This window comes from Cavia porcellus, unplaced genomic scaffold, assembly GCF_034190915.1.
Source record: "Cavia porcellus strain 051 isolate PalLab524CR breed Dunkin Hartley unplaced genomic scaffold, mCavPor4.1 scaffold_7, whole genome shotgun sequence".
NCBI lineage: Eukaryota > Metazoa > Chordata > Mammalia > Rodentia > Caviidae > Cavia > Cavia porcellus.
Window position 1 is genome coordinate 72,553,766 of NW_026947490.1, and position 71,109 is coordinate 72,624,874.

General features: G+C 46.2%; 1 protein-coding gene across 2 annotated transcripts; it reads left to right on the top strand.

Moving 5' to 3' along the window:
- Nucleotides 1–4,542: 4,542 nt before the first annotated feature.
- Nucleotides 4,543–49,256, top strand: Gclc (glutamate-cysteine ligase catalytic subunit). 2 transcript variants are annotated; one of them, XM_063253829.1, is made up of 17 exons: nt 4,846–4,982; nt 6,280–6,400; nt 26,822–26,934; nt 27,572–27,754; nt 29,093–29,206; nt 30,212–30,270; nt 30,349–30,482; nt 39,810–39,884; nt 40,482–40,598; nt 41,654–41,792; nt 42,193–42,305; nt 42,711–42,803; nt 43,029–43,133; nt 46,668–46,749; nt 46,826–46,941; nt 47,028–47,148; nt 48,142–49,256. In XM_063253829.1, the coding sequence occupies exons 3-17, from the start codon at nt 26,831–26,833 to the stop codon at nt 48,357–48,359; spliced, it is 1,773 nt and encodes a 590-aa protein (XP_063109899.1). In that variant the 5' UTR covers nt 4,846–4,982; nt 6,280–6,400; nt 26,822–26,830; the 3' UTR covers nt 48,360–49,256. The 2 variants fall into 2 exon arrangements, with proteins under 2 accessions (XP_023419404.2, XP_063109899.1); XM_023563636.2 differs by lacking the exon at nt 6,280–6,400 and having other exon boundaries at nt 4,543–4,982.
- The last annotated feature ends 21,853 nt before the right edge of the window (nt 49,257–71,109 follow it).

Sequence of the window (71,109 nt, forward strand, 5' to 3'; positions counted from 1 at the left end):
TCTCTACACCTCTCTTCTTCTCCACCTATTTATCCTGGCAACCCTCCTCAGGTGGAGCATCTTCTCTCAATACATGCTGATGTAATCCAGCTGGCGTTAAGTTGACCACTAGTTATCGAACCATAACACCTTTCTACAGTAATGGGATTATGATTAATACTGTTTTCCATCTCAGCATCCCTACACCATAGACTACTGTGTGCCAAAATTCAGTTATTCTTATCTAATCTAGAACGAAGTTTACATTCATTGTAATGAGTGAAATGGGAGGAAGTGGATGGACACGAAGATTAGGAATCCTTTAAAGGGCAAAAACATGCCTTTTGAGTTCACTCACCTTTCACCACTCAGCCTAGTTTAACAATATAATTGTGTATGGCAGCCATGTGAAAGTTTATATGACATGTGACAAGCATTGTTTAATTTTATTTTCAAATACAAAGTCCCATAGCAATCTGGAATTAAAAACAACTCAATAAGGAGTACATGCAGTTTTCCCATTTTCAAAATGAAAGTGATTTGTTAACAGATAAAGCTGAGGCTCACTCCTTTCCATCTTCCTGTCCACATATCTTTTGCTGAAAGCATCTTTAAATTCCTTTTTTCGAACCCTCAGATTCTACTTCAGTGAGATTTGGTTTAATGTCTGGAGGAAGTAACTGAAACAAAACTGGCCACGTAGTGCCACTAAAGGCAAGCTAAAGAATTATTCCAGTAGTGTGATTTGTGACATTATTGCAAATGTCCATGACGAACAGTTCTGTGTTCTTTAACCACCCGCAGGGAGCAGAGTAAGCCTGCCGCACTCAGTCCTTGCCCTTCCTGTCCAGTCAGATCATGTGGCACAAACGGGAGGCGTGACTGGCACATACTACGAACATCTGCATCAAAAGATGTGTCACAATTAAGAGACACAGAGCCACAATCTGCCCTCAAAGCACTTCCCCTCGCTACCAACTCACCCATCCGGTCGTTCTTGCCACTTTCTGAAGCAGTTCTGTAAGCTGTGATTTGTCTTTGAGAGATGTGATTAAGAACCCACCCGGTACCCACGCTGCTGAGTACCGTCTACAAGGAAGAAAGAGGCCTATAACTACTCAAGGCGTGCCAGCACTCACCAGATTTGGGGCCAAGCCTTCTAGGTCTCCCTCAAAATCAAAATGACAATGAAGGGCAAGGGTTCTGAGCGGGATTAGCACATCAAGGCAGCCAGGACAGTGCAACAAAAGACACTAAAAAACTGTTTCAGGAACGGTGAGGTAAGGGTCTGGAAGCGAGGGGGAACATTCTGAGGGGACTCACGGCAATGTGTCTTTGGCTGTAATGTTTTTTAAAATTTACATATTCAGTGTATTTTGTAATCTTGTCTTCATAACATCTCTTGACAAACTTTCCCCCTTTTTCTCCTATTCTGGAAAAAGTCACCAACACTTATGAGTTCTGGATCCCATCAAATCGTGCTTTCAGAGAGATCTTGCTTCTAAATGCATCTTTTCTTGTTCCTGTATCTCATCTCCAGTCTTACTCCCTGTAGACTCTTAGCCACTTTTACTTGACTACACAGACCTTTTGTAACCACATGACAATGAGCAAGTTTAGAGCTCCGCGTGGTGGTGTATACCTATGCCAGCTGGGAAAGTAAGATCTCTGCAGATTAGAGGCCAGCCTGAACTATAGAGATCCGGTCTCAAAATGCTAATACATAAATGCATACATGGGTAATAAATACACACACAAAAACAACTAAGTTTGTTTGCAGTAAACCCGATAGCTAAAAATCGGTTTAAGAAGTCAAAAGAGCTTCTTTACATTTTTAAAAAATTTAAAACAACAGCACATCTTAACGCAGTGTTAGAAATACTGCACAACCACATGAGGACGGTTCCAACTGAGTCAGCAGCACGGACACTCGCACAGGCAGAGCCTCTGCTGCTCGCAGCTCACAGCGCACAGGCGCGGAGGGCGGGACTTGCGGGCGATCAACACGCCAGCTGCAACACCACAAGTTGTTCTCCGACAGGGAATGAAATTTCTAATTTGCTCCCGCGCTCGTCACACGGTCCTGAGGACTTTCTCGAGTGTAATCAGATCCCAAGTGTAACTCATCAGTGGGGAGGAGCCCTTTCTGCGTCTTAGCACTGCACCACGCTGTGCGCGAGCTGAAGAGATAACCGTTCCCGCACACCGAGGGTCTGCGCTCACCGTCCCGCAGCACTTCCCGCCCGAGGGCGGTGAGGAAGGAGCGACCCGACCTGCGGGGCAGACAAAGAGCCACTCGCAGCGCTCCACGGAGGGCCGCCCACGGACCCAGCGCCGCGGAACGCCGATGGCCTGAACCTCAGGCTTCGACCCGCCAGCACCCGCGGCGCGCGCCCCACGCGGAGGCTTCCCGGGGCCGCGCCGCACCGCCCGCAGAGTGCTGAGTCACGGTGAGGCTGCAACGCGCGGAGTCACGTGGAAGGTGCCGGACCACAACAACGGCGCGGCGTGCACCGCCCTACCGCGCATGCGCAGAGCGAACGCGCGGCCCGGGCTAGTGCTCCGCGGTCCGGGTTTTCCCGGCAGCCAGAGGGGCGTCCGCGCCCCTGTGAGCGCGAAGCGGGTGGAGGTGGAGGGCGAGCGAATGCGAGACGCTCTGAGTGTCGGCTGAGAAGCGCAATGTGCTGGGAGGGCTTCTCAGCCTGGAACCGGTCCGGGTGCATAGCGTGCGATGGTCTGACTACCCGCCGGGTCCCGTTAAATCGGGGTGGCCCCAAACCCTGAGACCTCCAGAGTGGATGGAGAGCCGGACCTGGGGAGAGGGACGGGGGCGGCAGTGTGGACCCTCCGGACTCCCGGAGCCGTGCCAAGCCCTTGGGGGAAGATCTGTTTCACACACCATAAAGTGTAACTAAAGAGGCTGTGTCCACCAGTGTTGAGGGGTCACACATGTAACCTTGGAGTTTTCTGTAGCCACGTTAAAGCACTAAAAAAAAGCAGGGAAATTACATATTTAATACGACTGAAATACAGTACTAATGCGATATTTACATGGGTTTTTTTGTACTAACTGGAATTCTACGTGTGCATACACTGTACATCTGGACTACTAAATTTGCATTAGAAATAAGTTCCTTTGCATTTGGGTTTCATAAAATTGACAGTGGAAGAGTGTCGATTTACATTTAAAACTTGTTGCATATTTACTTAAAAGTTTTCTCATTACCGACTGGAATAATAAATAGAGCTAAGTAATCAGATTTTTAGTCATGTTATTCTCATTGAAAAAGCTCAAGCAGTACTGTGGTGACTATTGTGTTGGTCAGTGGAGATCTGTGAAAATGAGATTACGCAGTTAACCAAATGCGCTTTAGGACGCCTTATCTGCAAGAGAAACACTTTCTCTCCCTTCATTACTACCTGCTTTGCACAGGGAAGCTACCATTTGTTAAGCGTCATTTATTAAGCACCACACACTTTTTCCGAAATAAGTGTACAAAAGAAGTGTAAGTCTGGGTTCTAATCCCAGCTGTGTTCTGGAGATTGAAACAGCACCTTCTGAGCTCCCCCACTCCTGCCATATTCATGGACTGCCCACGCAGGAACACTAGTCCCATTGGTCCTATTGGGGAGCCTCAGCGCCACTTTTAGTATCCAAGTCCCTGAGCTCCAGCAAGAAGGCCGTGAGTGAAGACTACTATCACAAACTGATTCAGCAATCAGGAAATTTATCAAATATTAACTCCAGTTTGAGGGAAGGGGGTTAATACAAAATTCTTGGCCACAGTCCCTGTGTGACACAACTGTCATCTCCCCCTGGCCTGTCATTGCACTGTTGGGCGAGTTCTCCTTCCTTACCTTTGCTAGGGACCTAGGGCCATCACACCAGTAAACATGGTGATCTCGGATAAATCTTGTTTGGATGGCGGATTAACTTTTGGTGATGGGTCCTTTGTAGTCTGTCTGGAGATGGTAACGAAGCCCCCTCTGCTGCGATGTGAATAGGGCCTGCACCATCCAGAGAACCCACTGACAAGACTGTTCATGTAGAGACAATGCAGATACGATGCTTTAGTTCAAACCTTTTGGACAAATCAGCTCCTCTTAATAACCAGGTTAATTTATTGGCCGATACGCTCACGTCCATACTGTTTAATCCTTACAACACCAATAGAAGATGGACTATCTGTTTTCGTACGGGTAAAAGATTCCACGGGCAGTCAATGGTGAACTCAGAGTGGACAGTGCTTTTCACATTTTGTGCTGCTCTCACTGCCTTCATAATGAGGTCCTTTCTGCCTAAAAAGCAATCTCGTGGGTTCTTAATTAGCTCCAGTAATCACCTTTCTTCCCCAACTGGTACTCATTGTTTTGAAAAGCCTATTTTCCCTACCGTATTTGCCTAATGGGCGGCCCCCACTTCGCCCCGCCCCAGCCCCGCCCAACCACGCCCACGCACTCCTGCAGCGGCCCCTCCGCTCCTTGGACCGTCGGCCACGCCCTCGGGCTCGCCCCGCCCCCGTCCGCGGCCTATAAGATGCGGAGCTGTGGACCGCGCGGAGTGGCGGGTGCGGGACTGGGCATGCTCGGTAGCGGCGGCGGCGCAGCCTCTCGTCACAAGTAGGGGGAAGCCAGTACGCGACACCGGCGCGGGGGAGCGAGGCAGTGGCCTCGCCGCGCTTGGGGTCCGCGGCCGCCTCGGCGCGGGAGCAGCGGGCGAGGGCGCGGACGCCGGGCCGGGAGCCTCGGGCCCCCGCCTCTGCCCCGGCCCGGCCCAGCCCGTCCCCTGGCGGCGGGTCCCCCGCGCCAGAGGACCGAGGGCGGCCCGCGGCTCTCGCGGGGCCGCCGGGGCCATGGGGCTGCTGTCCCAGGGCTCGCCGCTGAACTGGGAGGAGACCCGGCGCCACGCCGACCACGTGCGGCGGCACGGCATCCTGCAGTTCCTGCACATCTACCACGCCGTCAAGGACCGGCAGAAGGACGTGCTCAAGTGGGGCGACGAGGTGGGCTTGGGCCCAGCAGCTGCGGGGACGGCGGGCGGCCGGGTACCTCGGCTATTGCGGGCCGCGGGGCCGCGCCCGGGCCTCTCCCTCGGGGGTCGGCGCGCCGGGCACTGGCTGCAGCCTGTTCAGCGAGCTGTCTCTTCCCGAACTTCTCTACCTCCTTCTCAGGTTCCCCTCCCTTAAACTTCCTAAGTTGAAGCTAGTGAATTACGACTCGGTTTTCCCGGGGCGGGGAGAAAGCAGTGAGGTCCTTGCCTCCTGTGCGGGCCGTCCCGCCGGCTCCGGAATCATGGCCCCGCGCGCGAGTTCGGCTGGTCCCAGTGATCGTGAAAGCTGCAGGATGAAGACTTAGATGTAGTCTCTTCTGCCCCGATTTTTTTATGCCCTCCCTCCCTACTTTTAGAAAACAAATTAGTATTCCACACATATAGTTGAATAACTTATCAAGAAGCCTTATCTCTGATTTTCGTGTGTCTGCATTTGCCTTAGGCGGTTTGTCAGGCCTAAAATTGATCAGGTTGTGGTCAGTGCTGTGAGCACGCTAGGCGAGCACTGTTTTATCAGTGCAGAATACACCCATCCTTGCAAAAAGTTTTTCTCTTGAAAAGGTCCACAGACAGTTCTGCCTTGTATGTCTGAAAGAATTGTGTTATTATTAGATAAGTCTGATGGGCAGGAATGGACATTTCTACCAAGCCAAATGGCCCATCATACATTGGACAGAAAAAAGAGAGCATGCTTGGTGGTAGTTCTTCAGTTTTAATCTGCATTACGCATTTGTGTGTGTTGTACCCACAGGAAAACAGTCTACCCGAAGTGGATAGGGACGCAATTTTTTGTTTCTGTCTTTGCTTAGGACCGTGTGCCTGATACAGTTGGCATCAGTACTCGTGGAATCGTTTAAAATCCCATAGTATGATAGGTGGTCGTTCCTCAGCAGTTAAAAGTTTTATTTGTTTGTTTTCAAGTTTAGTTAGGACAACCCAAAAAAAAAAAAAAAACAACCCACAAACCACAGTCAGTCTTCCGGGTAGAACTACATCAGGGAGACTCAGCACAATTTAGTACAGAGACTGTGAAGAGACGCCGCCTGCCTGCAGATTTTCCTACATTCATGCAGAACCCCTCATCCCAGCCCCTAGTCTTCCTCTTTGGAAAAATGTTTCCCGATTAGCAGGAAGACCATTTAGAACTAATCCCCCCACCCCGTCCCTTGGTAGTGAGCCCAGGCCCTTTTGCACATCTCCACCTCTTTTTTTTTTTTTTTTAAAGCTAATTTTTTTTTTTACTGAGGCAGGGTCTCATGGAGTTTCCTGGGCTGGGCTCAAACTCAGGATGTTTTGGCCTCAGACCTCCAGAGAGCTGGATTACTGGCACGATCACCATCCACAGCTAGAGCTCCCTGTTTAAACCGACTGGTACGTTCTGAATAAACACAGTAGAGGAACTGAGAGTCAGCCTTGAATTGAGATTCTTGTGTCTCCACTTGCACAGGCTTTCATGGAGACAGGGTTGGTAGTAATAGGTTTGCCTCTCCTCAAAAGATAAAGGAAAATTGAAGAGTGATAATGTGTAGTACAGGTGTTTTGCTTTTATAAGGGGAGAAATTGAGCCTAACACTTTTCAGCCAGGTAACAATGCTTCCCAAAAAGATGGTACTTGGCAAACCTGTTGAGAATTAGAACTCAGAGTGGGTGGCACTGTTCTTACATAAGCACAGGACACAGGCATCCTGTGAAAACTTTCATTAGTGTTTTTTGAGACTGCATCTTAAAATTTCATGTTACAAATTTTGTATCATAAATGAAAGCTGAAACATACACAGAGCTGCAAATAAAGAGTTAAGAACTTAAGATGCTTCTTTTACCACCATTGTACCACCTGTCTTTTCTATCCCCTTAGATTCTTTTCTTTCTCACACCTCCCTTTGTGCCCTACCATCCATCACATCTGCATCTTTCATGGTGCATAGTTTACTATTTACAGAACATTTTAAGGTAAAAAGTTACCTTAGATGCAAAAAATCTGCTCATTTAATGCTGCTTTAAATTCTGCTTCAGTTCTAGGCAGAATGTGAGATTTTTCAGAAATGCCATTCCTGCTGTCCAATGCTGACAGTTAGAAATGGGCCTCCTCATTAGAAGGAAGAGGTTAGGGTGTCGATGGCCACCTTGGTGTTAGAGAAAGGCTGCCTCCCTCTTCCTCACTCTTGAATGCACTGCAGTGAGGTGTTGTCCCCAGCTCTGTCCTTCACTTGCTCACCTGAACCTCTGTCTACTCCAGCCTCATTCCAGTCTTTTGAACTGCAATTCATGAACCATTAGCAGGCTGAGAGATCTAGAAGGTTCCAATAGGGACTTTTTTTTTTTTAGGTAAGAGATCTGCATTTGGAAGTGTGTGATACAGTACCCTCAACTACAGGAACAGGGTTACACATGTCTCTGGAATATGTTCACCTTGAGTAATTAAGACTTCATACACCTTGATTAGCAACTCTTCATTTCCCCTGCACCTTAGCTCCAGCCACCAAGGTCCTGTACTCCGGTTCTAGGCATTTATAAATATTTTAAATACTTCCTGTAAGTGAGATGAAAGAGAATAGTATTGGTCCTTTTGTCACAGGTTTATTTTACTTAGTGTAAAATTGATCCAAATCACACATTGCAGGATTTCTTTTTAGCGCAAGAGTATCACATTGGTGGAATTACCACATTCTCTAGCCATTCCTCCATGGATAATCACATACAGTACATTGTTCCACACCTTGGCACTTGACATTGGACTGCTAATCTCACTTGGTCAGCCAGGACTTTTTGAAAATGAAATGGAATTGAGTGACAAATGTCAGTTGATCATACAAAGAGAGACTATCATGTTAAACGTGAGTTATTTGAGAGTACATTTGAAGGGGGTATGTTGAAGGTAAATTATTGAGGTTCACAGTTAAAAGAGGTTGAAAGCCAGAGTCTCCGATGTGCTATTGAGAGCTTCCTTGCTGAGATGACCTTTGACAGGAAATGCGTTGGCATGAGAGCCTTCACTAGTAGGAGCTCACAGTGGCATAAACTGAGTGCTGTCCTGGCCAGCCGGCTGCAAGTCAGCTTGTCTGAGTGCAGAAGCCTGGGAAATAACTGAGCCGCAGGCTGAGTAGATAAACATGAGAAGGGTGTGGTGAGTGGGGTGGTCCTGGAGATTGCTGCGGGACACCCACTAGGGCACCTGCACCTAGGCATAGAGGAGTGTCGTGGGTGTGAGGGTTGCACTGTGGGGCCTGATAACAAATACCTTCAGGGTATGTTGTTGGGTTTACAAGACCATAACTTGGTTTAAACAGCAAAACCTTAAAACTGGGTTGGAGGTATGTTGGAAGAGACCCAGTGCTTTAGAAATGTGGTCTTACAGAGTAGGACAGCATTCGTACCTTCCTACCAGAAAGAACCCTGGATTTAGGGTTCAGTTTGTGGCCCAGTCCAAGGTCTGCCAAACTGCCTGTGTGACCATGAGCCACACAGTCTCTTGATTTGAAAGTGAGAGTTGGACTTTGTCTTATCCCTTCCAACTTCTACAGTTTGAATAGTTTTTGAATAGTGTGCCTACTTCAATTAAGTCAAAACAGGTTATGTTAACTCCAGAAGTGAACTGGAGGTGCCAGTCCCAGGGGTAACTGGGTTGGTGGTGAAGGCCTGTGTTTGCTGGCCTCAGAGGAATGGAAAAGGACTTGCTGTGAGAACTTTACACAAAATAGGTAGATTCCCAGGTCAGCGCACCGATGTCTGCCTCACCTTTAACATGATAGGTCCAGCCTAGGTACCACCTCATGCAGTGTTTGTGTGAGAAATAAAGGTTCTGACTCCCAGGAACCAACAATCTCTCATTCTGCCCCAGTACAGGGAATGACAGGTGGGGTGGGAGATGTTAATCCTGGGTGTTATGCTGCCTGCTGGGAGTGTGGAGAAACAAACTTAGCACTGGCCTTGCACTGGCGAGCCCACTCTGCAAACGCATGTTTGGTTTATAATGTGCACATCAAGAGGCTGATGTAGGCGGCAAAGCTCTGATTCAGACAAGATGAGTGTCACTTGAGGTTTCCAAGCCTTTCCTGGTACTTGGTGGCAGAGGCTCCTTTAGAATTGAAATCTGTGACTCCAGCTCCATTTCTTAAATACATTGTACAAGTTTCAAATTATGTGTGATGCCGCGTTTCATCAAAACTCCATTTGAAGTGTTCACACAGTACAAGTTGGAAGTGTATCAGAAAATGACACTTAAAAGCAAATAGTTTTCTAGTTTTTTAAACCAGTGCAGTATTTCTCAAAGACAGGAAGATAAATTGTCCTCTAGTTAGCAAAAGTGAACTTTTGTCCTCTGGGCCTCTAGTTCCAAGTGAACTTTGAGAGGTAAATGCATTGTCTTGATATCTGTGTACTATCGTGGAAAGCTGAAATTGAATTTATCAAGGGCTGGTTTGTCAGTTGAGTCTGAACTTCAGATTTGCCTGTGTCATGGTCTAGAGTGCTTAACTATTTAAAGATGCATAACTTCCTAATAAATAAGCTTCTTATTCTTATACAGCCCTGAGTTATAAATCTAGAATAAACAAAAAGCATAATCAGTTTAATCTACTTGAAAGTTCTGAGAGTAGCTTTGAACAAATAGCTTGTTCTCTCTCCACCTCAGTTTTATCAGCTATAAAGTGAGGACAGTTACACTTTACTTATAATAAGTATTATATTGAGATTAAATTAGGTGGTTTTAGTGAAGTGGTTTACAAGTGTTATTAGGAATCATAAATGATAGCATAACTGTTTATTTGGAAATTTAAATACATCCAGCACATCTCATTTAATACCCCTTGCATGGGAGAATGAAGCATGAATATATGTAGGGCTTTTTCCCAATTAATTAGTCATATTATATTCCATTAGCTAGGTAATTTTTAAGTGAAATGTTAAATTGCATTTCAAAATATTAATTGTTACAATGCATTATTTGATTTAGAATAAAATATTTTACCACAAATTAATTCTTAACAGTCATCACAAAGATGGGTTTCTTGTGCAGGTTGGTGTGACAAAAAGCAAACTTACTGCACCTTTCTCTTTGAGCTGTCACTAGATATTGATTCAGTAGCATTTATTGACTTGAGTGTTAAAAAATTAACTGTTTTGGAACATTTGAGATGCATGTAATGATCACATTCATAGGAATTTGTACCTGTACGTGATGTCTTGATTCTTCTTTTTCCCCTTTCCCTCTCCTCCCTTTTACCTCTCTTCCCCTCCTTATTCACAAACCTTTGTTTCTCTTTTTCCTTCAACCTTTTTTTTCCTTTTTCCTTCCTTCTTTTCCCCTCCCGCTTCCTCGTCCACCTTCGCATTTGAACATTTCTTCAAAACTAGCATTTTGGCCTTTATTTATACTTTCGGTTTCCCACACTGGAGAAACCATGTGATACTTGAACGCGTGTGTCCACTTACGTCACTGAGGGTTATTGACCTAAATTTAAACAGTGGTGAAATCAAGGGGTAAAAGAGTCAGATGTCACTGATTTTTTTCCACAGTTCCTTCTTAGCCAAAAGATTGCTCCTTTGAAAATTAGGAAACCAGATGACTGAGCTGTGTGCCTGGTACGAGTGAATGCGCAATTTTCAGGTAGCTTTGCAGGCAGAGCCTACTGCCCCTTGTGTTCACCTCGTTTGGCTTCTTTGTATGTGTTTTGTTCTGTTCTGTTCTTTTTGTATTAAATAGTTTTGTATAGATTTTAAACCAATTTCTTTGAATTACAATTTACGTACAATATTAATATGTTATCTATTCAGTTAATACACATCTATTTAATATGAACAGTTCAGTTACTTCAGTGTCCCATGTTATAATGCAAAACATTTACCAGAACATTTCCATGACACCCCACAAGTTCTTTGTGAATTTGGCAAATGTGTGTAGGGGTATGAGGAACCTTTCAGGTTCTTTAGATGCCATCTTGGGGAAACTGCCTTAAAGGATGTGTGGTCACACACTCTAGCAGCCCCAGCACTCTACGAGGCTGAGTCAGGAAGATGGAAAATTCAATCCCAGCTTAGGCAACTTAGTGAGAACCTGTCTTAAAATTTTAGAAGGGCTAGTAATTTAGTGGGAAGGCCCTGGGTTCAATCCTTAGTGTGGCACCAAAAGAAAAAAAGAAAATCAGTAAAGAAAGAAACATGAAGGTAGTTATTAAGTATATGAAAAGAAAAGGCATTCTAGGCAAAAGAGAGACATCCTCTTAGAAAATGTGTGCAGGTTTATGTGCATTTTTGTGTTCTAAGTGGTCGGTTTGTAGAAGTCTTTATATAATTCTGGATAAGTAGAGGTTTAACTGCTTAAAAGTGTAGGGAGGGAAATAGAATAGAAGAAAAGTGTATTCCTGCCACATACCTGACCTCTCTGGAAAATCCTTCTGGGTTTATGACTTGGTTGATTTGCTCCAGGTGAACACCTCCTGTCTTGAAGAGCAGCCAGTCAGGCCATGGTATAGCCTAGGGGTAGACTGCCTGCATATCTGCCACATGAGAGGCCTTGGGCCCAGTCTGGCACCACAAGGAAAAAGGAGTATTAGCAAATATGTTTATTACTGGAGCTCCCGTAGCTCCACTTGAAGCATAAACCTAGGTAAAGTCAGTAAGACCTGCTATCTGAGAGCAGACATCACAGTATTGGTTGAACCTCTGATATCAGCCTGGTGTCTGAATATATTGTTAAAGCTAGGAAACTGTGTGGGAGGCATCACTGCTATTTCTGGTGTTATCGAGGGAACCATACCCTAGTGACCTTGCTAATTAGGTATTCTACTTATATGTTAATGATAAAAACCAAGCATAGTCTTTTTCCTAACATTTTAACAGCTTTATTGGACTATCATGGACAGATGATAAACTACCTTTATTCAAACGTGCAGTTTGATAAATTTTTGTTCTGTTTCATTTTTTGGTGTGGGGAATGAAGCCCAGGGCCTCATACATGCTGCTGAGCAACCTCTGGTATGTGTGGCTGCAGGTGTACACCTGCAAACCCTCACCTCAATCAAGCTGATGAATGTATCTGTTACCTCCAAAGTATTCTCTGCCCTTTGTAACTCCTTCCTTTTGCTATCTCAGGTAACCACTGTTTTCTTTTTATCATTGTAGCTTAGTTTCTGTCTCCTAGATTTTGTATCTAGGAAATCTTGCAGGACATAGTTTGGTTTTTTGTTTGTTTGTTTTAAGAAACAAGATTTTATTCTGTTGCCCAGGCTGGCATCAAGCTCTTGAGGCTCAAATGATCTCCTGTCTCAGTCTCCCAAGTGGCTGAGACAGACTACATGTGTACACCACCACATCCAACGTGGTCTGACTTTTTTAACTGCATAAATCTTGAAGATTCACTCGTGTGTGTATTAGCAGTTTACTTTTTTTTGTGTGATCTTTTCTGAGTAGGGTTTCACTGTTTGGTTCAGGCTGGCGTTGAACTCAAGGCTACCCTCCAGCTTCAGCCTCCTGAGTGCTGGGATTACAGGCATGTACCGCCACCAGCTTACCTTTAATTGCTGAGCAATACTCCATTCCATAGATGTGGCACAATTGGTTTATGCACTATTTGTGTTGTATCCATTTGTGTTTTTCCATCACAAATAAAATTTCTTTGAACATTAGTCTACACATCTTTGTATGAATTTATGCATGTTTTTTATAATTTTTAGACAGAAATAGACTTGGACTGGGAATGCGTATACTTCAGGGTCATTTAGGTAGTGTTTCTGTGGCTGCTAGAAAGTGGCTGGCCCTGTTGTATATTAGAGTGATAGCCCTGAATCCCCACTGAAGCCCGCTTCTCAGACATTACGCAAAAAGATAAGAAGCGTGTACGAAGCCTCAGCTCCTGCTGTTTGATTTTTTGGTTGTTATTCTGTTATTTGTGTTGCTTGGTATAGAATACAGGGCTTTGCTTGTGCTAGGCAGCCGTTCCCCTAATGAGCTAATACCCCTAGCCTGAAAGGTTTATTTTTGATTTATCTTTGTAGGTAACCAGGAAACTTGGGTATCTGGATTGGTCTGTTCTCAGAGTTCCTGTGCGCATGGCTCTACTCTGTTGGGTACTCTCTAGAGGACTTCTGGTAGTCTTGGGTTTTGTGTTTGTTATAGCCAGGATTTGGTACTTGAACTGATTCCCACAATAAGATTACAAGGACCCCTCCACAGATGTTCCTGGTTACATAAATGTTCACGAAGGCCTATTGTTGTCGTTGTTCTCTTCCTGCCAGATTATTTTATTTTGGTTCTTTGTCTTCAGTTAAGTCCTTTTCTTTTTGAACTAAATGCTGATTTCACAGAATTAGAACAAAACCCCAATGAGAGGCTGCATGGCCCTTTTCCTGGAAGTGTTGGGAGTCTGGGTATGGTTTGCCCTATTTGGATTAGCCACACAAGTCATTTGCAGAGTGTTAGCAAGATGGAAAAGGTCTTGTAGTGCTGGTGAAAGCTGACTGGCACTGCTCTGAAATGCTTGAAAGAGTTAGAGATTGTAGCAGTGACCTGCTAGAAACACTGAAAAGCTAATAACAACAACAGAAAGCACTCTCAAAGTGTATGCTCTGAGGACTACCATCCCTGGGACAAACCCAGAGATGTGGTGTGTGTGTGCTTGCGCGCGCGTTTACTTAGCTCCCTTCTCTAACCATTGACCTGTCCTGCTGGTCAGGTGGTTGGGAGCTTTGTTACTATGGAGCACACTTTTCCAGCACCCTGTCTGTGTGAGCTGGGCCTGGGAGGGGGTCGGGCTAGGAGTTGGGATGTGTTGACTCTGCTACTCAACCACAACAAGAACTAGGAAGTATACACAGGTACTCCTAAGTATAGAGTTCATGCAGTGTGCTGCCGAAAGGGAGTCTCAGGCCCTGCCGTGGATCACTTTTTACACAGGTCTTTTGTAGTTTAATTATCCAGTATGTTAGCTCAGGGTGAACTTCAAGAAGTCAGGTTAAAGGTAGAGGGACTGATCTAGAAGAGCAGCTGCACCAAAAAGCACAATGTAGATGTGATCACCCCGTCCCCAAATCTCTAATTAAAGAAATGAAGTTGCTAATGAAGTCTAAAGCCCTGATTTAAAAAAATAAAAGTGTTAGTATCTTACTAGAAGTAAAAGAGGGTGTAGCTAATTTTAGAAAATTCCCACTCACAGCTGCAGTTCAGTTCAAGACACCATACTTTCCAACGAGGCTTCACCGGAGACAGCCTTCCTGACAGTGCGGGGCAGGTACTGTTATGTTTGCTTCCGGGTGTGAGCACTGCCCTTAGGGAGGGCTGGGGAAGGGTGTCACCTTGTGGTCAGCAAAGGTTTCTCTGAAGAAGTAGCACTTGAGCAGCGAGCTATCTGAAGACTGAGGGACAGGGCCCTTCAGAGGTCTGTGAGGGACTGCTGGAAGAGGAGGTGAGGCTGGGCAGGTGCCACGTGGTAAGCTGGGTGGGTGGGGGGAGGTTGGGAAGGTGGGCCTGGTGCCCAGGCAGGAGCTGAGGGAGAGGAGAGGAGGCTGGTCCACTCAGGCAGGGAGGAACATGGCCTGAGTAGGCGCGCAGTGTCCACTTTGCTGACTTCCCTTTGTGCCTAAGACCAGAGCCCTTACAACAGTTGCCTTGCCAACAGTATTTTTGTGACATCGGACTCTCCTTTCCATGAGAGACACAGTCCCATATTTTATTCTGCTGTTAAAAGATTGGATAGTATTGATCTCAGCTCAGCATGGCCCACTGAAGTTGGAACCAGCCTTTGAAAAGCACAAGGTTTTCTGCTTCAGTGTGTCACTGCCCTGAAGCAAGTAAATTAACTCAAACCCACTGACCCTTGTGTGGCATTGTGGTTAACTGCCATCAGACTGCATGTGTGATTTGATGTAATGCTCCCAGTGTTGTAGGTTCTGGCTTCATTTTACTGAAGAAAACATGGAGCACTAAGGAGTAGCCAAGATTTGATGTGATTGCCTGCACACTTACTGCTTAGCCACAGAAGCCACCTGCATCGGTAGAAAAAACACTGGGTTGGTTGTTTTTGTTTGTTTGTTGGTTGGTTGGTGCTGATGACTGTACTACTGAGTTAAATCTCCAACCTGTGACAGTTTTAATAGGCTCTAACCAGAGGGTAAGAAAGAAGAAAAGAATAGAAGGGATGATGGTAGTACAGGAAGTGATTTTCTTTTTAAAAATGAAAATGAGTTACAGAAACTGAGGAGGTTCAGGAGGCAGTTTATTACACTGGTGGATTTTATTGGGATCTCTGCCAGAGCCAGCCCCGCCTGCCAGGGTTTCAGGTCTTTTGTGGGGAGATCAAGGGGCAGGTACCAAGGCAGAGTTAGTGAATTATGATTGGAGGATTGGGTGACATCATGGGTTGCTGAAGGTGTTTAAACATTTCAGGTTACATTGCAAGGCCATCAGCTATACAAAGCATGGGTTATACAGAGGAAAAAATGTCATGTTACATTTTAAGTTACATTGCAAAGCCATCTATTAGATGCTTACACAAAAGAATATTCTGTAATCAGGCTTGTCTGGGCGTGAGCATGTCTGCCTGGTCTTGGCAGGCACCCTTGACAGGCTTTGAAATTTTAATTTGCCTTTAATTTCCCCCTCTTTTAATTAATCAGAAAAATCATTTTTCAAGGATGTTGATGTTTAAGGCTGTATAGGAGGTACCAGACCTGAGAGTCATTTGGAGGCTAATACTGGTTATATGTCTTACAATGAAAGAGATGAACCAGTTTAATAGGCAAAGTCCTATTGGGAGCATGGGGAGGAGGCCAGTTAGGGGTCCTAATAGAGCTCCCAGTCATGGCTCCTAGTTTCCCTGGGAGCTCCACCAGCAGGGGCCCATCTGTCTGACTCGCGCCGGCTGGTTTATTCAGTCTCAAAACTGGTGGGCAGTTTTCCTAACAACTCCAGGCTCACTGTCTTCGTAGCAGGATTTTCCTCTAAGAACAAGCAAGTCCCTCCTGCTGGGACGTGAGGAGGTCTAATGCCCTGTGACTTTGGAGAACTAGTGGAATCAGTGTGTTGAGTGCTCCTTGTACTTGCAGTAAAATCATTCTGTATCTGGGTGCCCAATTGTAAGTACCATTGTTGACCCATGCCCAAGGCAGTGGCAAGCAGATGGACCAAACAAGCTGAGTAGGAGCAAACACAGGTTTAATAGTGGCAGTCACCTTGACCCTACGAAGGTAGTTCAGAGTATGCTGCAACAATAACACCAGTGTAGAAGAGAATGAAAGTGATCTCATGGGGAATCCTTCCCAATCTTCTGGGGACACAGGCCAGAACCGTAGGGTGAATACTGAGATTAACAAGCAGAAGGGAACTAGAAACCAAACCAGACAGCAGAATGTAAGTCTGTCAGTGCAGATGCTCCAGTGTACAGTGTCCATCCAGCCTCAGCGATGCACAGACCTGTCAGCTTCCAGGGTCAGAGGAGCAGGGCTTTGAGTCTGTTGTCTCCTCAGGATTGTCTTCAGGGGAGTTGACTTACCTTGGCAGGCTTTCCAACAGTCGTCTGAGTGAACTTCCTTGATCCAGGAATGATGGATCATGGCTGGATCTCAAAGATTTATTGGTATGAGAGAGGTGAAAATTAAGTATGGGCCCCTCTAGACAGATTGTAAGGGCTCCTTTTATAAATCCTTATTCCAAACCATATCCCCAGGGCTATTTGTGTGGGCAGGTGTGTCTCTGGGTATGGCGTGCTGCTCAGCTATATTTTTGTGTACTTGAGAAAAAGACTATCCTAATTGTAAGTTGTTCCTGCAGAAATATGTCACCTAGCTGATACAGGTTTCCCTGGAGACCCCTAATTATAGGTGAGGGTCTTCCATACAGACCTCAAGGGGTGTATATCCTGTGGGCCCTGGTGAGCTTCAGATCTTGAGGGGGACCATGGGAAGCAAATCTACCCATAGTTACTGGGTTTCTTAGTGATGTTTAGTCAATATTGACTTTAAAGTTATATTTATTATTTTTTAAATAATTTTTCCAGTGCTTTGGGGCCTGTATGCTGGATGTAAACTCCATCTGATTTCTAATTCTTTAGTCAGCTTCTGGGTTATTTGTGCCACAGATATATGCCCATTATTGCTGCCTGTGGTTAGGGCAGCCCATACCTGGGGGTAATTTCGCTTAGGAATACTCCGCATACTTTACTGGCTTTTTTTGTTTTAGTGCCTCTGGCCACCCAGAATAACTACAGACAAGTACCAGGAGATATTTGTAGCCACTACATGGCTCGGCTTCTGTAAAATCTGTTATGTCTTCAAAATGGGAAAGTCCAGCATGTTGGATGCGGGTGGAAATGTTGGTGTAGATGGGAATCAGTCTTTGCACAGATTTGGCATCTCTGACTTACAGAGGCATAGAGTGAAGCTAATTTTGGAATAAATAGTAGTGGCTTTAGAAACTGATTTATGGCAATTTTTCCTCCGTGTGTGATATGATGATGTTTTTTCCAGGAATAGGCCAGATTTTGATTGTTTGGTAAAGTCCAAGTACTATGTAGTCCCCATGTACACCCTCCCTGTTGTGCCCATTTAATTTCTTCCCTGGAGTAGCAGAGAGGCCAACTGTGGAGCCTGAGGACAGCTTTAGGGGTGTTTCATGTTGGGCTTCCAGATTCTATACAATCATTTGTCCCCTAGGTGGAGCCTTCTGCCAGTTTGGTGGCCTCGTCTGCTTTGCAATGCCAAGTGTGACAGTGTCTTCTAGTTTTTGGTGCCTTTCACAATGGATGATGGCAACCTTTTTAGGTTTTCAAATTGCACTAAGTAGTTGAGAAATCTCATCTTTGTTTTTCCTCCTGCCGTGATGTTTACGATCCTTGTACAGCATTCTGTGGATGTGAACTATGGCAAAAGCATGCCTCAAGTCAGTGTATATGTTTACCTTTTCCCTTTTGCCCAGTTGAGAGCTTGAATTAGGACCCACAGTTCAGCCCTTTGAACAGTCCAGTTTTGGGGAAGAAGCCCAGCTTAGGAGTACCTTCTCCGCGGTAACAGCATGTCTGGCTTGATGTTTTACATCCTTGACTACTTTCATCCATGAACAGGGTGTACATCAGACGTCAGTTCCATCTGAAGATCTGACTGGCTAGCAAAAAGCTCATCAGTCAGAGAGACAATCGTGGTTGGAAGGCCAAACTCAGTGGGCAGGAGGGTGGCTGATTCAGAGGTTTAGTCAGTTGGAAAGTAAGTCGGGGATTTTTTTCAAGAGTCCTTGTTACAGAGTGACTGGCTGTTTGAGAGCAAGTGATCTCTCTAACTGTTGAGTAGCTGTAGAACAGCATGTAACACCTGGATTTTGTCCCTAAATTAATTTGTTGCTGCCAGACCCCTTAAGTAAGGGAGGCCCAGCCTTTGGCCACTGAGTTCAGTAAGTTGGCCTTTTTATTCTATCTTTGGGTCTTCCCATTCAAAGGCAAAGAGGGTCTGCCTGGCAGATGCAATCCACAGACATCCTCTTAAGTCTATGCAGGCAAACCAGACAACATCAGGAGAAGCAGAACCAGGAGAGCATAGGGCTGGGGCTGTTGGATGCAGAGGTGTAGTGGCTGAGTTGATGGTGTAGAGATCCTGCACTGGTCCTGTAGTCCCGGTTTTTTTTTTTCACCAAGAGGAGGGGATGTTCTAAGGTGACAGACAGTTCTATCAAGATTTTGAATTGTCTCATGTGGGAGATGTCAATGCCAAATTGAGCCTCTTGTGACATTGGGTTCTTTTTAACAGCAATGAGGGGTGCAGTGAGCTTGATCTCCAGAGGGGCGTGATTGATTGCAAGCCCCAGAGGTGAGTCCTCTGCCCATGTTTCTGAGACTAAACCTCTCAAAACATCAGAGGTATGATTACCAGGGTACAGTCAGACTGTACCCTGGACTATATCAGGTTCAGAGCAGTGGGCCCAAGCATAGAGATACTGGCTGGTTTAGAGCCACTCCCAACTTAGAGAGGAGGTCAAGTCACAGGAGAGAGATAGGGCACTCACGCATGTATAAGAGTTTATGTTTGGAAAGTTGTCCACCAATTTCACAGGACCTGCTTTGCAAAACTTCCTTTCAGTGGAGACTCTGGTGGCGCTGATAACACAGAGTTACTGGGAGGTTAAGGGAGCAGCAGGCTGAGTCACAACTGAACGGTCAGCCCCACTGTCCACCAAGAAGTCATCCTAAGTTTTCTCCCAGTTCTGGTAATGACTGTGGGCTTCCAGGGGCCCAGTGTGATGTAGGGACACAGTGGGTTTTGTTTTGTTTTGTCTTTTTGAGACAGGGTTTCATCATGTAGTTCAGGCTGGCCTGGAACTCGCACAGCAGATTTTATACCATGGCTGCTGTCCATGTTGCCCAGGCTGGTTTTGAACTCGCAGCAATCCTCCTGAGTGCTGGGATTACAGGCGTGTGCCACCACAGCCAGCTGGCCCATTCTGATGGAGTCTAGTCTGCTCTGTTTGTTGTCATCAAAGAGAAGGAAAAGAGGCTCAGGCTGGGGTGGCCCCAGACAATCAGGTTTCTTGTGTCCCACAGGCAAAGAAGTGGGGGGCGGATGTTTATCTTTCGTGTATCCAGGTGTCTGTCCAGAGTGTCTGCAGTGAGCCCACTGATCAGCTGCCAGGGTATATGATCTGCTGCTGGTTTTAGGTTGTGAGGTTTGTGGCACTCCCTTACGTGGTTGCTGTAGTGGGATTGGCCTTGGCTGGATACTTCAGGAAGAGGCTTTGCTAACATCTTATCCAGAGGATCAGCTTTTTGTTGTGCTCTGTAATTTGCCTCATTCCATTGTTCTCTTTCTCCTCTCTTTCTTGGTTTACAGAAGCCTTTTGAGCAATCTGAAGTAACTGAGTGACGTTCATGCCAGCAAAGTCATCAGTCTTTTGAGTTTTTCTTTTAATGTTGGAGACTGTGCAGCAGAAGCAGTCTTGACCATCTGTTGATTTTCAGGTGCCTGTATGTCAAAGAGTCTATAGACCTGGTAGGCTTCGCAGCCTCATAAAATTTGGCTGGACTTTCAATGAGTTCTTGAGTGACTTCAGATACTTTGGACATGTTTATTTGGTTTTTTTCTTCTTCCTCCAGTCCTGTAAGGAGAGCTGTGTGGTAGATGTAAACCTCCAGAGCACTAGAGGGTGCATGCAGCTTGAGCAGACAAAATCAGATGTAGGTCCTGAGACACACTTAACAGCAGTGATGTCAGCAGTGCCATGGATCGTGAGGCAGCAGCAACAGTGTGTGGGGACAGACACCTGGGGGTGGGTGCAATGGTAGCAGTGACTCTGGATGTGAGCCAGGCCCTCCCCATGGCTCACCCCAGCTGCTCAGGTGTCCTGGCCATACCCACAGAGCCCAGTAGGTGCTGGCACAGCCCTGCCTGCAGCCTGGTTGCTGCACATGCCATTGTCTCTGCCACGTGTGTCATATCCCGGTGGGTGGGCTCGCACTGGTTCCCCACATTGAGTCCTTGGGTTGTGGTTCCACGTGGTGGTGTGGTATTCCACCTTGGCTGGCGCTGCTACAATGGTGGCACTTGGATTGGCTGTGGGGATGTGGAGGCTGACTGGACAACTTGGGACCTGTGCTTGTAAGGAGGGGGTAGATTGGACTTTGGGTCTTCAGGTAGGACAGGATAAAGCTTCTACAGTTTAGTGCAGCCTGGAAGCTTGGTGGTCTTGGGAATTTGTTTTGATAACCAGAGTAGTGGCCCTTTTATCATTCAGGGCACAGGCTGGAGCCAGGGGTCAGACTTTAATACTGGTTAAGCCAAGAACTGGTACAGGGGAACTGGTCAGGGCAGCCAGTCTTGGGATCTGTTAACACCATTCCAGACTTGCCTTATGGGCTCAACATGGAGACTTCTTCCAGCCAGTCCAGGTACAGGGCCAGCCAGTCAATCTCACAGAAGATTTGGAGCACCTGAGGTTTCATTTTTACTCCCTGTTCATCAGGGACTCTTTTGAAGCTTTTCAGCATACAATCTAGGGTCATCGGTTGTACCCATGGCTTGAAACCATTCTATCTCTGGCCCAACAGACAAAGTGTGGGTGTCCCTCAGAGAGAGAGACCATTTAGGTGCCCACCTAGCTGCTAATGAGGACAGATTAGAGAACTTAACTTCTCCATAATCCAGGTGTCCCCAGTGTTGCTGAGAGGGAAGCAGCCATGTGTGCCAAGGCAGCAGGCTTTGACACAGGGTAAGCCAAGAATCGATTGTGTGAATGATTCCATAGAACCACTGGCTGGGGCCCTATCAAGTTCTGTATTTCTGAGGTCCCAAAGGGGCCTTTTGTCATTGAGCAAACAGCCTGTTGCTTTCATCATCCACTACAAACATTTACACAGTCATTCAGCAGCCACCCAGAGACTAAACATTCCAACCTTTCCGTCCCAAGTGGCCTTAAGTAACAGTAGGTAATGGGGCTCTCCTTCTGCTCGGGTGTGAACAGGACTGACAGACTGACCAGGGTGCTCCCAGTGTCTTACTTTGCTTATCCAGTGACCCGACTCAGCTGTGTCCCCCCGCCTATTTTTTTTGGTGTGTGTGTAGTTTAAAATTTAATATAGCAACAACTTCTGTCCCGTGATCCTGACAGTGCTGACAGTGGTGTGAGACAGTGGTACAGGGATAGTCAACCATCCTTTTCCCCTCTTTTGGGTCCAGCAAGGCCATTAAGCATCTCTGATACGGGACTCCAAGGACTGGAGAGCACACCTTCCCATCAGGGGACTCAGAGAAGTCCCTGCTTCGGCTGCCAGGCCTCAACCAGTTTCCTAAGTGACCTGCACAGTCTTCTTGATCAGGGAGCCAAGAAATGTTATGGAAAACAGACCAAAAACAAGGAAAACACGGCACTGAGGAGGTTTAGGAGGCAGTTTATTACATCAGTGGATTTGACTAAGATCTCTCTTTCCCAAAGAGTCAGGCCTGCCTGGCAGGATTTCAGACCTTTTATGGGGAGATGAAGGGGTAAGTACAGAAGAAGATTTTGATTTAGTGCATTATGATTGGAAGATTGGGTGACATCACCAGTTGCCAAGGGAGTTCAAACATTTTAGGTTACACTGCAAGGCCATCAACTATATAAGATGTGGGTTATAGAGAAAAAGAAATGTCTTGTTACATTGCAAGTTACATTCAAAGGCACTAGAAACACGTTACACAAAGAAACATTTTAAGGCAGTCTTTTAGATGGTTACACAAAGGAAAGAATGTGTGTTATCAGGCTTGTCCAGACATGGACATGTCAACCTGGTGTTGGCGGGCATCCTTGGCAGGCTTTAAAATTTTAATTTCCCTTTCATTAGAACCATAGATGCAGACTTCAGCAATTTCATTACCAGCTGGCTGGTAATTCTGAATGAAATGCCAGCGTGCTCAGACCAGCTCTGTTGAATATGCTTGATGAGCTGCTTGGTCCACAGGACAAGTGCTAACTTAGCTATGTAAGCATAGCCACCCTGTATGAGGGTGACTGAGGTTTTCATTAAGGGTTCACGTTTCAAGTTCCTGTGTTACCTGGTGGCTACCACAAATGCCACAGTGATAACAACTGAATTTTTTTTGTTAAAAAAACAGAATTATCTTAAATTTTGTTTGATTTTAAATGTACTTTAATTACTTTAAAATCTAAATAATCACACATGCCTAGTGGCTGCCATAGTGGACAGCATGATTTTTTGTGTCTTTCTTTAATAAAAGATGGCATTTTCCTTTTATGAGATTCAGTTTTCCCTGCAGCACCCATTTCCTTTCTCTTTTGAAGACTTGAAATTTTTCTCATGGATCTCATGTTTTCTCTCTGTGAAGCAACATAATGGTTCAAGAAAGTTACTTCACCTAATTGTTTGGGGAAAATCATTGAGTTTTGTTATAACTTAGATTAATGTGAATAAAAAGCAGCCTGCTCTGAAAACTAAATTCCAAGCCTAACATGCCAAGAGAAGACCAGGACAGCGCAGGGCAGGGCATGTTTATTTTGGTTTTAAGAATTTAAGCTTCTCGTATAGCAGTGATGGCAAACCTTTTAGAGACCAAGCACCAAACTGCAACCCAAAACTCATTTATTGCAAAGTGCCTGCACTACAATTAAACCTGAATATTAGCTGGGCATGGTGGTGCACATCTGTAATCTAGCACTTGAGGGGCTGAGGCAGGAGGATCACCTCAAGTCCGAGGTCAGTCAAGGCTACATAGTGAGTTCAAGCCAGCCTGTGCTACACTGCGAGAACCTATCTCAAAACACGGAACAGACAAACAAAAATTCAAACCTGAACATTGAGGTTTTAGTTTAGAAAAACAACCCATACATTTCTCTTACAAGGGAAACTCAGGCCATAGGTTTGCCACCATTGCCCTAGAGTGTATCACATGCAATTTACAACAGTAAATTGACATTTTAAAGTAAGGGGAAAACCTGTTCTCCCAAAATACATAAAATGTTTTGTTTGCTATAACTTAACTAAAACACTTTATTTCTTAGAACATGGGGCAATTTAATATATCAGCCACCAATTTAAAAAATCGTATGTATATAAAGTACAGAGAAACATAAATTCAGTTTCTATGGCTCCTGGGCAGTGAGTGTTGGGGGTTCTATGGCCCTGCGTCCTAGGAAGGAGCTTGGAGCTAAGTACTGGCGCCCTCTCCAGCTGCTCAGCAGCTGCGGTCTTGAGGACAGGAACCGGGTCGGCCTGGTGCTTTATGCTACGCTCAGCAGCTCAGCGTGGGGCTTCGTGCAGGTTGAAGAGACCTCAGGGACAGCACGGTGTCTGGGCACTGATTAGCCACGGACAGGAGAGCCTGGAGCCTCAGGACGGTTGTGGACTTGTAAGGAGGAAACTGTGTGGGCTCAGGAGCAGGCAGATGGAAACCACTGTGTCACTTGGGGGGCAAGGATGGAGCTGGTCCTGAAGCCCGAGCCTCGGGAGTGGCTGCGACCCTGCCAGGTCCTTGCCCCAGCCTTTCCTGGGGTGTGCACTCCCCTCCCTGCCTGGCCCACGGTGTCCACCAAGGACTGCACCGTGGGCTCCTTCCCTGCAGGGTGTGAGTACAAGCTGGTCTTGTATGGTTTTGGTGAGGTGATTCCTTGTTCTTCTTCTCATTTACACATAGACTGACAAAAGAACTTTCTCTAAATCTAATGACTCCAAATGTGAAACTGCCTGAAACTGTTCTGAGTCTCATGGAACTAGATTCTTTCCTAATTAAGTAGTTTTCACCTCTAGGGAGTAGAAGTAAATCAGTGTTTTATAAAATGCCCATCTGTACCTCAGACTGTAGGCTCCCAGAAGCCTTGACCATCAAGAAAGAATATCAAAATGTATAAAAGTATGACAGAAGAATTTTTAAATACTTTACACTAGTGGTACATGCCATTGAAGGACTTGACTTAAATCCTAAAAAATTGTATGCTTATACTAGTTGTAATTTTAAAATTTACTATCACAAGTATTCTGCTCTGTGTCTGATCTTTATTCAGTATTGTACTGAGTACAGTACTTACATCACCCTCTATTAAGATTCCTTATTTTTATTAGGCTACTTTTAAATAAACTTAAGCACCTTGTTACCCTTGTTCAAACTTGCATTAAATGACTGGAGGATTATTGTATCCAGGTTGTTCCGAGCAACATATGTGTCTTTCTTTCCTCATGGCCTTCAAACCCTTTTCAAGCACTTCTATCTTTTTAAGTTTTATTGTCTTTGTCCTTAAGTCAACAGCTAGGAGATGTTAGTGACTTTGCTTACGGTTTTACAAAAAGTTAATCTTTTAGTAACAGTAATATAAAGGACTTTAATTCTCATAGGAAATAGTATGTATTAAAACATGAGTGAGGTGCAGAGAGGTTCATTGTTTTTGTTGTGTCCCTTGCCCCCATGTCAAAGGGTAACTGGGAAGTAGTGGATTCCTGAGTCCATTCAAGGGAGCTGTCACTTTGTGTCCTGTGGAGAAAGCAACTGGCTGCGTCCAGGTGGCGTGTTGGCCACATGGAGTTGAGTTGGTCACGTTTGCATGTGCCTATGGGGATGCTGCTGGGATCCTGGGACCTATCAAAAGTAGAGCTGTTTTCTCCTTCATCTGGTAACTATTTTTAGGTATTTGTTTATTTGCTTGATAAGATAATGGAGTAATTTTTTTAATTAAGGAGAGGCTAATTCATTAACATTTTCAAAGTCATCTGCTTGGCTGATATAATGAGTGAACATTTTCTTTTTGCCTTACTAATGCTTGTTTGAGGACAGAGGGACTTTGAAAACTAAAGATTTTAAATCTTGAGGAAAACCAACAAATTTATTACAAGTCAGCTTGCGTAACTGCTACAAAAGCTCTTACTTACATTGGAAACAGACCAGTGGTGCACAGCCAGTGGGCTAGGAACTGTTTCCTTACTTCTTTAAGGAAGCATGTTGTCGGGGTAAGAAGACAGTTCTTGTAAGGTGGACCCCAGGCGGCTGTGTGGAAGCTCAGGAGTGGAGGACAAACTGCTGATGGACTGCGAGAATTAGGAGACCAGACAGGGGCACACAGACAGCAGTCTGTGGCCCTAAGAGGGCAGACCTATCTGTTCAAACATGAGTGCAGCTGCTGGCTACAGCTCAGCTGCTGTGCAGGAGCACCTTGCCTGCTCCGGCAGAGGAGAATAATCCTGCCAAGAGGTGGTTAGCTGTGCATTGCTTTCCAGCTTACAACTTTATAAAAGCTTATCCACCCTTACCAGAATTGGTGTCTTCCGTAGTCCTAGCAGCATGGCAGGACAGACAGCTGACACTGTGGCCTTCAGGACTGATCTGGTCTCTTGGCACACCTGTAACATGGATGATGAGATTTGCTTTTGCATCATAGGATTAAAGGTTAGGACCCACAAAGAGTTCATTGCACAGCTCTTCTGTTAGCACGCTCAGTTTAGAGACAGATGCAAGGCTTACACGTAGGGTCTTTCCATTCACTGTCCCTGGGCCACACAGCATCTCCTTTGCACGGGCCTGGAGGGTCCTGTTTGTAACCCCCGAGAGGGCTGCATGGCAGCCTGCACCTCAGGCCGGGGCCGGGGCCGAGTGCACACACTTGCCTAATGGCTCGGTTCTTACCCATTTACCAAACTAAAAATTCTGATAGAACCTAACCTCATCAGTAAGATGATCCATAATAAGTGATCTTTATTTTTTGCTGTTGTTTAAATCAGTGCCACTGTTTTCTGTGGTTACCAGCTTTTCCCTTTCTAATTACTCTTAGCAGCAGGTCAGTCATTCTCAATTCAGCCCAAGACTTGAGAATCTGAGTTTTCATGTGAACTGTCAGGAAAAGAGTGGGGATAGTGTAGCCTGCCCCTTGCTTTTGTAAGTGCTGTAAAACCAGATGAAATGGTAGGATGTCTTCTCTGCAGTCACGGTCCAGATGCCTTATGCAGAGAGCACTTTGAAGTATTTGTCTGAATACAGTTCCGTACTTTTTATTTATTTATTTATTTATTTTTGTCTTTTTTTCATTTTTATCGGTACCAGGGATCGAACTCACGACTGCCTGCTTGCAAGACAGGTACTTACACCTCTGAGCTAAGTCCCCAACCTCCTAGCTCCGTACTTTTTCATGTCCATGTGCATCGTGATATGATTCATAATCCTCACTGTTCATGCCATCCAGCATAATTTAAAGCAGGCAGTTTCAGGGAAAACCGAAAGCAGGTGCTGGCTGTGCTCTGTGTGCCGTGGTGTAAGCAGGTGTGACTGATCACATCTCTCGGACTTGATTTCTAAGGGACAGGCTGAGCTTGGGTCTAGAAAATGTGTCTCTCTGTCTCTCCTTCCATAGGTGGAATACATGTTGGTATCTTTTGATCATGAAAATAAGAAGGTCCAGTTGGTCCTGAATGGAGAAGATGTTCTTGAAACTCTACAAGAAAAGGGAGAGAGGACAAATCCCAAGTAAGCCGCTGGTGTACTAAGAGCCTGGTCCAGGGGTTCTGGAACTGTTGATGCCTTGAGGCAGCATCTTTCCATACATGCGGTCAGGGTGTGTGTGTTAGGACTTCAGGCTCTTCACATGGGCTGACTCAGTTCAAATACTGGTTTCTCTGCTCAGTCAGTGAGTAGCCATAGACCTCCCCCTGCCTCATTTTCTCCATCTGTGAAAAATATCCATACTGGCCTCCACGATGTTGGGATTGAATGCATCAGTATGTTAAAACAGCACAGTAAGCTAAACATAAAGCCTTTTTACTCTTATCAAATTAAAAAAAAAAAAAAAACTTCATTAGGAGCGCACCCTTGGTGCTGAGGTCATTTTCCACTGGTGAGCTTGGGAAGCTGCAGGCTCGATGCCTCGAGCTCCTTTTCTGCACTGGCTTTGTCCCGAGCAGTGAGTGCCTTATACACACTCAGAGCCAGTATTTTTTATTTCTTACATTAGTGGAAGAGCTGTGAAGGTTAACAACCTTATGAAGTCTTTAGCTGTGTCTACAACTGATTGTGTTCAAATTTTTAAAGCAACTTTTCCAGCTCCTAAAATTCGAGGAGACTATAGCTGAAGACTAAGATTAAAACAAGTGTTTTCTCCCTGTAGCCATCCTACCCTTTGGAGACCGGAGTATGGGAGTTACATGATTGAAGGGACGCCCGGACAGCCCTATGGAGGGACAATGTCCGAATTCAACACGGTGGAGGACAACATGAGGAAGCGCCGTGAGGAGGCGACTTCGGTGTTAGCGGAGAACCAGGCGCTTTGCACAATAACTTCATTTCCCAGGTTGGTTCCTGTGGTAGTCGTCGTCCCACCACTGGGATGCAGTGCCCAGTGCCCAGGACAGAGAGGAGTTCCCAGTGAATCCAGTGCCAGGTCAGCTGCTCCAGGACAGACGTATAGAAGGGAGCGGGACGGCAGCTCCTCATCCTGGATGGCGGGAAGGCAGGGAGGAGGGGACCGCCGTCACCCAGCCCCTCCACCTGCAGCACCCGCAGCTGCTGAGCTATCATTAGTGGACGAGTCCCTGAGATTACGGCCCCCCAACAAGCAACCACCTTTTCAGACTTGTGAGACTTGGGGACATGGTAGCCCTGAGCCATGGCAGTCCAGTTACTGACAGCACAGATGTTAAGCATTTTCCTTGCTGCAGGGCCTGCCACATCTGAAGGTCCACAGCTGGGCTCCTTCTCACTGCCACACAAGCACGTTCCTATTCTCTCTGGCCAGCCTGATTCTGGGTAGTGAGGAATCTCCCTAAAGGAAGTTTCCTGAGTGTGGCTGGTAAGAAATGAGCAGGTGGCGCACACTGCTGTGAGAGCTCTCCAACACCTGCGCAGCGCAGTGCTGTTTCCTAGAGGAGATCAGTGACTTCAGTTGTTCACTTTTGTGTTAGGAAAGGTGGTAACTGTTAGCAATGAAGCATGAGCTGGTCTCTAAGGTTAGAGATAAGGTATGAGCTGGACTCGCCTACAAGCTGGAAGTTGTTGTGTGTGTGCATTGAAAACCCTGGCAGTCGCCCTTTGCTTTCTTTCTCTGACTGTGGAGGTCTTTGTCCTCCTTTGCAGCACTGTTAACACTGACCTCAGTTCTGAAATAGAAAGAGCAGGGTACCTCAATGCAAGGGAAGGAGAATTTAAGCTTTGGATGTGGAGACAAATACAGAGCTGTGGTTTTTTTTGTTGGAATTAGAGCTGTTCTTGCAAGTAAGACATTAGAGGGTTTCAGACTTAAGAAGAATCCAGAGACATTGCCTAATCATGGCAGATTCTTGGAGACTCTACTCAGTTTCTGCCAGTGGTGATCAAGGCTCAGAAGATAGTCTCAGAGTTTAGAACCAGTGAGGGAGTCCACCACAGAAACTTGTTCCACGTCCGCCACCCCTAGCATGCTGCCCATCTCAGGAGAGCCTGAGTGCATGCCTGTGGAGGAGGAGGGAATGGGAGCTGAGTAGCCAAACAGCTCTTGATGTGAGGTAGTTGGGAACGGGCCAGGACTCCATGGGAAAGGGGAATCCAAGTAACACAAATGCGATGTTTGTGACAAATGTCAATTACGGCAAGACAAGGTAAGTGATTCCTAATAAGACATGTCCCATCTATTAAGTTCTTCAATTTGTTGTAGATTAGGCTGTCCTGGGTTCACTCTGCCCATGTATAAACCCAGACCAGTCGAAGAAGGAGCATCGAAGTCTCTCTTCTTCCCAGATGAAGCAATAAACAAGCACCCTCGCTTCAGGTGAGTCCGACTATCTGGTGCGGTGCCCTCGCACACCTGCATTCAGAGATGCTGCTCTGTCCTCGAGGTGCTTCCTGAACATTCACTGTTTTCGGCTCCTCCCCACTTAGTGTAGGAGACAGGAGACACCCGCTCACATCCTCGGCAGCTCACGACTCTGATGTTGCTTCTTACAACCAGGTTTGAGTTGTCATTGATGTCGCCACCGTCCTCCTTAACAAGCAGATGTAGTGCAGCCTGGTTCTGTGTGCTTTTAGTGGCTCTCCTGCCTCCCCTTCTCTCCAGATCACACCAGTGTCTGGCCTGCTGGTCCCATCCTGTGTACCGCGTGGACACTTCTGTGCTCTCTTCCTCTGCTCCCTTGACCTCTAGGCTTGTTAGTTCACAGTTTCATTCTTATACTTTAAGTTGATCCAGGGCCCCCAGCAGCCTGTCCTTGGCTTTATGTGGTGAGTGCTTCATAGAAGTGGTGGTACCTCAGTGGACTCAGTCACAGCATGAACCACTGCAAGCATAACGGAAACCATGGATATAGTTGTTAATTTTCTAGTAAGATGTTAAAAAATAGAGGCACCAAATTTTTTAACATAGTCTAATCCAAAGTATTACTTCAACATGTAATCAACATTTTTAAATGCTAAAAACAGTTGTTACCTTTTTATACCAAGTGGTCCAAATCTGGCATGTGTTACTCTCAGGGCAGCCCCAGTTCCAGGGTCTGCAGCACAGAGTGCAGGAGCTTTGAGACTGGGACTCCAGGGTTGCCTGGGAAGGGAGTGCTTGAATGCACCCAGAATCTTGGGCAGCGAAGTGGAAACTGTTAGAGAAACACCTGTGCTTGCAAGGGAGCAGGGCGCCGAGGCACAGGCAGCGAGCAGTGGGTAGAGGGAATGGTGCACACAAGCACGCATCGGAGTGGCCGGCACTGAGGTCTGTGTGGCCACATGCCCCCGTCACACAGTAGCTCGGAGGTCCCCGTTGATGACGTGTGATTCTCTGTTACAGTACCCTGACCAGAAATATCCGGCACAGGAGAGGGGAGAAGGTTGTCATCAACGTACCAAGTGAGTGCGGGCCAGAGGAGGGCGGGAGGCTGCGGTGTGTAACAGCCCTGACTCTGACCTCTCTGGGTCATTCCACAGTATTCAGGGACAAGAACACACCGTCCCCCTTCGTAGAAACGTTCCCTGAGGACAACGAGGCTGCACGGGCTGCTAAGCCGGATCACATTTACATGGATGCCATGGGGTTCGGGATGGGCAACTGCTGCCTGCAGGTACTGCTCGGGGAGCACAGGCTGGCAAAGGGTCCTTAGCCACTTCCGCTTGACTTTGCTTTACTGTGTGGTGCTTTCCATTTCACTAATCGCATTTATTGAGGGTGAAATGGCAGCTGCTATGCCTTTCTGAAAAACAAACTTATTTTAGTGTACTCATTTGAAGCTGTCTCTTGACTTAGGAATTCTAGGGGGCTGGAGATTTAGCTTAGCGGCATAAGCACCTGCCTTGCAAGCAGGCGGTCGTGAGTTTGATCCCCGGTACCGATAAAAATGAAAAAGACTTAGGAATTCTAGAGTGAAAGTGTATTGTGCTTAGTGAGAATGCAGAGCTCTGCTTGGTCTGTCTCCTCCTGACTCTGCTTCACCTAGAGTGCACTGCCACCTGGTGTGTGAGCCATGGAGGCGGCGCTCCAGGACTGCTGACCCGAGGAGAGGCCGTTAGGAGTGCAGGTTTTACATTAGTGCGGAGCCGCCTGAGTGCCTAAGGTGAAGGTGTGTTTAGGACCCTGCCCTCACCCTTCCCTGGCTGCGTCACACCAGAAGTAAAGCAGTGCTCTTTCGTAACTCCTATACCCTCCTGTCCGAAGCCAAGTCCATCGCTGATGTTCCTGACCATGGCTGCACCGCCCTCTCCCACACAAGGCCCGCGTAGCTGTCAGTCTGTCTGCTCCCGAGTTTGGGTAGTGACTTGCGTTTCTTTTGGCTCAGTTTTCAGTTAAAAGAAAGGTTTTTAATAAGGATCTATGTAGGTCTGGTATATTTTAAGTCTACGTAGTGATCACATTTGTCAGAGAGAATTTGTATCTGTGCATGACATAACTTACTTTTTTTAAAGCCTTGTTTCCATTTTTTTCCCCTTTTTTTTTTCTCACTTCTTTCCTTTCTCCATCCCCCTTCATTTTTCTCCTCCCTATTTGAACATTTTCTTCCTATTTTATAGTACCTATTATACATTTTGGTCCTTCTTTACACTTTAGATTTGTCACACCGTAGAAACAAATATGGTATTTACACATGTGTGTCTGATTTATCTCACATGAGAGTATGGTCTCCAGCTGCATCCATTTACCTAGAAATGTCTCAAGCTTATTTTTTATGGCAGAGTAGTATTCCATTGTATAAAAAGTCCATGTCTTCTTTGCCCATTCACCAGTTGATGGGTATTTAGGCTGTTTCCAAGATTGTGCTTTTATAAATTGTGCTTCCGTAAACATGGGTGTGCTTGTACTGATGTGATAGGTTGCTTTTAATTCTTTTAGGATGATATCAAGGAGGGGAATAACCAGGTCCAGTAGAATCTCTTGTCCTAGTTTTTTGAAGGATCTCTACACATCTATTCTGACATCACATAGAATGGACAAATACTGAAAGCTTTCACTCTAAAAGCCAAGAACAAGACAAAGATGCCCACTGTCACCATCTTACTCAATACAGTTCTGGAAAGATTAGGGCAATTAGACAAGAGAAAGAAATAAAAGAAATAACAGGAGGGGAAGAAGTTAAATTACCATTAGTTACAAATCTCATGATACTCTACATAGACAGTCTCCAAAACTCCACCAAAAAAGACTTCCAGATTTAATAACCAAATTCAGTAGTGTCGCTGGATACAAAGTCAACACTCAAAAATCAATAGCATTCCTGTACACAAACAACAAACTCACAGAAAGAGAAATTAGTGAAACACCTTTCACAATAGCATCCAAAAAAATGCAATACTTAGAATCCAATCTAGCAATGGAAGTAAAAGATCTCTACATTGAAAACTATAGTACTCTCAGGCTGGGGATTTAGCTCAGCAGCATAAGCACCTGCCTTGCAAGCAAGCAGTCGTGAGTTCAATCCCCAGTACCGGAAAAAAGAAAAAAAAAAAAAGAAAAGAAAACTATAGTACTCTGAAAAAGGAGATTGAAGAGGGTGTCAGAAAATGGAAAGAAATCCATTGTTCTTGGGTAGCAAAAAACAATGTGGGGAAAATGGTCATACTTCCAAAATTGTTATACAGATTTAGTGTAATTCTGATCAAAACTCTGAAAGCATATCACACAGAATTAGGCAAAACAATGCTAAAATTCATTGGTTTGTCATAGATTGCTTTTATCCAATTGAGATAAACATCATGTATACCAATTTTCTTAGGTGTTGGACTTTGTCAAAAACTTTTTTGTATCTATTGAGATGATCGTATGGTTTTGGTCCTTGGCTCTGTTAATATGGTATATTACATTTAATGATTTGCTCATGTTGAACCATCCAGCATCCCTGGGGTGAATCCTCCTTTGTCACGATGTATAATCTTATGATTTGCCACTTTGTTGGCCAGTGTCTTATGGAAGACTTTTGCATCTATGTTCAGTAGGGAGATTGGCCTGTATGTAGTTCTCTTTTCTTTGGTGGATCCTTTTCTGGTTTCAGTATCAAGGTAATGCTTGCTTCCAGCAATGATTTGGGGAATATTGCTCCCCTTTCAATTTCATGAAACAGTTTGAGAAATAGTAGTATTAGGTCTTCTATAAATTTCTCGTAGAATTTAGCAGTGAATCCATCAGCACCTGGGCTTCTCTTTGTTCGCAGATTTTTGTTACATCTTCAATTTCATTGATTGATACTGGTTTATTTAGAGTTTTTATGTCTTTTTTGATTAATGTACATATATCTAGGAATCTGTCCATTTCTTCTGTGTTTTCCATCTTACTAGAATACAGGTTCTCAAAGTGGGTATTGATAGTCTAGATTTCTGCAGGATCTGTTATGATTTCACCCTTTTCATTCCTAATAGCATATGTTTGAGTTTTTTCTTTTGATAAGGTTGGCTAAGGGATTGTTGAATATCTTTCAAAGAACCAACTCTGATCCTTTTTTTTCTTTTTTTTAGTATTGTTTTCTTAACCTTCATTGGATTAGTTTCTGCTTTGATCTTTATAATTTCCTCCCTTATGTGCGCTTTGGGTTTGACCTGCTCTTTTTTCTAAAAGCTTGAAGTTGAACATTAAGTCATTTGTTTGAGCTTTCTCTGTTTTCCTCCTATGGGTATTCACTGCTATAAATTTCCCTTGTAGGACTGCTTTCATTGTGTCCCATAAGTTCCAGTATCTTGTATTGGTATTTTTGTTTAATTGTAGAAGCTGTCCTAATTTATTCTGTAATTTCACCTATGCCCCATTGGTTGTTCGGGAGGGTATTATTTATTAAATTTCCATGTGTTTATGAAGTTCTTGTGGTTTCTTTTGCCATTGACTTCTAACTTCATTGTAATATGGGCTGCATGAGATAATTTGAGTTCCTTTACATTTACTTAAGCATGTTCTGTGAGGTAGAATGTGGTCTATTTTGGAGATCGTCCTGTGTGCAACTGAGAAGAATGTGTATTCAAGTGTCGGGGAGTGAAACACTCCATAAACGTTAAATCCATTTGTTCAAAAGTCTGGTTCAGTTCTGGTATTTTACTGTTGACTTTTTTTGTCCAGTTGATCTTTGAGACAGTGGGGTATTGAGATACCCTGATATAATATTAATGCTTATTTGACTTTTCATGTCCATTAATATATGTTTTATATAGTTGAGTGCACTGGTATTTGTTGCATATATACTTATGATTATTATCTCTTCCTCTTGGGTTGTTCGTTCCTTTACAAAGATGTAGTGACCTTCTTTGTCTCTTGATCATTCTTGCCTTGAAATCCACTTTGTCTGCAAATAGAGTAAGTATTCCTGCTTTTTTCTGGGTTCTTATTGCATAGATTATTGTTTTCTATCCTTTGACTTTCAGTCTATCAATTTCTTTCTGTATTACGTGTGCTTCTTGTAGGCAGCATGTTGTTGGATCTTGTTTCTTGATCCATTCTGCCAATCTGTTGCATTTGATTGGTGAACTGAGACCATTAACATTGATGGTTATAACTGATGTGTATTGACTTACCCTTGTCATGTTATTTTCCTGTTGCTGCTCCCTTCCCCATTTAATTGTTTGCCTTGCCTAGTGGATTCATCCTGTTGGTTTTTGTAGTCTGTGTTATCTTTCTAGAATGTCTTTCAGAACATTTTGAAGTGCTGGTTTGGTGTATATGAATTTCTTCAGGTGTTTTTTGTCATGGACGTGTCATATTTCTCCATCAATTTTTCTGAAAGTAGTTTTTCTGGGTTCATCAGTCTTTTAGGGCTTGAAATACTTTAAGCTTGCATTTTGAGAGTTTGTGCTGAGGAATCAACTATGATTCTTCTTTTTTTTTCCCCCCCAAGTGATGATTCCTTTTATAGGAGATTTGTGTCTTGTCTATAACAGCTTTTAATACTGTGTTCTTGTGTTAAATTTTTGGAATCTTGACTGTTATATGCCTTACTGTAGATTTCTTTTCCTCTTGGCTAATTAGAGTGTACTGTATGCCTCCCTTATCCATATGTCAAGTTCTTTTTCCCTGCCAGGGAAGTTTTTGACATCTATGAACAGGTTTTTTATGTCATTTGCACTCTCTCCTGCTTTTTACATTGACTCCAGTCAATATTCTGTTACTCTTCTATGCATCATCTGTCAGCTGCTAGATTGATTACTGTGATCCTTGCTATATTTATGAAATCTTTTTATGATTGCTACCTACAAGCCTGTCTTTTATGTCTGATATTCTGTCCTCATTTATTCTGCTGCAGATACTTTCAGTGGAATTTTTAATCTCCTGCATAACTGCTTGAATCTGTTTTATGGATTCTATTTCATTCCTTTGGGGATTCATGGTTTCTGTCATTTTCCTAAGGCCCTCTATTTTTTCTATCTGTATGTGCTCTAGATCACTGAGCATGTTTTTCATTGTGGTTACCATCTCGGTAGTTAATCTGAGAAATTATTTCTAATTTATTTTTTCTAATATTTTTCTAGAGCCTCATTTACTTTGTCTTTATTTTTACTGTCAGAGAGATCGGGTTCATGGCTTTCAGATCTTCCCATCTTCCTGCCTCCTCCATTTGCCTTTCTGAACTGGATGTCTGGGGCTGTATCTTAAGTATCTTTTTCTTTTCTTCTCCTTTTTTTTGTTTTAGTTTAATTCCTGGGTTGTGCTTATAAATTGCTTAGGGTGAGTAACTTTATTGCTAATATTTAAAACCTTTAGGAAATTACTATGTCTCAGAGATGTCTTTCAGCTTTTGCTGCGTTTTGAGTTTTGAATCTGCTGCAAGATCCTACCTCTTCCAGTTTTTGGGAATAAGAAGTTGCCCCCTGCTTGGCGCAGCCTCTAGTTCTTTGACACTGGCTCCCAGTGTTTTCTATGATGCGTTAGGGTATCTCAGTCTTGGGATACCAGGAAAAACAACTAGTTAGAACAGTAATGTCAGGTAGGCTAAAGTAGTATAGTCAGCAATAGTAGCATCCAACATGGCCTGGAAAATGACTGAGATAACCGGTAATTGGCTGCCTTTAACCAGATGAGGCAGATTTGTCGTCACATGACAAAATGTAAAATGAACCAGAAAATTGTATACACCAAGCCTCAATATGACAGGTTTACCCTCCGAGGAGGAAACTGAAAAGGAATTGGGAAAAGAAATAGGAGAGATTAGAAACAGGACTGGAAGTCAAAGGAGGATCAGGAAAACTTTGGGAAACTGGTGCAGAACACTGGAGGGAAAGAGAAAAGTAGAACAAAACAATAACCACAAAAAAACCTAGAAAGCATGGTCACACTCATATTAAACAAGATAAAATAGTGAAAGAAAAAACCAAACCAAGAAGAGAGAGAGAAATGTCCACTTCAAGGTTTGTCTCTGGTCCCTGTAGACTGCGTGTGAAGACAGAGTCCAGATCCAGGTTGATTTATCCCTGTGAGCCAGCAGTGCCTTTACAGTGGAGTCATGGGTAATCTCAGCAAGGCTGCAACTTTATTTCCCCCGAAGTTCAGGCTGGTTTCCCTTGTGGGGCTGGAACCATTCAGCCTACCTCAGTCACCGCACCTGCTACGAGCTCACACTCAGGTGGGAGTGAACGGATGGAGCCAGCAGTTGTTCTGAGTTCTGAGCTCGGTTGGCCCCTCTCCAAGATGGCTCCCTGCCAGTAGCCCTCTCCCTCCCTTGGGAGGCCCAAATCCATGCCACTCGGCGGCCAGAGCAGTCCGCAGCATCCACTGTCCCATCTCACTGGTCGCCTCTGAGGCTGCCAGTAGTGGCTGTGAGCCTGCGGGTCTGAACCGCTCTCCTACGCAGTGAGTCCCGACTCGGGGAGAAGGCTCCACCAACTGCCTGTTCTTCTTCACTGAGGTTTCACCCTTTGCTAGCCCGTGGGCTTCAGGTCTCATTTTGGTTCCTTCGCTGGTCCAGGCTGCTCACTCCCCTCCTCCTCCTCGTCCTTGCGTTGCTATAGTCCGGTTTCTGGACACCAAATCTTGGACAGGGTCTTACTCTGCTGCTCACCACTCCACCATCTTCCTGAAGTCTCGGGTTTCATGACATGCATAGGCAGGGCAATATATATGGTTTCAAAATAAAGGCTAATCAGTTTCCTGATAAATGGGCACACTTACTTTACAAAGAGACCCTTTGGCTGTTAACTGCATACCTACTGTGATGTCTTAACTAGAAATAACCATTAAACTCCAGCACTTAAAGTGCCTGGCTTCACAATTGTGTTGGTGCTATCAGAGTGCCTGGGGCCCTCTCTGGATCTAATAAGCCAGGGTGTTTTGCCAGCGGACAGCACAGTTGCCCTAGGCTAGTTCCAAAGAAGCATTCCTTACCTTGAAACACTGTTGGAAAATAAATTTCGCTTAATGGTGGGAATAAATATTTTAATAGTACAAAAATGTAAGCCTTATCATGCATTTCGGTTTTTTTGTTTTGTTTTGTCTTGAGTCAGGGTCTCATGCAGTTCAGGCTGGCCTTGATTGAGCTCATTTTGTAGCCCAGGCTGGTCTTGAACTTGCAGCGATCCTCCTGCCTCAGCCTCCCGAGTGCTGGGATTACCGGTATGAGCCACAGTGTCAAACTTGGCATGCAGTTAGTATTATTTTCTTTTTTCCCCAGTGGTCTCTGACACTTCACTTTTAACAACCATTGCAATGAAAAGTGTGTGGCAATGAGACGAATTCTGCACGTGATCACAGAAACCACTGCTTTGTGTCTCCAGCGGGAAACAGTAGACACCGCTTGCTGCTATAAAGCAGGAAACGAGTTATGAAGTAATTTTTTAAAGAATTATTATTGTGTAAAACAATTATTATTATTAGTAGTAGTAGTATTGTATTATTAGTATTATTATTGTGTAAAACAAAAAACATTTTATTCACATTTGATTCTTCTCTCTTTTTGAGCTTTTCAGAAATCATTTAGTATGCAGCAAGTTCACGACATGTTGGAATACTTTCTGAGGGTTGTCTTTTTAGGGTTTGCCTATAAATTGCTTTGTGTGTCCTAAGCCAGCTAAGAAAAGTCAGCAGAATACAAGAAAGAAAAAATATTTGTTATAGTTTATTATAGTACCTTTGAAAAACCAAAAAAGTTAACACTGAAATATGCAGGAGTCACCAGAAGGGTGTAAACAAACCACACTCGCATGTTCAGCAGAGCTCGTCAGCTTCATGCAGGGACATCTCCAAGATTTTAAGTCTCATCTTTGGATATGATCATGGAGATCAGTTTTCAGGTATCTTAGGATGTTCTTGTCCTGTGTTCTCTCCCCCGCCACACCCCTTCCTCGGGGCACTCGTGATCAGCATCTGTCGAGGCCCTTTTCTGTTTCCTTAGCTCATGCAGACGTTCCCGACCTGTCATTGTGCAGGTGCTGCCCTTTGGCATCAGCGCCCTAATTGCCAATTCCCCTAAATCTTTCTTTTAGAACCTTTGAGACTTTTTTCTTTGATATCTGTGACACAGCTCTTCTCCATGTTAATCATATAGCTAATTATCATTACATTTTACTTGAATACAGGGCCACCTTAAGAATTAATATGTAATTACAAGATCCAGACACTGAATTGTTCAAATAATCGTTTTGTGTGGCCATCGTGTTGATGCGAGCTGCACTCACAGTGCTGTGGGTGTGATTGTCTCTCAAAGAAGCGGGCTGCTGTAAAGCAAAGTTGAGATGAGCTTGGTAACCATAAACGTGCTCACTCAGCTGCTACTTTTTAAGAAGTGCTGCTTTGTTTTGTGTTGTTTCATGCTGGAGGGTAAACTCAGGGTTTGCATTGCTATGTGAGCAAAACTGAGTGTGTACCTTGTCTTCTGCACCAACACTAAGTGTGAACACTCACTACAGAATTACAATAATAGAGGAAATTGGAACTTTGCAATTACAACAAATGTACAAATAGAAATACCATTTGCATTCCTTGTTCTTTTTTTTTCTTTTTTTTAATTCGGTACCAGGGATAGAACTCACGACCGCGCGCTTGCAAGGCAGGCGCTTATGCCGCTAAGCTAAATCCCCAGCCCTGCATTCTGTGTTCTTTCCTCTACCGGCTCTGCCTTCCCCGTGGGTGGTTTGGTTTGTTGTTCGTTTGTTTTGGTGTTGTAGAGGACTGTTTTTCTCCTTGCCCTTGTGTGCGCCTTTCTACCCTCGACACCCCCACCCCGAAGTCCCAGTCCCCAGACTTTGCTGCATTCAGCTTTCCTCTGACAGCCCAGAGACCTGGCCTCTCGGGGGCTCTTGGTCGCCCCTGTGCACTCACAGCTGTTGTGTCCCTCTTCCCGTGTAGCCTTTTTCCTTCCTGGGGGACACCCAGGCCAGGACCGAAGTCTCTTCTCACTCTGCCTACATGCCGAGCCGCTCACCTCCGCAGTGTCCGCACTGCTGTCGTTTCTTGGGGTCCTCCTCTCTTCTGGGTACTCCCCTTGTGTACAGAAACCTCCAGATCACTTTCCACCATTTTTGTTTGTTTGAGGCAAAGTCTTGCTGTGTACTTCAGCCTGGCCACGAACTCCTGCCCTTCCTTCTGCCTCAGCTGCCCAAGTGCTGGGATGACAGGCCTGCACCACCAAAGTGTAAACACACTCAGCTGACTTGAAGTGCCCAGAAGCTGAGAGGAGACAGGCTGAGAGAAGAGGGAATGCTTCCCTCCCGTTCACTGTATTGTGTGTGTGTTATTTCACCTGGGAACCTAGTTACACAGGTTATCCGAGTGTCACAGAGTGTGACATGCAGAAATCTAACTAGAAATACTGCCTTCTAGTGAAATCCATCCGCTGTGGCAGCTCCTAAGCAGGACTTGTGGGCCACAGGCAGCACTGACACCCCCGTGATCTTGCTCTCCCCACCCCTGCAGCCACCCTCTTTCTTGGATTGAGTGCTCAAGGGGGTGCCGATGGTCTTTGCTGCTGCTGATGTCTCGCATTCTTAAACAGGTGACGTTCCAAGCCTGCAGCATATCTGAGGCCAGTTACCTTTACGATCAGTTGGCCACTATTTGTCCGATTGTTGTAAGTAGAAATTACATCTTACTTTAAATACATCTTTGAATAAAATAAGATCACATGTGCAGAATTTTTATTAGTGTGCTATTTCAGTCGAGTTAAGACTTCTTTCAGAAATGAACAGTGTAACACCGGGCGTGGTGGTATACACCTGTAATCCCAGTGCTCCGGAGGTTGAGGCAAGAGGATTGCCATGTGTTCAAGGCCAGCCTGGACTACACAGGGAGTTCAAGGCCAGCCTGAGCTACGTAGTGAGACCCCGGCTCACAAAGCAAAAACAACAAAAAAGAAATAAACACGTAAATACCATGCCAATTGAGAGCTAACACACTGAAAGTCCAGCTTAGTTGTAGTGAAACGTGTGTGTTAAACAGAGGTCATGTGTATGTGGCCTGTGTCCCTCTTGCATCATGTCCCCACGCTGTAGAGAAAATGGGCCAAGCGGGTCAGAGCCCAGGGGTCTTCTAGTTCATTTCGTTTGAAGAGCAGCATCAGGCACCCGCAGTGTCTGACCAGTTCTCCAGCGGAAGATGCATTCGGCTCTTGCAGCCATGGGTGTGCGCAGCCCTGAGACCGAGGATGCTGACTTGCCTTTGTTTGTAGATGGCGTTGAGTGCTGCATCTCCTTTTTACCGAGGCTACGTCTCCGACATTGATTGTCGCTGGGGAGTGATCTCCGCATCCGTAGACGACAGAACTCGGGAGGAGAGAGGACTGGAGGTAGGGCAGTTCCCTCCTGCGATCATCCTTGTCCTTGAAACTGTGGGACTAGTTGGCAGGGCTGTTAGTACCGTTGGCAGCCTCAGCACCCCACTCCCCTGTTACCTCCAGTCTGTTCGGTCCCATGTGGACAAAAGTGTGCAGGACATGGCCCATCTTTGTTGTGGTGGATTTATGTGGGGAAAGTGATTTGGTTGGGGTGGGGAATAGTTTTCATCATTTGTTGAAATCTGTGTTTGTTTTAGCTTTTTTTAAAACAATGGCTCAAGCCAGGCCTGGTGGCGCACACCTGTAATCCCAGCACTCAAAAGGCTGAGGCAGGAGGATCGTTTCAAGTTGACACCAGTCTGGGCTGCAAAGTAAGCTCAAGGCCAGCCTGAATTGAATAGTGAGACCCTGTATCAGAAAGGACAAAAAAATTAAGTAAAATAAAATAAAACAGCAGTGGCTCAGGTTTCTGGTTAGAGTCCCCTGAAGGCTCTGGCCCCACACCAACACTCTGTGAGGCCCCGGTGTTAGGACTGGGGCGCATCGTCAGAGATGCCTTCCAGGGGAGGAAGGCTTAGGTAGAGGGTGGCTTATCTCAAGGGCTGCATCCCTCCTGCCAGCAGTGCACACTTACCCATGGGGAGATTTCAGCTCCACAGCTTGGCCCACACCTTCCAGGCTCGTGAGGATCTTTGTAGCTGGAGCTGGGCGTGGATGTTTTTAAAGGAGCTGCCCACAAAAATTTCTGATGTTTTCAGCTCAGACTGTGCTACTTGGACTGAACTATATCCCCACCCCTTGTATTTTATTTTTTTCATTTTGAGACAGAGTCTTAGAGTTACCTGGGCTGAGCTCAATCTTGTAATCCCCCTGCCTCAACTTCCCCAAATACTAAGATTACAGGAGTAGCCACCATGCCTGCCTTCCACTCTGGCCTTTTGTGTCATCATATTCAACTCTGTGCTGTCTAGAACGTGTTCTTAGGAAACACTGCTATGGATTATTTGGAGTGTTGACTTCCAGATCGTGTTATGGGGCATCCATCGTTCATGCCTTCTCTGTTTCAGCCACTGAAGAACAATAAGTACCGGATCAGTAAGTCCCGATACGACTCAATAGACAGCTACTTATCTAAGTGTGGGGAGAAGTACAACGACATCGACCTGACCATAGATAAAGGGATCTATGAGCAGCTGGTGCAGAACGGTGAGCAGCCCTGCGGGGTACCTGGGTCTGGCTCTGCACCTTTCCTTGAAAGCACTTTTCACCTTTTTCTGACTCCTGGTCTGGTTTCTGTTTTTAGTGTGAAGTCTTTAACTTTTCTTGTGAGGCTGCTTGTTCCTAAAGTTCAAGCTCAAATACTTGTGAGATCTTCTTGACTTTTAGCAAAAGGAACTTGCTTTGGAGCTCTGTGTCTAGGTCCAGCCCAGTGCCCCGCAGGCATTGTGTAAGTGGTGAGTGAGACTCGGACTTTCCCAGTGTCCGGAGGATAAAGTCCTGGGCGAGCCAAGCACTGCGGCCCAGATTCCTGCGCTCCCTTGCTTCAGCCGGGCTTGGCAAGTGGCGTGGAGAGCCACGCAGGGGCCCATGCGTGCTGTCTTTGCAGGCATCGATCACCTCCTGGCACAGCACGTGGCTCACCTCTTCATCAGAGACCCCCTGACACTGTTCAAGGAGAAGATCGACCTGGATGATGCCAACGAGTCCGACCATTTCGAGGTATCTCCTCCTCGCACACAGTCTCACTGGTGCCCCGAGAACCTGGGGCAGGGGAAGTCTCCCATGTCTCTCTGCGTAGTGCGGTAAAGAACCAAGCAAAAGGAAAAAGTGGTTTAAAGTTCCCCTTACTTAGCTCTTCCTGGTGTTTTTCCAGTTCTACATTTCTGTGTTCAGTACCCTCTCCTGTGCTGAGTGAAGGAAAATCCAAGGCCAGGCAAAGAAGTAACCCAGTCCTTTGTTTCAGTGCTGCAGCCTCCACTTGCCTCTAACTGGACACTTGCTGTTTTGTTTTCCCAAGTCACACTCGAGAAAACCCCAACCCACAGCAGTCTTCGCGGATTTGACACTAATAGGGTCCCAAACATGGGAGGAGTGGCTTTCATCCTCTGTTGTTTTGTATTGTAGAATATTCAGTCCACAAATTGGCAGACCATGAGATTTAAGCCCCCACCCCCAAACTCTGACATCGGCTGGAGAGTGGAGTTCCGCCCCATGGAGGTGAGGCTCGGCCCAGCCACAGGCTGGTGGCACCTTCTGGTGCTGTCACATCAGATGGTGGAGTTTATCATCATGAGGCCTTAGAAGCCCAGTGTGTCTGGCCTGAGCAGAAATGTGGGGGGGTCTTCCACCCATGGTGGGAGGGAGGAAGTAGCCAGGACAGGGCCACCCATTAGGCCCAGGTGAGGGCTGTTCCCTGACGCCCCTGGGCTTGTGCTCCTGCAGGTGCAGCTGACAGACTTCGAGAACTCCGCCTATGTGGTGTTTGTGGTGCTGCTCACCAGAGTGATCCTCTCGTACAAGTTGGATTTCCTTATCCCTCTCTCGAAGGTAGGTGTGAGGCCCTTGCACTGCTATCTTCTCCCCAGGAAGAGGACTCATTTGGAGGGAAACCAAGCCAAACTGGAGATCAGCACTCTGGGAGGCTGAGTCAGGAGCATCAAGAAGTTTGATTTCAGTCTAGGCAACTCAACAACTTAGCAAGACCTTGTCTCAAAATTAAAAAGGGCCTGGGATTCAATTTTGGGCAGAGGCCCTGGAATCAGTCCCCAGTACTGAAAAGAGGGGTGGAGGTAGGGAGAAGGCAAACGAACATTAATCAGCAAGAACCGAGGGACAGCTTGCATGGGAACTGTCCCTGCAGAGAGGCAGTGTGTGTCCAGCGTGGGAGGTGCTCTTGGGGAACATGCTAGAGACACCATCTCCCCTGGGGCATCCATGCAGGGTGCTGGGTGAGATAGGAGTGGATGCCTGAAAGCCAGCAGGAGACTTAAGAGTGACCCACAGCCTGGTCCACAGAGGACACCAGCCCCAGAGCCAAGAACTGGAAGGCAATCCTAAGTAAACCCTCGTGAGGCACCAGAAGTCCCTGGAGAGGGCCACTTCCCTGGATGAGCATGGGAAGCATGAGCATTCTCAAAAACAAGTGCTTTTTATTTTTATCTTTTTAGTTTTTTGGTATTTTTGAGACAGGGTCTCACTGTAGTCAGGCTGGCCTTGAACTTGCTGTGTAGCCCAGGCTGACCTCAGGCTCAGCAGTGACCGTCCTGCCTCAGACTCCCGAGTGCAGGGATTCCAGGTGTGTGCCGCCACACGTGGCAGAAACAAGTACTTGTAAAACTCAGTGTGCACTTTAGGAAACACGTGTTACTGAGGCCTGCACAGTGACTGAGGAAACCAAATTCATGTTTATCCTTGAAAGTGGGAGAGAAATCAAAATTATGGAAAATTGCATTGGAAATTTCAGTGTTTGGTAATAATTTAAAAGAAGAGTTTGCATAGCAGAGATACAAGATACCATAATAAAAGGAATAATGGACAAATATTAAGGAGAAGAGACAGAAATCCCAAATCTTAAGTAGTAAGAAATGACTATAAAATTCTTTTCCCAGCCAAATTCTTTTTAGATTCCAAGTCATTCTTGGCAAAAACTAAATAGGTTAATATAAGGCTAACGGGTGCCAGTCATCTAACCTACTGTCTTAGTCTGTTCAGCCAGCTCTATCTGGAAACCGGGTAGCTTGTAGACAATAGAAAGGTCTCTCCTTGGTTTAAAGTGAAGACTCCAGGAAATTTAGGGTCTGGTGAGGGTTCACTGGTTCCGAGTGGCCCCTTCCACCTGCGCAGAAGCCTGACAGAGGTGGCCACCTGCAGCCCTCCCCAGCTCAGCCCGCCACCGCCCCGCCCTGGGCTCCTGCATGAGGAAATGGTAGGAGGCCAACGCTAGGTATGTTTCACAGCTGCGTGTTTAAAAGGAAAGCAAAGTGCTGGTGTAGAAATAGTTTTTTAGTCTAAAACTGAATTTATTTCTAAACCATTGGCCAGAAGAACAAAGAGAACACAGAAAACTGCAGAGCCCCAGAAGTGGGGTGAGCCTACAAGTGCTAAACCAGTAAAACCCACAGAACGCAAAGTAGGAAAGGAAACAAAATGGAAACCCAAGACCCGAAGCAGGGAGGCCAGGCGGCGCACTGCAGCCTGTGCTGCTGGTGTAAGGAGGGTGCATGCTGGCCACACGGAGCTCCGGAGCCGCCTTCTGAGGAGAGAGCAGGAATGGGGAGGCAGCACCCAACAGAGCAAGCTGCTGCCAGGAGGAAGCTGCTCCGCGGGGTCCGAGAGCAGCGTCAGTACCCTCTCGGGGTACTAGTGCCTGGTTCTTCCCGCAGCAGGGCAGAGCTGCACCTAGACATGTGCTAGGGGAGGAGACATGGGGTGGGCAGGGGGACCCAGGTGTCAAGGCCTCAGGGGTCCCTGTCACTTGGCACTGCTCACTTGCGTTTTAACCCAAGCAGGTTACTTCTGCTCCCAGCACCTTGGTTTCTGCACAGAGGGAAGTCCAGCAGCCGGAGTAAGCCTGCCTGGGAGGCAGGGAGAGAGCCCTCAGCAGGGTGCCTGACTGTCCTCATGCCCTTCCTGTGGCACAGCCCAGGAGGATTCGCCTCAGCCAGGGGCATGGCCACTTCAGAAGTAGACGTCACAGCCGGGCATGGTGGTGCACACCTATAATCCCAGCACTCGGGGGGCTGAGGCAGGAGATCATTGTGAGCTCAAGATCTCCCTGACTACAAAGTGAGCTCAATGCCAGCCTGAACTGCATAGTGAGACCCTGTCTCAAGAAGACCATGGGGTGCATTCCCACCAAAATCCAGCAGAATGATGTTCAAGAGAAACTTAACGGTTGGAAGTTGGAGATATTTTCCTGTAGTTTAGATCTAAGTCAAAACTAGAATGGCAGATTTGTAGGAAAGTGAATGGCAATGAGAAGCTAACAGAACTAGTTCGTCTCTAAGAAAAATGTTAGCTTTTTACTATTAAGAAAAAGAAAGAAACTGAAGCAGTTAGAAAACCTGTCTTGGTGTGGCTGTGTGTTCACTGCTGTCTTGGCCAGTGTTTCACGTACAGTCCAGGCCGGCAGCGTCCTCCTGAGTGCCGCCTCCAGGGGGGCTCATTACACCCCTCAAACACGCTTCTCAGAAAGACCTAGAAAAGCAGAGATTAAAGCCAGTAGTCTATGAACTTTCGTCGACTAAGAAAAAATCAAATTTCATTGGAAGTTAAAACCTCAAGGGGTTGGAGTTTAGCTCAGCAGCACAAGCGCCTGCTTGGCAAGCATGAGGTCCTGAGTTTGATCCCTGGTACTAAAAAGAAACGTTAGAGATACCTGCAGCCCTGATGGACTGACTTCCCTTCTATTACTGGGATGTATTATGATAAGTGTCTGGATTCTTCGGAAGCTCCAGATGTCCGAGAGGACACAGCGGGCACAGGAGGACTCAGCGTAGCAAGTGACAGGAGGCCTACACACCTCTCTCCCTGGCCCTTTCCCTGACTTCCTCTCATCCACTGAGGCTCTGCAGGTGACCACATACCTTAAAAGATCTGCTTCACGGGAATTAAGGAGTCAGTGGAGAGTTGACAGGTGAAAAGGGGATGTTCAGACTCCTGAGAGCCAACCTGGCCAGAGCCCCCAAGAAGTCACCAAGCCCTGGTGACTCAGGTCTGACAGCCTCAGGCCTGTCTCTCCCAGGTGCCGTCGCAGAGGGCTCCAGCCCTGCCCTACCCTGCCTGTTCCCTGCCACCTCTGGAGGGTGGAGAGGCATCACCTGCCCGTTCAGCACCACAGACCCCTTTGAGGATCGGGACGGGATTGGGTGAAAGAGACCCCCGCACCCAGCTGCCCTTCTCCGAGGCACACTTCTGCTGGTCCACTCACCAGTCCATGCTTAGAGGCAGCCCTGGTGGTCCTGGTGTCAAGCCAGAAGGACCAGAGGGGAAAGGGACAGTGTAGAGCACAAGCAGGGAAGGTGCCAGCACCTCAGCACTGATCAGCTCGTCCTGACGTCGTCGTGGTTCTCTCTCCCTTAGGTTGATGAAAACATGAAAGTGGCTCAGAAACGAAACGCCGTCTTGCAGGAAATGTTTTATTTCAGGAAGGATATTAGCAAAGGTATTGCGTTCTCCTGGGTCTCGAGGGTCCCTCTTTGCTGCCAGCAGCTCCTGAAGGTTCTATGCCCTCCTCGCAGGTGGCAATGCTGTGATGGATGGCTGTAGCATGGTGGCTGGCGGCAGCAGCATCTGCTCAGAGCAGGCCTCGGAGGAGTACACGCTCATGAGCATCGACACCATCATCAACGGGAAGGTAGGCCTGCCACGCCACGCCACACCCCGCCCCGCCCCTCACACCCCTGCGGCCTCACCCACCGGTCTGCTCACTTCCTTCCACAGGAGGGCGTTTTTCCCGGACTCATCCCGATCCTGAATTGTTACCTGGAAAACATGGAGGTGGATGTGGACACCAGATGCAGTATCATGAACTACCTGAAGCTGATTAAGAAGAGAGCATCTGGTACAGTGGCCTCCCTCCTTTCCTCTAGCTTCACATTCCACTGGACACAGAAGCACAGAGCCTTAAGGACTTGGCTCCTTCCAGCCCCCTTTACAGGACACCCAATTTGGCCCTAGCACATTTTCCCACATTTTGACAGCTCTGCAATTTGGAGAGGGCTTGAGTTCTGAGGGTCACAGTGGGAGTTAGCAGAGCGGCTCCTTCTTACACACACAAGTGATGCGTCATCAGGTCGTGGCATCTGAGATGGTGGCCTCCTGCTGCATCCCACTCCGTGCTCCTTGCACACCCTGCTGGGCTGGGCTGCCAGGCGCTGCCTCTTGATGGTTGAGCCATGTGCAGCTGGCAGGGCCAGCCCTGCAGCCTGTGCAGAGGTCAGCAGTGGATGCCTTTTCTTGTCAGCTTCGAGGAGGTCACGTTTACAGTGCTTGCCACAGTGCTGGGGACGCCAGCTGCTAGTGAAAGTAGCAGTCACGACGGTAATGACATTTGCATTTCACTTGTGCAGTCATAAAAGACCAGCTCTCAAGCCCACATCACCCCGCAAATGGCCCATCTGCGGGGTTTCCTCTTGGTTTACTCTTCTCACTACTCCTGTGTTTGTCCCCTCCACTGCCGTGAGCGGGGATTGGTCATTCTGGAATCCTCTGAGGCAGTCCCACGATAGCGTAGCCTTAGCCCTCTGGCCACGTGAGAGGACACATTCACTTGTGCGTAGTCACTGGCTCCTGTCCCTAAAAAGGCAGCTGTGTCACTGATGGGGTGACATTTAACCACCATAGGGACACGTTGTGGCCTTGCCCTCCCAAAGGAGGGATTCTTTACACACTGTAGAAGGTGGAAGGTCCCTGGGTCCCTGATGTGCGGCTATGTGGACGGGTCAGGTTGCTTTCTTTATAGGTGGGTGTTTAGATTGACCACTAAGTACCAATTCAGTTTTTAAAAACATGTTACTATATTGTCTTTAAAATGTTTTTGTTTTTGTTTTTTCAGGAGAACTGATGACAGTTGCCAGGTGGATGAGAGAATTTATTGCAAACCATCCTGACTACAAGCAAGACAGTGTAATAACTGATGAAATGAACTACAGCCTTATTTTGAAGTGTAACCAAATTGCAAATGAATTATGTGAATGCCCAGAGTTACTAGGATCAGGATCAGCGTTTAGGAAAGTGAGGTACAGCGGGAATAAGACTGACTCCTCCAGTTAGGTGTGTCACAGAGGGGTTCTGCAGAAAGCTGTGTGATGACCTGAAGATGGCTGCAGGGCCGACCGGCTATGCACAGAATGTGGAGACCAAACGCTAGCCTGCCCGTTGCCAGGCCGGGAGGCCAGCGAGTGAGCTACAGGCCCACTATAGTAGGTGACTTAGGGTTATACAGTGTACATGTACATAGTAAAGTATTTTTATGATTAACAATGTATTTTAATATATCTAAAGTCATTGTGAACTTATACATTTTTTAATTCTTACTCTGGACAACTACTGTGTAAGCAGTTTTGTAAATGTAATGTCCCAGTAATTGTACAATACCTGCATTCCAGAGTTTAAAATGTTTACTGTAAATGTTTGTTCCTTTAAACTACCTGGGACCTGGTTCACTGGAACTGACTGCTTTGCTTTAGAAACGTATCTTGTTAGCTTCCTTCGCATCTTTGTCGCATACATCACCCGCTGGAGTCCTCTGCGGCTCTCCAAGGGCGGTCTTGGATCACCGGCCCTCAACTACGGTGCTGCTGCTGCGGTTAGAGTGGCTGGCTGCTTGGTCACCTGCCCCCAGCATCCATCATTAAGTGAAGCCCACCATCTAACAGCTCTCCTGGCCACTAGATAGGAACTTTCTATATTTGTTTGAATTTTCTGATTCAATCATTAAATTTAAGGACAAGTCTGTAGAAGGAGAGGAGACCATTACCCAGAGTTCATGTGTAAAGATTGCTGGGGCGGCTGCCTGCCTGCCTTCCACCCTCCCTTCCTCCTCTGAAAAACAGAGAGGAATTAACTTTTTGTTCTGTATATGCCAAGAGTACTGTCAAACGCCATCGCCTTTCTGTTTGGCCTGTTACTCTGATTGCTACTGTGTATTAAATTTTCAAGTCAAATGCAGCTGCTGAAGTCCTTTTTGTTACTCTGCTGTAGTTCTAAAAGCTGTTCCCTGGGGAATATTTGCAGAGTATACCTTCTCTGTAACACTGGTAACTAACTTATGAAACGCACTAGGTGGGGACCCTAAGTGTTTTACTGCACCCCCTCTCTGGATGGTGTCCACAGCTCGTGGCACACTGTCAGTCCGCACATGCTCCACTGCCCAGGGACACAGTTTCTCTCCATCCAGTCCGTGTCTGCATGGCTGGCATATCCGCTGGGCATGTGGGCTGAACTGCGTTTCCAACAGGCTCCCAAGAGCATCACCGACAGCTGATGCTCTGCAGGCCACGGATGACCAGCATTTAGAGCACTCGGGTCCTAAGTTACAGCAAGTCCATTTCAAGTCTCAGCTGTCCCCTTTAATTCTGTGGGTTGTTTACATTTTTCCTGCACTAAATTTTAAGCCAATTTTAAGATAATGGTACTCTCCCCAAAAACAAAGCCTCTTTCAACTTGGGTGAATGTCACCATTTGAATGCAGCTGAGAATGCAGGATTGGTGGAACAGAACTGTAAATGCTGAAATAAGCAAAAGATACTTTCTTCTGGTGGAAATTCTATGGCCACTTAGCACACAGCGCTGTTACTCACTGCCTTCTACCCCGAGGTCTGCTTTCCTGCCCATCACAGTGCTCTACTGGGAAGGCATTTCTGCTCCTTGCCTCATCTTGGAGGTCACTCGTGAGCCCTTTGTGAGTAATAAGGGGTCCAGGGCTTCTGGAAGACCACCTGGTGGAGAAACCCCAGATGCAGTGTGGGTAGGCCACACCACTGAGGACCTGGTGGGAGGTTTCTCGGGACCCTGGATCTGTGTGGAGAGGAAGGGGAAACAACCTTCAAGCCTCTTGTAGCAGTGGCAGGACAGGAAGTCAAGAGGAAGTGAGCTGGTCACTCAGGCCCTTCCAAATTCAGGGGCTTGAGTTTCCATGGAACTGAAGGCCCTACACTCTGCAGATGAGCCAGCTCTGCTTGCTCTCCCCTCCATATGTTCTGGTGTCTGTATTTCATTTTCCCTGTAACGTTTTCTGGAAACGTACTGTTACTTTTAAAAGCTTAAGATGGCTTTTAACAGTGTTGCTATAACAGTGCTAACCAATGACTTAAAACAGCAGCCGTTTGTCAGGTGTATAGGCCGGAAGTCCAGGGTCACGGCGCCAGGTGGTTCATTCCCGTGAGGGCTTGTGAGCATCAGTGAAGGCCACTTCCTGTGCCCCGGGAGCCATTCTTCATGTCTTTAAGAAGAATACACAGTCGTTCCCAGCTCTACCCTCCTCACCTCAGTGACTTCCCAAATGACAGCAGATGCTACCATAACAGAGGGAGGGATGCATGGAGTGCGTAGCAGATGGCGATGGGTGTGGACTGGGGAGGAAGTGGGACATCGTCAGGTGACCTGGCTGTGACAGTTCTGACTGGACCGTGAGTCATCTTAGTCGAAGGAGGCTGAGACAGGCTGCACCTTCCCTAGGGCTCCTGCTCAGCAGTCTGCAGTCAAACGCCATGGAGCTGAGTGTAGGAGAGAGACTGAAAAAGTAGCCAGCGATGCAGTGACACGGGGAGAGAACTGCGTACCTGTGAGTCTTACAGACGGCCGCTGGACAGGAAAGCCAGGTGCAGGAGTGCCCTTTGCGTTTGCAAATGTGAGTCCCTGGACCCGTGAAGCGAAGTCATCCTAGTGGCTGCCTTGGGACGCACTGGCTGTGAAGACAAACTGCAGGCAGGCGGATGTGTTTCAGGCCTTAATCTGGGTGATGGTGTGCTGGGTGTAAACATCACCGAGCAGCAGACTTGAGGACACTTGGTGTTTTGTTGCCTTCTGAATAAAAGCTGTTCAGAAACAAGAAAAAACTTTCTAAGCAAAAACTCTAGTTGCAGTATTTGTATTGAATAGCTGCTTTTACCCCTTTGGATCCATTATTTGCTCTGCATTTTATCTCAGTGAGAGCAGATTAAGAGCCAAACCTGTCACTTAAGTAGGCAACAGCAGTAGATGAAGGGCGACTGGCATGGGGGAGGGTAAGAGCGGTCAGACGCAGTGTGCATGTACCAGTTCCCCAAGGGGAACAAATTCAGACAGAACAAAGCCAAGCCAGACAAAGAACAGGCCAACAGGAAAACAGCAATGGCTATCATAGTCTCTCGTTATCTTCACAATAGTTGTCAATACCACCAGACACAGTAAACAAGACAAAGCCAATCCAAACAACATTGAATAGAACAACAAATAGTCACAAAACAAAACAATAGTGGATCTTGAAACCAAGACAGAAGGAAATGCCCCATATTTGCTATATTGCATACTGTTACTCTCCTAGTAGGTGCCGGGACTACCACAAAGTCAGTCCAACAGTACAAGCATGTAGTTGTTTTTGTACCTCAGTTGCTGTCAACTCGGCCCGTCCTCCAAACCAGCTGGTTGCTTACGGGGGAAGTGGGAGAACTTCTTGGTTTTCAGCCTGTGTGCTGGTCAGCTCACAGGAAGGGTGAACTGGCTTTTCTCTCCTGGGCCCCACCCACATTGTTTGCATGGCTTATGGGAAGAGCAGATTGGCTTCTTGTACTCCCAGATCCAGCATGGCTTCTCAAGATGAAAGAATTCTATATCACCAACATAGGAATTAAAAACATTTTAAAAAATCAAATGTGTTAAGTGCCTAGGCAGTGTATCAGAACAGAATTCAGCTAGGATCCAAGTACTGTAGTACAAAATGTAGATTCGAGTTCAAATCCTGATATTTTCACATACTGGATGACTTGAGGCAAGTGCCACCACTTATGACTGCCTTATTGTTGGGCTGGGGTGAGAGTGAGTTTCTTCCCATAGAAGTGAAGTACGCAGCCTGTCCTCAGGCAACCGGTTCTGGACCTTCAGTTTAAAAAGACATGCCCTGTGTTGACTTTATCCCACCACATTTCCTCAGTCTCCTCTGAAATCCCGCACCCCTCCAAGAATAAAGCAGGAAGTGAGAGAAGTGTGCACTGATACTGTAGGAACAAAGGCTTCAGGGTGGAGGTGAAATGAGGCCCCCGATTTTCTCATCAGTTCCTCTTTCAAGAGTGGGCTTGTTGGATCCTAGAAAGCCATGTGTTTTGAACATTATTAACCTTTTTGCAAAGTAGAGACACCTGGTATATTTAGGATTCCTGGAGGTAAGCAACGAGAAAACCCTGTCTGGTGACGGCAAACCTTTTAGACAAGTGCTCACACTGCAACCGCAAACCCGCTTTCCAAAGTGCCAGCACCGCAGTGAAGCCTGGACACGCAGCTGTTGGGGCAAACAGGCTTATACAGGACAGAGAGGCTCTGTGTTCCTAGGTTCACTGCTGCTGGCCTGATGGAGACCATTGTGACGCGGCTCTGAGGAGAATTTAAAATGAATCATTTGGCTTTCTGCGTTTACTTGTCTGTCCCAGGCCTAGGCCCTTTGGAGATTCGTAGTAAGTGAACCTCTGTGAATCACTGGTCCTGGTTGAGGCCCGTAGTGGCCTGTGAGCCAGAGATGCCTCAAAGGGCAAGAGAAGCTCAAGACGCCTGGCTCTAACCCCAATTAGAGACTGCAACCTCAGACGTCCCACTACTAAGGTAAAGATCAGCCTGGAGATACCATAATTCTGCTAAATTAACAGAATTTATACCTGGAGAAGTCTTTGAGCTGACTTCTAAGGTCCTGCTCAGTTTCCTCGTTTTCCACTTTACCCTCTTTCCTTGTTTGAAAGCCAAATAAATTTGGGCCACTCAGTGAAGTTCTTTGTCTCAGCCCCTGGAGAATCTTAGATTCTACTAAAGGGTTTTGATTCTGCTGGAGCCCTAAAATCACATCACTTGTCTCTTCTGTTTAAGCCTTTGATGTTCAGCCATTTGGGAGGCTGCAGGCCTGATCAGTCCACAATACCACCCTATGCCACCTTCCTTGAAATAAGGAGCTCTACCTGCTTGTGGAAATGTAATGTCCATTGTGGCAGGAGCTTAAAGCACAAATTACTGGGCACAGTGGCACCCAACTCCTTGCCGTTCACCTCTGACTCACGCAGTTGATTATCATGTTTCACCCCAAGGCTGGCTCTCTGTGAAGCACACCCTCTTCTGTGCCCACCCTCACCCATAGCCACCCCAGAAAAGTCAGCACGTGGCCCAGGAGCAGGCGGCCCTGGTGGGAGAGGCCCTCTCAGTGGTCCAGAAGCACACAGGGCAGGCTGGGTCTGCAATGCAGAATCACCATGTGTCAGTCGGGACTGGACCTGTCCCAGCTCTGACTTAGTGTCTCTGTGACACTGGGAAAGTCGTTTGCTCTGGCTGACTTCAGTTGTCACATTTGGATGAAGTCTCCATGTTTCACTGGGTTTGTTCCAAGGGTGATATTGTTCTCCACATGAAAGCTTTTCCCCTGGGAGTTATGTGTTACTACTTCAGAGTGGTTGTGTTTAATTGGTGCCTTTTGATTTATTTCATAGAGGTTTTTGGTTGGTTGGTTTATAAACTTCAATTTGCAGAGACATTCTGAATGAATTTACTATAAAATGAGATTCAACATTGAAATACACTTTCTTTTTTTATTTTAAAGATAGTAAAAATCCAACAGAAAAAAGCCAATCAAAACAAAGCAGCAGACTTGGTATAGAACTTCAAAGCAGGATACTAGGAAAACAGTAGCTACCATAGTACATTGTGTTCTCTTCACCATAGTTGTCCATTCCATCAGGTATAGCAAAATGAAAACAAAACAAACCAGAATAAAACCAATCAAAACAGAATATTGAATAAAGCGAAACAATCAGAACAAAGCAAAGCAGTGAGAACAATATTGGCCTTCAAATATAAGAGAGAAGGAAATCCCCATATTTGCTGATTTCATACTGTCATCCTCCCAAGAGACGCTCAGACGGCTGGCCTCAGGCCTGCAAAATCAACCAGATTGTTGTCTTATGTACCTTAGTTGCTATCAACTCAACCTGTCTTCTGACCCAGCAGGTTGCTTGGGGGTGGGGTTGATTCTCAGCCTGCACACGGTAGGCTCACGGAGGCACTGACTTCCCTCTTCCTGGAAGCTGCGTGGCTTGCATGGCTTACCAGGAGGGCTGGCTGGCTGGCTTCTTGTTGACCCTCCCAGTCCCAGCATGGCGGATTCTGGGGAGGCACTGACTTTTCAAAATACACTTTATTTCTAGTCTCACTTTTAGATAGAAATGTTTGCACTCTAACATAAATCATTAAGGCTGCAGGTTTCTCTTTATCTGTTGTTTAAGTGCCTCCCAGTCATTTTGCTGTATCACATTTTTGTTGTTGTTCAGTTATATTTTCTAATATCCACCATGATTTCTTCCTTGTCTAAGGGGTTAGTTAGTAGAGTGTGGCTTCATTTCAAAATGTTTGGGGATTTTCCAGGTATCTTTATTAACATAATGCCATCGTGCCTATAAAATATTGTGTGTGATTTCATTCCTTTTAAATTTTTACTTTTAGTAGCCCAACACGGCCTTTCTTGATGAGTCTTCCATGTACACATACATTTAGCATCTTTAGAGAGTATTTCCCTTACTAAAGTGAATTTTTGATAATGCTCATATCTTCTGCAGTCTCGTTGCTTTATCTGCTTTTTTTCTGAATTACTGAGTGTTGAGTGTTAAAACCTAAAAATGTAATTGTGACTCTGTGTCCAGATAGTCTTGCCAGCTTTTTCTACCTATATTTTGAAGCTTTATGAATAAGTTCCCTCACATTTAGGATTGATATGTCATTTTGATTAAGTGTACTATTGTAATAAAGGATCATTTGTTACCGCTGGCAGCACTTCTGCTTTGAACTTGAATTGCCTGATATTAATATAGCCTCACCAACTCTCTTGTGATTAGTGCTTACATATTACATATTTACCATTCTCTTATTTGCAGTTTGTCTGTACTTTTATACTTAAAACAGTTCATAGTTAGGTCTCATTCTTAAAACCTTCTTAATTGAAGTACTTAGTTCACTGACATTTACAGTCATAGATGATAATGGCTAGCTTAAATCTGCCTTTTATTTGTTTCCTGTATGTTTCTGCTGTTCTTTAGCCCCCACTTTTCTTTCCGTCATTTGGTATTGTTTCATATCCTCCGTTAACTTAGTTCTATCACTCTCTAAGCGACTCCTCTGTGTATTTCCTAAATCCTCATCTCTCTGACATATCTCAGTTGAGCATGGAGTCACACTAAGTGTGTTCGTGTGTAAGTAAGGCCCATCCAACCCAGTACTCGCTGCCACCTGCCATTCTTTGTGCTTCTCTTGGCATGTATTTTACTACTACATATGTTATGTTGCTCATAATTCAATGGTGATGCTTTACATTTAAAAAAATCCCAAGCCTTTATGTCTAACATAGTGAAGAACTCTTGAAACTCAACAGTGAAAGCCAAGCAATTCAGTTACAAAACAAGCAAAGATATGAAAATGTGTGACACAGCAGTGAGGCAGATAGTAAGTAAGCACATGGAAAGATGTTCAACGCCACTGGCCATTAGAGAAATGCAGGACTGCACGGCAACATGAACCTTCCTGCACACACACTAGAACGCCTGGTGCTGGCGAGGAGGCGGAGAGTCCGCTCCTTCACACATGGCACGTGGGCTCTACAATAGCAACAGCTGCTCTGGGGAGCACATATGTCATTACCACTCTGTAGGAGGAAAAATTCTATGTTCACCTAAAAATCTGTATATAAATGTTCATAGCATCCTAGTGGCTAAACACAAGAAACAGCCTTCCGGTGGTGGGCAGTTAGCCAAACAGTGGTGCATATGTATCATCAAATACTACTCAGCAGTAAAGAGGATTAGACCATTGATGCAACTGAAAGTCTTATGAGCTGAGAGGAAGATGCTCACTATTGATGAGGTCACTAGAGTTGGGGTTTGGGGGAGTGCAGGAGAGGTTGTCATGGTTACCTGAGACCATCAGTATGCAGGATGTTGGGGTGGAGGGCTCCACGGAGCCTTGACTGTGGCACTGGATACATGGACCTACAAATGTGATCACATTTATTGACAGAACACACACAAATAAGTGCAGGTGAAACAGGGAAATCGAGTGAGACTGGTGGATTACGTCACTGTCGATTACCATGGTCTTCCAACTGTTTCTATTGGAGAGAAGTGGGAAAGGTAATATGGAATTTCTCCATTATTTCTTATAATTTTATTTGACCATAGTTGTCTAAGAATATAAAATTTAATTTTTTTAAAGGTTATTCTACAGGTGCCAGAAGTTCTAAAAAGGTAACAGTCTCCCACCACTGAAGAGCTCCATTTTCACAGAGACAAGAAGTCAGTACTAGGTCCATCAGGTAAGAGTTTCATCGTGGCAGGTGAAGTCTGTTGTGTAATCACACCAGTTCGTAAGTATGGCCCAATTCTAAGTGCTTTACATGTGGCACCTCATTGGACCTTTAACGTTCTGCAGGATGATATTACCGTCATTTTGCCAATCAGGATTCTAAAGTACGGTCATGTGACTTGCCCAAATTATTCACCTAAAATCCAGAGCAGTCCTCATTTGGCTAGTCCTGAATGATATTTCGGTGCTGTATAAAGAACACTGGGTTATTTGTCCAAGGTTTTGGGTTCCAGCCCCATTCTACTACTGACTCATGTTTTAACTTGAGAACCAATCCAACCAGTTGTTCTCTCCATTTGCAAAAAGAGGGTGAAGTACATTGCTAGAATCCTTAGCATGGGTGTCCTACATTTTTATAATTCCCTGACTTCAGAATGATTAGCATATAAGAACGTTCTCATCTCCATTTTGGCAATCAGAGCTCTGTCTGGCGATGTGACCCCTTCCCCGGAACTAAGCACTAAGCATCCTATGTAGTAGATGCCCATGTTAGGGCTCCCTGAGCTGCTGGCCTCTGCCCTCACTTTTCCTCTCCCTCTCCCCAAAGAAGCCTCCATAATCCTTTCTGGGAAGGTGGATTTCAGGTGTTTAACAGTAGCAGTCGCTTATCCAGTGCGTGTGATAGACACAGCTACATCAATTAGTCAACGTGAAACCCTGTGAAATGGACTCAGAACGTTTCCACACTGTGGTTTGAACATTTAACTCCGCAGTCTAAGGACAATCCCTAGTAACAGTAGGTGGAGTCCAGCTTACTGTCCTTTCTGAACTAGCATGTTAGCTAAAGCACTTTGGGGTTCCAGCAGTGCCCTCACGATGGCAGTATAAGACTAACCAAGCCAGGCAGCCAGCAATGCTCTTCTCAGCAAATCAGCTTTTGGTCAGTTCAAGAGTCGTGTGAAATGCAAAATTAGGGCACTCTGAAGCGGGAAGTCTCCTGGGTATCTAGGTTATTGACCTCAGGAACAAAAAGAATTCAACAAATTTGTAAAACAGGGAAAACAGCTTCCTATGGAGACAAACTCCTGCTTGTTGTTGTCCATCCATGTACTAACTGGCCTTGGGAGCCGTCCAGCAGCAAACACAATAGCCCTACCCACAAAGGCTCTCGCCACTTCCTCTCCCCTTGCAAGCAAGCATTTGAGAATAAAGGGCGCTCCTGTCTCGATTCACAGCAGTGGTTGTAAACAAAGGGACAACTGCATATAGAAGCGTCACATGTTTTTCTTGACCACATACGGCCTTATGAACCTCTGCCTAGGAAATAAAGGGAAGAAAGAGAAAGGAAGGGTGATTCAGCTAACGTCCTCAAAGCGCTTGGTGGAGACTAACAAAAACAAAAAATACCAAACAGCATTTACACAGTGATGGCCAAGGGCAATAGACACCCCAGAACAGATAGGTGGCTTTTTTCAGAGAACTGTCTGAATCACCAAGGGCCTCTTTCTTATTTCAGGACTTTTTGTTTGTTTGTTTTGGTACCGGGGATTGAACTCACAACCTTATGCTTGCCTGGCAGGAGCTTATGCCACTGAGCCAAATCCCTAGTCCTATATCAGGACTCTTAGTCCCTGCTGATTGGACTAGAGGTAAACACCTGACTCAGGAGGGGACAAGCTATTGGTTGACCAGAAGCCAATGACACGCTCTCCCTTGAGAACTCAAGAGGCCCAGATGTAGGTGACTGTTGGGTGCCGGGTAGTGCCTTAGAGAGAAATCTAAGGACTCCTGTTGCTAAGGCATTGGGGTCCACCTTTCTCACATGCTGGAATGACCAGATCCCTCCCAACAAGCCCATGTTTTTGTTTAAGCTTATTTAAGTGGGTTGTGTTACATGTATTGCCTGTGGAAGGCGTCAAGTTTCTGTGTGCAGTTGGTTGGAGATTTAAATGAGAATTGATGACACATTCCTTACTCCCGTGGAATCTTCCTCACTGGAGAAAAGAACGGGGTCTATGGATTCAACCCACTGGTGACCCCACCAACTTCCTTTTTTCTCTCTCAGAATCTCAGCTTTCACTTTAGCAAACATGGAGGTGATAGCATCTGCCTGAAGAAGTTATTCTGAGCAGGAAGCGTCCACCTGCCTATGTGTAGTGCGTGGCAGATAGATGCTCAATAAATAGCAGCCTCTGCTGCCCTGCAAGCAGGTCCTTCAGCTGCTCTGAAACACAATGTACATGAAGACAATGGGATATTTTCCAAAACAGAAAGTACATCATTCCTATAAAGCCAAAGAAACCTCTGTAATGGCTCAGTAATGAGGAAAAGATTCTGGAGTCACCAAGGGACAGGCATGCGATCCCAACCAATCAGCTCATCCTCACACAAGGCCCCAGAATCCCCTTCTCAAAAAGGCAGGGAAGATGACACGGGCAGGGGAAACCTCAATTGTCCATGGGATTTGGGCCAGCACTGGGTTGGGTTTTGGGATATTTTTAAATCGCTTCCTCATAGACACAGCACTACACGGCCTGATTGGCCTAGAGAGAAGATTCCTGAGAGTCCTCGGGGTGCTGAGAAGTTACTAAAGCCCACCTGCCACGGAGCTGAGAAAGTTTTGACAATGTGCTGTTAGGTTCCTGCTGGTAGCTGACTAACACTGAATGCCAGGGATCCTCGGGAAGCCAGCTTCTGGCCCTAAGAATCCTGTGCCAGGCTGGCCAGTGGCCCAGAGGCCAAGCCTCCCCCACTTCCTGCCTGTCTCCTCTGCCAGCCACAGTTCCCACAGCAGGGGAAGGAGGACTGGAGTGTGTCAGTTCTTGCTCTGTGTTCTGCTGGCCTTTAGTGTCTGTGCACTGCCGCTGCTTGCTGTGAGTGCAGGAGCCGGACTTGTCCTGAGCCACACCATGCCCTGTGGGGCTGCTCTTCCCCCTGCTGCCTCTGATCTTTGCTTCAGTTCGCACCTTCCTCCCTGGTGGCCCTGGGTGGACCTGCAAGAGCTGCTGTCTCATGATCGCATTGCCATCTTCCCGTCCCTTACTCTGTAAGTGGCGGTGGCTGCCACCATTGCCGGCTATGTTTAGAGATAAGACATTTGCTATGGACCTGCAGCTGCAGATGCAAAATTCCCTGAAACACACAAACACACCCATGCTCCTGGACAGGATGTAGGGAAAGCGTAAGTGTGGTGGGACCGAGCACTGCACAAGTCAGAGAACACCTGAGCATGGAAGGCGGCTAGGTGCCTGGCTCCTGCTATGAAACTGAGTTCGATGTCTCAGCTGTCTGCACCAGGGCTGCCTGGGAAAGACAGAGCTGGGTGAGCAGCGGTGTGCTGGGACCCTGGGATAGCGCTGGCTTTGCCTGCAGGAGCCTCAGGTTTGCCTTTGCCAGCTGCCTCGTGAAGACACTTCAAACCCCTGTGAGGAGGTCTGGTCTCCTCCATCCCCTCATCCAATGGGGTGGAGTAGAATCTTTCATATTTTCTAGTGAAATGGATTGTATTTTCCTGCACCATCTCCTGCCAAATCCTTCGTTCTCAGGAATATCCACCAAGCATTGCATAGAGCGTGGAACCCTTCCCTGGTTTCATCTCCAAGTTGGATGGTGATTGCACATGAGCTGTTTGCTCAGAGCTGTCACTTTAGAACACAGGGGCATTCATGTCTATGTTCCTGTTTCTAAAAAGAAAATACATGAGGTAGTGAGTTGCTGGTCCAGTTCATTTTGCAGCTGTGTCTTGACTAGCTCTGCCATTGGCAAAGTTCACCACAGTTGACACAGCTCCTGTTGACCAGGTGAGTCCTTCCCTCTGCCTCAGTTGGACAAATATGGGAGGCAGCATCCCGTGACTGTGTGTGACACAGCCCTGGGGACATACCCAAGCACAGCAGGGATTGCTAGAAGCAAAGGCCAGCAAAACAGAACTTACAAAATCAAGAACAAAGAGGAGCAATGTTTCAAAATCGAAGGACTACAGTAATTAGGATTCTTTCTGAAACATAAACAAGATATGAGATAAGGATCTCAGTTTGCTTTGGTAGCATGGTGATGGTGCTCATCTTGTAACTTTTTGAATATATGACCCAAACAAAGCATAGCTGAGTTTGGCCTGTGGTGTCGCAGGGCATTCATTCTCTTTGATGAGTGAAGAAGGGAAAATCCTAGCACAGTGCTAAGCTTAAAAACAAAAATAAGTCTCCTTTTTTGACTCAAAGAAGCCACTGGTAAGACAAAGTTACTTAGCGATATGAATGCTTGGTATTAGCAACACTGCTTACGTGTAAGTAGTTTTAGTGAACATTTCTGAACACACCTACTATAAGAAGTTGTTGGCCTGTGTAAAGTTTTAAATAAATTGCTTTATGTTATTTTTTCCAGTGTTTCCCCTTCCCTGTCAGCAGACTTCAAAAGGATCTTGCTGTAGACACAGGCTCTGTCCTGTCCCTCTTGGAAGAAACTCCTGACTTTAGCTGCCATAATCTAGACCAAGAGCAAGTGTCAAGGTCTCGCTGCTGCATGAGATCAGGTCTCCCGGCTGGCATAGGCTCCACCTGGACCTGCAAAGATCCCCTGCTTCGTAGGCATTTTTGCTGATAAACCTGCAGGAAACCTGCATGATCACAAGGGGAGAATGAAAGGCATATGCAAGGCAAGAAGGCACTGTGATGCAGAAATCCAGGAGTGAGGTCTCCTGACCTCTGACTGTTGGTTTCAGTTCTTTGACCTTGGGCAAGTTATCCAATTTCTCATGCCTCAGGTCCCTGTAAAGCGGAAATGACAGTAAAAGAGCTGCTTTGAGGCTAAAAGATCCGGTGTGTACTGAGCGCTTAAGAGACCTGCGAACAGGAGCCCTGCAAATGCTGGCTGTTGTTCTAGCTGAGCAAAAGGTTAGAAAATTATCCTAAATGAAGGGAGATATTCAAGGGATTACTGTAAATTTTAACTTGGTGCAAAACTTCCTGCAAAACAGCATGAAGAAAAGGAGAAGATAGACAGCTACCAGGAAATTGTTTCATATATTACAACAAAAGTTCCTGTCTCCTATAAAGCGTTCACAAGCATTGAGGGCAGACGGTATTTACCCTGCCTACCAAAGGTGAAGCGTATAAAAAAACTCATAAAAAAAATGGGAAGATTGGAAGGCATTTCATGTTTGTGTAAGGGAGATCTAATATAAGACGTCCGTACTACCCAAAAAGGTCTACAAATTTAATTTCTTAGCAAAATCCCAATGACTTATTTTTTTTTGCAGAAGTAGAAAAACATATCCTGAAATTTATGTGGCATCTCAGAGGACCTCAAAATAATCTTGGGAAAGGACCAGTTCTGAGGCTTCACACTTTATGATTTCAGATCTTAGTAGAAAGCTACAGTGATCAAAACAGCATGAAGACAGATGTGAGAAACACGTGCCCAGAAGTTCGGGGAGGCTGGACATCCACACACACCAATGAGACTGGACCCTGCCCTGACATTCAAAAGTCACTCAAAATTGGTCCGAGACCGGAACGTGAGTCCTAAAACCACAGCACATCTATAAAACAAACAAAAAGGGAAAGCAATATTAGGTTTGGCAATAATTGTGAACATAACATTAAAGCATAACCAATAAAGCAAAGGAGAAAAGTGGAAACACACAAAAGCTAAATATTATGTATTAAAGAAACAATAAAACAGAAAAGGCAAGCTGAGAGAGCGGAGAAAATATTTGCAAATCACATTTGATAAGGGGTTGATATGTGGACTATTTAGGGAATTTCTACAAACTAACAACAACAAAAATAAATCACCCAATTTAAAAATGGGCTTGAGAAGACAATTCTCCAAAGAAAATATAAATGGCAAATGTATGAAAACGTGCCCCGCATCAGTAATCTCCTGATGAATGCAAGTCAAAGCCGCGGTGAGCCATCGCCTCTCTGGAACAGCCCGGGGAAGAGAAAACCAGTGCTGAATCAAGGAGGCAGAGAAACCCAGCCCCTCACACACTGTTGGCGGGGTAACACACGGGAACCACGGGGTTAATGGTACTGGTAACTGGTACTTGCCTCCGCAGGAGGCAGGGTGAGCACAATCAGCTTCCCAGCTGCTTGGCTTTGGGGGCATCATGGACCTGACTGGGGAGAACATTGTCTACACTGCCGTCCCTCTCTGGGGTTCCCGAAACGGGGAAAGTCCTCAAATGAATCATAGGACAAAATTTTCACACAATCCAGCAGCTCTGCGGTCACATACCTACTCCCAAGCCTGGCAAGTGTGACCTCCTGTTTGTACACTGGTACACACCTGGTCATAGCAAGGTGGAAGCCGGCCGAGAGTCCATCCATCTGTGGGGCTACACAGAGTGGATGCCATTTAACACAAGAGGCCGCGTGCTGTCGCCTGAATGAGCCCGGGAGACACTACGCCGTTGACCAGCGCTGCCACAAAAGAACAAACGCCGTATTATTCCACTGTGGTGTGCGGGGCATCTGAGTAGTCAGGGTCGCGGAGACTGAACGTGGAAGGTGCCTGCCAGGGGCTGCGGGGAGAGGAGAGGGTGCTGCTGAGTGAACGCGGGGCTTCAGGTCTGTGAGAAGACAAGGTTTGTAGATCGGCTGAACAACACTGCAAATGTACACACTTAACTATAGAACTGTACATCTAGGAATAAAGGGGTAACTGTAGATTGTATGCCTTTTACCATACCTACAAACAGTGTTAAAAACTTTTAAATCTTTTTAGAAAAGAGAAGCTAATGGAACATGTAGAAAAATATACAACCCATGTACCAAAGACATGGAATGAAAACAGGATTAATTTTTGCTGATCAGATTAGCAGAGTGTTTTTGTTCGAGAGTATTGTATTCAATGTGGGCATAAATAAAGGCCCTCAGCCTGACCTTAACTTACTTACATTTTTGTAGGTATTCTATAAATGAAAGTAGATTACGCATTCATGTTAACATAAAGCTGTCTCCTCACAGTATTACTTGTAATAAAAATATTAGATAACCCAAAGCTTATGAATACAGCATGATTACAAATCTTAAGTTACAGAATAAATATCGCGGCTGTTAGAAATTATATTTTTGCACAGTATCTAATGGCATGAGATAACTATTCTGATACAATTTTAGGATTTGAAGAATAATAAAAACAATAATAATAAACAATTTTAGGATTTTAAACAAGACAAAGAATATGCAGAATAATAACAAATATACAGGAGCAGAATTAAATACATGAAAGAAATTGAGATATGCAAGATGATTTCCTTTATTTGATCTGAATTAGAGTCAGGATTTGCTTCTCTTTGCTTATTTCTGGTGGTATTGGCAATTGGACCCTTGGTCTTCACACTGAGTACATCCCCCATCCCCTTTTTTTGTATTTTATTTTTCTGCGGCGGGGTCTTAAATTGCTAAGTTTCCCGGGCTGAGCTGAAACTTGAGATTCTCCTGCCTCGGCCTCCAAAAGTGATACCTTTCTACTGTTTTAACCTTTCCCAGTGCACCTAAGGTCACTCCAGGGTTTCGGCAGAAGAAGTCTTCTTCACTTTCAGCATCACATCAGGTCTGTGAGGCAGTGATTCTTAATCGGTGGGCATTAGAGCTAACGTTGGTAAGCTCTCCTTTGGTTCTCAAGTTCCTGTTTGTTTTGTCTCAGCTTTAGGCCAAAGATGTCTTATTAATGTCAAGACTTTTTATTGCTGTTCTATGCTTGTAAAATACATAAAGAGAGCTTTAATATGATTATTTTAGGGACATTTTATTGTATTTTTAAGAAGAACAATTACGTGTACTCCTAGTAGTTTCCAATTTTTGCATTCAAATTTCTCACAAATAAGCTTTCTCAGCACTGTTTTACAGAGTACCTTTCTAAAAGGTGTAAACAAGTAAATCAAAGAGAAAGACATTTCGTAAAAGATAAATAAGGGAAAATTTTCTTTTTCCATTACATCCTCAGCCCTTTTAAAGGTATCTTTTATTTTGAGACAGTGTCATATAAAATGCCCAGGGTGGGCTCGAACTGCTGACCCTCCCACCTGGGGGCTGCTGGGATGACAGGAGAGCACCACCACTCCACCTAGCCTGCTGCCCTTTTGGTTCCCCAAATGCATGTGATGACAAACTCCCCTACTAAGTAAGGGCTCTCGACCTGTAGACTGTGGCTGTAGTGGCAGGCGATGTGGGAGCAGGGGAACAGAAGACGGGAAAGAAATGCATTCCAAGGACAGCATGATACTGTTTCTCCGTAAGGGAACCTAAAGTACCAGGTGGAGGGAGTAAAGTACCTTGTTCGGTGGAGTAGTAATGAATCACGTTCCCACGGAAGTCACAGCTGAATTCCTACCTTTTCAGGATCTCAGATCAAGATCATACTTAAAATTGGGTCATTAAAAAATAAGGAAGTCAAAGAGAGGCTCCACCATGAGTTAGGGAGCCAACATGCAGAGGCACTCAGGAGTCTGTCTGTGGATGCAATGGGAGCCCATCCATGGACACAGCAGGGAGCTCCAAACCCTAACCCTAACCCTAACCCCTCTAACAACCCTAACCCTAACCCTAACCCCTCTAACAACCCTAACCCTAACCCTAACTCTGACTCCTCTAACCCTAACCCTAACTCTGACTCCTCTAACCCTAACCCTAACCCTAACCAAAGTGCAGATGCATTCAGGAGTCTGTCTGTGGACGCAATGGGAGTCCATCCACAGACAGAGTGGGGAGCACCCAACCCTAACCCTAACCCTAACACCTTTAACTCTAACCCTAACCTCAGGGGCACAGGGAAGCCAAGTCTGTCCTGGCAGAGCTGCTTCTCGGGCCTCCTGCTTCCCAGGAAGGACAGCACAGAGGCTGCAGAGAGCATCCTGGACCTGAACGAGCCATTGGACCTGAATCGATCCAGGGGCACCAGCCCTGCCCGCCCCGCAGGCTCTGCTCCCCAGGCCCTGGGCTTTCCACACAAGCTCTCAGAAGCCCCAAGACAGATGGGCACCTGCCCCCCTGGAATGCTGATTGCTCTGTCCAAATCAGACATCACTGCAGGTCCACATTCCTGCCTGGCTGTCTCTTCTGACCTCTGCATCCCTGTGTCCAGGCCACACTGTCCCTCTGCCCACAGTGCTGGCCCCCGCCACCCAAACACTCTGCTATGGAGAAACGCGCTCTGGGACCGCAGCAGCTCTGACCTGGCAGCTCTCAGCACACTTTCACTTGTGTGGCTGCCTGAGCCCTGCAGTCACCTCCACACTGCAGGCGCCACCTCTGCCTGACCTGCAGCCACTCTGGTGAACAGCGGCTGGACAAAGGCTGCTGAAAACTGATTTCTAACTTGATACTGTAGCACCTCGGGGCAGCTCTGTAGAGAAAGAGAGGGCCCCAGGCAAGGCTCGAAGGACCCCTGCACACATGAGCGGCATGGATGCATGCGCATGTAGATGTGTGTATTTGTGTGCATTTGTGTATGTGAGTATGTGAGTGCACACGTGCATGTACAGGTTTTTAGACAACACTCACCCTCTGCACTGTTCAGAAGAACAGCACCCCACCTTCTCTTTGGAGGGCTGCAGAATTCGGGCACACAGCCCTAAAAGTGGGTCGAATTCCTTCCTTGCAGGCAAGCAGGGACACCAGCTCATACTGTTCGGTGCCCAGCTCTGCACTTTGAAATCCAAGCCAGCTTCATGGGTGTGTGACCCACAGAGCCACGTGGGGCCCTGTTCAGGAGGTTCCCACATCTGTTTTCAATGCTGTACTGCTGTTGTATTCTTAAGGGCAGCTGAACAGGGAGCCCCTCTTTATTCTGAAATGTGCCCTGCAAATAATGCATTGTAGTTGGCCGCAGGGTGCATCCCGGAGGGCTCTCCAGCAGCCCCCACAGCCACCCTCAGGCTCTGCAAGAAATGAGAGGTTGGACCCGCTCCACCTTCTTTGTCTCAGCCTTAGTGCGCTACCCCTGTGCACTCCCAGGGGGTGCCCTGTGTCTCTCTCTGGGGTCACAGAGTTTCACCAAAGGCCACCCTTGAAGAGCCTTTCCAAGTTTTCCCTGGGCCGCTTTGCAGAGGCCAAGCATCTAAAAGCCCCTTCCGGACCTCTCTGCTATCCCTCCAGTCATCGCTTGGGGATGTGGGACGCTGCTCTGTCCTGGCTGCTGAATTTCTGAGGAATAGGACTTGTGGACCTGGGGAGCCTTTGGTTTTTGTGATAACTCAGAGCTGGAAGTTCTCCTGGTGAACCTGGAGTTCAATAGTTGCAGGTTTCAGCTCGCATGGAATGCAGCTCAGTGCCTGGTGGGTGTAGCCCTTGGTTAACAGCCGTTGAAAGGATGGGGTGCAGCAGTATTCTGAGGCTGTCTTATTTCTTTAGTACCATTCTGGTTTTATCAACATTAATTACATATATAAATGGGGCTCCATGTAATATTTCAGCACATGCACACAATGCGCACTGATCAAATCAGACCCAGTGGGGCTCATCTGCCCTGCACCCTTCCCGACCTCTAGCAACCACGATGGGTCAACTTTTGTAACTTCTACATGGGAGACAGAGTGTGCGGTGTTTGTCTTTCTATGTCTGCCTTATTCAGATACTTCCCGTAACGTACCTGGATTCCACATATTTTATCGCAAATAACAATAGCTCATTCTTCTGTAACTGAGTAATATTCCACTGTGTGTGTGTGACATTTCCTATGTCCATTCATCTGTCGGTGGACATCGAGGCTGGTTTGCGGATTCCCTAGCTAACCACAAACAGTGCTGTGATAAGCACGGGTGTACAGGGACCTGCTGCCGGCCAGTTCCCTGTCCTTGGAATCTGGGAGAGCTGGACCACCTGGACTGTCTGACTCTAGATTTTTAAGGACTTCCGTGTTGCTTTCCATAATGACTGTGTATTTACAATCTCATGGAAAGCATGCGAGAGCTCTGTTTTCACAGTGTTTGTTTTTGTTTGTTTGTTGTTGTTGTTTGGTATCAGAAATCAAACTCAGGACCTTGCACTTGCCAGAGATGTGCTTATGTGGCTGAGCTATATCCCTGGCCTGGTATTTGTTATTATTGGTTTTTGGCTTTTAAAAAAAATCATAGTTGTCCTAACTGATGTGCAGTGGTGGTGTCTCACTGTGGTGTAGACCCGAGTTTCCAACCTGTTTTATGGGTTTGCTGTGGGTTCACCTACCAGGACTCATGGGGCTGCCTGAGTTTTCCTTGTGTGTCCAGTTAGCCAGAGACCTTCCGGGGAAGCTTGGTTTAACAAAGGAGTTTCCCAGGTCGTTGTTCAATCCTGCCCAGATCGTCTGTTCCTGTTTTCTCTCCTTGTAACTAAAAGCCCTGTGGGGACACAGACGCAGTGGTCTTACACCAGTCCACACTATAGGAATTAGCCCAGTGTCTCGTGCTGGTTATTTTCTTGGGAACAATCTCTGGTCCACAGATAGAGGTGAAGCAGCATCTCACTGAGTCTCCAGTGGTTCTGCGGATTTCCACCCAGGAAGGACAGTGGCGTCGCACAGCTCTGACCACCACTGTTGCACTTCTCCCCCTTCCCAGGCTCAGGAAGCACGGTGGGTCCATCCTGCGAACCTAAACCCTTGGCTGCTGTGCCAGCTGCCAGCCTTTCCCCAAGGCCAGCTCTGCCCTGCTCTTTCCCAGAAATTGTGGACTCTGAAAGCCCTTGGCCGTGCCTCACACATGTTCCATGTCATTTCTGCTTTCCTTTTCCTGCCTTTTGAGACAATGGCCCGGCACCCACTCCATCACTAAGAGCAGGCCAGCACCTGAGCGTGCTCATGGCCCTGCAGCTGCTCAGGGTTCCATGGTCAGGAGGAGGCCCAGGCGTGGCGTTGGAGCCTCACTGTTGATTGCAATCTGAATGCTCTTGAGTGGCTCCACCTTTGATTTTGCCAGCCAGGTCACACCAGAGGCCCACAGGAGTCACATCAGGGGCCCACAGGAGCTCTGCTGGCTTGTTTCTTCCCCACGGTCCTGTGCCACCTGCACCCCAGCCTTGCCTCCACCCCCACCAGTGATGCAGATGCCTGTGCAGGGGCTGATGGGTTCCAGCTCAGGGCAGGACCTCCACACCCGTGAGAGTCTGTATTCACCTTCTGAAAGCCTCAGTGCCAGAGGAACATGATTTAAATCAAAACGTCTTCAAAAAAAAAAAAAAAATGGCAGATGGAGAAAGGCTTTGGAAGAAAGGGAGCCCCCCTCATAAACTATGTAGCCTGCTGCCCTGGTTAGCAGCTGTCGGGGGTACCAGGTAGATATCAAGACCTATGGAAGACTCTCATCCCCCCCTCCCAGAAGCTTACAGTGAAGTTCTAGGGAGACCAAACCTACTCAACAATGTGACCATGGGGCGAAGGCGAGAGACAGGTGAGAACAGCTTGGACCAGAGGCATCGCTCTGAGACTGCCCCGTGGGGCTGGACCTGAAAAGCAGGCCATAGCAGCAGAGAGCTGGGAGCCTCCCGGGCACCGGTATACCGTCACTGTGCTGGGACACGTCTCCCATGTGCATCTTCTCCCAGATGCAGCCCATTTGAATCTCACCAGTGAGCCCCTTCTGGCCCTTTGCACTCCACTTCTCTGGAGCAGAAGCATCTTGTAGACCTGGCTACATGGCTTTGGAATTCTTTCCTCTTTAAGGAAAAATTATGTGAATGAAGTATTGAGAGGATTATGTTAAATGCCCCATGAGCAAGATAACTAGTAAAGGAGAGAGAGGCTAACTGGTGCTAATCCCAGCCCAGTTGAATGGTGGTCCACTGAGACCACGGGGGACATGCCAGCAGGATGGATCCTGGCAAGGCGTGGGAGGAAGGAGAGAGGCGGGAGGGTGACCGTGGGATGGCGCTACTGCTATAGAATTGTCTGTGGGTCACAGCACTTCTTTGAATAAACCTAGGGAGTATCACTCACATAGAACACACGTGAGTAGTGACCGCTAGCATTGGGCATGTCCAGTGTAATCTAACGTGGCACAAGAATATTCAAAATGACACTTGTAGGAAGCACTGTTTATAAGACCAGACACCAGACCCTGTGTCAGCAGTGAAGACGAGTACTTAGGGTCGTGACGTGGGGAGCACTGGAGCCATGGGCAGGAAGGGGGGTCTTGGCTCTGGAGCAGTCAGGCTGTGGAGAAATCACTGGCCTCTGAGGTCTGAGCGGGCCTTTGAGCAAAGGAGAACTGCATTATGAAACAGATTGGCAGGAACAAAGGTTCTGTAAAGAAGGGCCGGGGCTGTGGGACTGCTCCAGAAGGCCTGGAAGGACACTGGGAAGCAGGTCCAGCTCCGTCAGAACAGAAAGTCCAGGGACGTCCAGAGAGTCCCAAGTGTGTCTGCTGCCCGGAGGTCACCAGCAGCGGGGCTCCCTTCCACCCTCAGAAGTGTCCCTTTTCAACACCCACGTCATCGGTGACCTTTGGAAGAAACGGTTCCAGCTGAGCAATTGGAAACAAAAGCCAGACTTCACTGGGGTAAAGAAAAATATGTGAAGTAGAGGCAGAGCCCGCCCTGTGATGGGGGGAGTCTAGGAGTGAACAGAACAGCGGTCTGAGGAGTGGCTGCTGTGCACAGGTAAGTTCACTCACTGGCTCTTCTTTCAAAAAGTAAAAATAAAAACAAGAAGACTGGGAACAGATGAGCCCCTTCTCCCATTACACTGCTGGGCGCTTTTCGGGAGTGTTTGAGGCAAATCTCAAGTGTCCCTCTGGTGGAGACCCCACTCTCCCCACTCAGCATCTCTCCCAGAAGGGACAGACGGTAAAACTCAGAGCACCCGGAGGGGCGTCAAGTCGGCTGCTAATTCTCACTGTGCGATTTCAGACAGTATGTAATCATCACGCAGTGTATGGACGATCAAAACCTCATGCGGTTCCCCAGTGATTTATGCAACTTTATATTTTATGTACCAGTTTAAAATATACTTCTCAAAATTAATAGACAAAAAATGGAGGTCAGCCAATAAAAATTAAAACAAACATTTTAAAATTTTGGCAATACATTATATAATTTATTCAATTCTGACGTGTTTGTGTGTGTTCGTGGTTCATCATCTTCTTATTTTAAGAGGGTATGAAACGGTGGGAACATTTCTTACCATTGGAGGGGTTTCTGCTGGTAATAGAAAGTCTGAGATAGAAGTTGGAACTTCTCTGATATGATGAGTGTCCTCCTCCATCCTCAAAGCCTCATAGGTGTGGCTTTTCAATGGTAATGGATATAGGGTTGTGAATATGGATTAAGGGTATACGATAACCACACTAGTCCACTGATTGGTTTCGCATAGCTGTGACTGATGGAATTACTAAAGAGGGAAGCCCCGCCTTGGAGTGGGTGGCATCAGCCAATAGGCTTGTAGCGTAGATGGAATATAAAGGGAAAGGGACAACACAACCTCTGACCCCAGGGAACTCAGTCTATGGTCTAGACACACCCAGCTTAGAAGTTTATGTGGCTCATCCTTTCAGAGAGTTCAGTCTATAATCAGCTGCTCCAAGGTA

Coding starts and splice junctions, on each gene's coding strand:
- Gclc (XM_023563636.2), top strand. CDS start 4,833: ATGGGGCTGCTGTCCCAGGGCTCGCCGCTGAACTGGGAGGAGACCCGG. Junction 26,935..27,571: donor GGAGAGAGGACAAATCCCAA/GTAAGCCGCTGG, acceptor TTCTCCCTGTAG/CCATCCTACCCTTTGGAGAC. Junction 30,483..39,809: donor TGGGCAACTGCTGCCTGCAG/GTACTGCTCGGG, acceptor ATTCTTAAACAG/GTGACGTTCCAAGCCTGCAG.